Raw genomic sequence first — 53,564 nt, 5'->3', positions numbered from 1 at the left:
ACATCAACGAAACTGATGCCAAAATATTCTTTAGGGTACCCTGACTAAGGATCAGTGATTCTTAAGTGTCAAAACCTGTACTGAATCCACTTAAGAATGGGTCAAAGGTCACAATCCACCCAATTTCAGGTTAATTAGTAACGATCGAGTACATCAACGAAACTAACGTTAAAATTTTCTCTGTTGATGTACAAAGTAAGATCCTCCACCATTCTTAAGTGTCAACTCCTGTACTTAATCCACTTAAGACTGCCACTAATTAGCGCTAATTAGAAGATTAATTAGCATGACTGAGTACATCAACGAAACTGATGCCAAAATATTCATTAGGGTACCCCCACTAAGGATCAATGATTTTTAAATATCAACCTCTGTACTTTTTACACTTAAGGTCAAAGGTAACAATTTGCCCAATATTAGGTTTATTAGCATTCACGAGTACATCAAAACATTAATATGTTCTTTGTTGGTATGGTAAACAAGATCCGTCATTCTTAATGTCAACTCCTGTAGTTAGTCCACTTTAAATGTAATGAGTGTGAAATGCAAATGTATGATTAATATAACTAAATAGTTTTCTATTTGATTGTAATATTATATGAATATGATAATATGACTATTTCGACATTTAAACATGAAAGATTACATTCACTTGATCTACTCATTGCCTTTAATTCTCAGTGATACTTTTTGTATGAACTGTTGTAATAGTTATACGTACTTGTTCCATTGTTTTCACCAGTGTCTAGTGAAATTCTGAGTGTACTATTAGTTGAACAGTGAAAAGCCTGGTATACCAAACTTAAGATACAAGCTAGTTCACAGGGTCCATAGGTGATGGTTCTGGGTGATGTAATGGCCACTCATTGAATAATCAATTTTGGAGAATTCTGTCCAAGCTGCAAGCCACACGATATACTTTCGATTCTGTGCCAAAACACATGAAATAAAAATGGGATTTCTCCAAAACCACAGCATGAATAAAGAATGTGAGTATATGATTATACTAAATGCAGTCGAACTCCACGACTAGGTCAAAACGAAAAGTGTGTCCCTAAATCTAAACTAAGTTATTGATGTGATCAAAATTCAACTCAAGGTTCATTTTTCTGATTAGTCACCAGACAGAAAGAAAATTAGTGATCAAAACAGAACTTAAGTTCCAGTCTGGTTCCATTTCATTGCCTGCCTAAACAACTTTCACCTTCCTTAATCTTCATCCTCAAAAAGGACTACCTCATCATCAGATGATATTGTCATGTCATCCTCTTCGATGCTCTCATCATCAACGATCCCGTTTTCATCTGGAATGAGGGTTCCTGGCAGTTGTATCAGTGAGATCGGCATTCACCCACATTTGTGAAACAAAGGATGCATGTTTGATATGCATGGTTAGCTCTGCTTCACATGGTGGAATGGCACTTGCAATTATGACCTTCAGCTTCTCCAACAGATTTTTTGTCGTTGACTTTGGTCCATAACCCTTTTCAAATATCTTGTATTGAAAGGCATTGGGTGTTGTCTTGCTTGTATCCTTTGTTCCATAGATGCTAGCGGTAAATGTTTGTAGGGTATTTTGTATGATATGACTGAGTTCTGCATCAATCACCATATCTTCAAATGCTTTCTGTACCTCGGTATTCTTTTCCAGCTTAGCAGATGGTCTCAACTTTTCCTTGCGAACAAATGATCCAGTGTAGTCACTACCGGTGAATGCATGGAATTCTGGTAGTGCTGCACATATCTGAGGGCCAAGTATCTGGTAAATAGTGATTATATTGGTATATCTGTGTTATTTTTGGCAGCTGTACCAACATCAATTCACAGTGGCGACTCAAACTTTCTGCAGTCATACAGCATTATGACTGCTATGTCAGTATCTCCTTTTACCGCAGTCTTGTGAGTGTCATCAACTGCTTTTGCATGAAGGCATATCTTGGTATCCGCCTCCTTGTGGTTATGTCTAAGGTCATCGACCACTTCCCACTTGAGAACTCCATCTACAACTTTGCCAGGAACTGTGGTAGTTGGGTTTTGAATGATCTCGATTTCAAGGCATCACTATTGACCCGTGGTCTCCTTTGTTCAGGTCCTGTTATCAAAAACTCCCTGTTATCTGCTCAACATAAGCACAGGGAAGGCTGCCAGTGACAAGATTCGGGAAAGTCTGCTCAGCATTCCAGAAAACAGTCGCACCACCGAGAATTCCTACAGTCCTGCATTAGTGATCTCAACAGATTTGAAGAGAAGATAAAATCCTTTACAAATCATTGTGTGAAGAATCAAAGAGCTCAAGACCACAGAATAGCTGAACGTAAGAGTACAAGATATCTTATGGTTCACCTGGTGTTACTAGCAACCAAACGGAATGTGGACTTGCCATTCATATTTGAATATTCACTCACACCTGTACCATTGTCAATGTGCAGCACAGATAGAAAAATGGCAAAAACCAAAAAAAGCGCTCCCTTCCATTTATTGGAATCAGAGGTGAAAGACGGAAAAGGCCACCCTGAATTCACACGTGTATGCATTGTAGACGGCCAATTTCTCCTTCATCCATTACCTCACTGTCTACCGTCAACTTACGGAGGACTTGCAAGAAACATTCTGATTCAAACAATGGCATTGTCTATCATTCAAATTCACATCGTCTTTGACAACTACCCACAGCCATCTTTGAAACATATGGAGTGAGGCAGAAGAGGAGCAGATAACAGAGAGTTTTTGATCATTCAAAACCCAACTTTCACAGTTCCTGGCAAGGGAGTGGCAGGACCAGCAATATGCACAGATAATTGGAAGCCGTCAGCTCTACCTTGATATTCCAGGGGAATGCCATCATTTCAAAGTTGTAGATGGAGTTCTCAAGTGTGATGTGGTTGATGACCTTAGAAATAACCACGAGGAGGCGGATACCATGATATGCCTTCATGCAAAAGCAGTTGATGACACTCATAAGACTGGAGTAAAAGGAGACATAGTCATCCGTGCGTCAGGTACTGACAAAGCAGTATCACTGCAGAAAGTTTGAGTGTGATACTTGGCCCTCAGATATGTGCAGCACTACCAGGATTCCATGCATTCACCGGTAGTGACTACACTGGATCATTTGTTCGCACAGGAAAGTTGAGACCATCTGCTAATCTGGAAAATAATACAAAGGTACAAAAAGCATTTGAAGATATGGCGATTGAAGCAGTCATATCACACAAAATACCCTGCAAACATTTACCGCTAGCATCTATGAAGCAAAGGATACAAGCAAGACAACACTCAATACCTTTCGATACAAGATATTTGAAAAGGGTTATGGACCAAAGACAACGACAAAGAATTCGTTGGAGAAGCTGAAGGGCATAAATGCTAGTGCCATTCCACGATGTGAGGCAGAGCTAAACATGCATATGAAACGTGCATCCTTTGTTGCACAAATGTGGGTGAATGCCGATCTCACTGATATCCAACAACATCCAACTGCATCAAATGGTTGGGATTTTTACAATGGATATTATCAACCAATATTCCATGAAGAAACACAACTGCCAGAAACCCTCATCCAGATGAAAACGGGATCGTTGGTGATGAGAGCATTGAAGAGGAAGACATGACAGTATCATCTGAAGATGAGGCAGTCCTTTCTGAGGATAAAGATTAAGGAAGGTGAAAGTTGTTCAGGCAGGCAATGAAATGGAACCAGACTGGAACTCAAGTTCTGTTTTGATCAATAATTTTCTTTCTGTCTGGTGACTAATAAAACAAAAGAACCTCAAGTTGAATTTTGATCACATTAATAACTTAGTTTAGATTTAGGGATGCACTTTTTGTTTTGATCTAGTCCTGGAGTTCGACTGCATTTATAGTAATCACATACTCACATTCTTTATTCATGCTGTAGTTTTGGAGAAATCCCATTTTTATGTCATGTGAATTGTGGCGTGGAATCGAAAGTATATCATGTGGCTCGCAACTTGGACAGAATTCACCAAAATTTATTATTAAAATGAGTGGCCATTACATCGCCCAGAACCATCACCTATGGACCCTGTGAACTAGCTTGTATCTTAAGTTTGGTATACCAGACTTTTCATTGTTAACTAATAGTACATTCAGAATTTCACCAGACACTGGTGAAAACAATGGATCAACGTATGTATAACTATTACAACAGTTACTCTCGTTCATGCAAAAAGTATCACTGCTATAACACTCACATTGAGAATTAAAGGCAATGAGTAGATCAAGTGAATGTAATCTTTCATTGTTTAAATATGGAAATAGTCATATTATCATATTCATATAATATTACAATCAAATAGAAAACTATTTAGTTGTATTAATCATACATTTTCATTTCACACTCATTGCATTTAAAGTGGACTAACTACAGGAATTGACATTAAGAATCATGGGTCTTGTTTATCATACCAACAGAGAACATATTAAAGTTTTGATGTACTCGTGAATGCTAATAAACCTAATATTGGGCAAATTGTTACCTTTGACCTTAAATGAATTCAGTACAGGGGTTGATATTTAAAAATCATTGATCCTTAGTGGGGGTACCCTAATGAATATTTTGGCATCAGTTTCGTTGATGTACTCGATCGTGCTAATTAACCTGAAATTGGGTGGATTGTGACCTTTAACCCATTCTTAAGTGGATTCGGTACAGGTTTTTACACTTAAGAATCACTGATCCTTAGTCAGGATACCCTAAAGAATATTTTGGCATCAGTTTCGTTGATGTACTCAACCATGCTAATTAACCTGAAATTGGGTGGATTTGACCTTTGACCTGTTCTTAAGTGGATTCGGTACAGGTTTTGACACTTAAGTGGACTAAGTACGGGAGCTGACACTTAAGAATGGTGGATCTTAATTAGTACATCAACAGAGAACATTTTGGTGTAGGTTTGATTGGTGTACTCAACCATGCTAATTAAACTTAAAATTTGGGGTATTTTGAGGGGCGGCCCCTCGGATTGGTACAGGAGATGACACTTAAGAATGGCCGTTTGGGGGTACCACAGCCTACACCTACATATTCCAGGCCTCAGACCTTTTGTACTCGCAATGCAAATTAAACCTCTCTGGGCTCCCGGACTATCAAGTCTGAAATATGAAGGTACGACTGTCGATAATACGTTGTCAAGATCAAACCGGTTTTAACTAAAGACTCTCGTACAGTGCAAGATTTCTCTTTTAATTTTTTGAGACGAACCCTATAATTTGAAATCGGCAAACGCACGTGTTAACTGACAACAGGCTATTGTTTGTGCTTTGTCGAGCTATGGCGGCACAGGCAACGAATCAAGCGTATACGTTTGATGATATCCATTCATAGCGAACACACACGACTTTTTTAAAAGTGCATTTGAGCTTGTATTTCACATTTGTACATGATGTTATAATATGGTAACCAGAGAATGTAACTTTAACAATCTGTGGTCCTACCAAACGGTAGTAAAAAATTCTACAACAATCCTATCAATAATTTTTAAAGTTCGCTCATAAATACTTCACAGCGAACTCTGGAAAATGATCGATGTAATTTTACGTATTTAACGTCAAACATAGGATTGTTGTATTAGAGCGGGAATCTTTGATTACTGTTTGGTAGGGGCAAATTGCGAAGTTTTGATATAGTTTGTTCTGGCCGCAATGAGCGTGTAACTGTCCAAATGTCCGTCTTGCTCTCTTACGGTCAGAATACTCGGGCTAGGCAGGACACAGTTTCGAGGTGGGACGTTCTTAGATTTTATTTATAATTCTTGACACTGTAAATTTAAATGTGCTTTTCTGGATATTTGTGTATGAATAAATTCACGCGTGTCCAAGGCCGTAGCTAGGATTTTTTGTTTGTTTGGTTGGGTTTTTTGTTTGTTTGTTTGGGATTTGTTTTTTTTGTTGTTGTTGGTTTTTGGGGGGTTTTTTGTGGGTTTTTTTTTTTTTGGGGGGGGGGGGGGGGCAACTGAGTAGTTAATAGTCTAAAACTCCTTAAACGGTTAAGAAGATAAAAAATTTAAGTTTCTATAATTCTTTCCGGATTTTTTCTGCATTAGGGAAAAAGACCAAGTTGGCGAGCGATAGTGTTCGCTCGCCCTCCTGAAGAAGTCTCATTTGGATATTGTAGGGTAATATTTAAATATCCATATATTACAGATTACAACATGAACTTGTAGGCCTAAATATTTTATCCTTTACTCCATTTCCCTATTATCAGTTGTTAGTCTATACATAAGTCATTGTTGATCCCGAGAATGGAGTTATTTCTGTATGTTACATGTCCCTGCGATATTACAGTCTTGGGTTGAGGAAACCTGTGTATTTCAAAAGATCCCGCCATAATAAGTGCTTGCTTAGCAATTTAATTCATATATAAATCTTACATAATATTAACACTGTTTATACAGAACATTAACACAGTTTAGTCAGATCATATTCAACTATTTATTCGCATCATATTCAGGTAACTGTCGATTAAGTTATGGAATTGGTATATCTGTTATCGTTCGTATCTCAGCTTCACGTATATTTATAAATATTTACTCCTCGCTGTCAAGGCCAAGGTCGACAATAGATGAATCCCGGAAGTAGGACATGGGGAGCTACGCATGCGCGTCGCCATTTTTTCGACGAAAGATGAGCAAAGTGTTATGTTTTATTTATTTTAGTGCAGCTTGATGTCTGATCTTGACGTTGATTGATAATCACGATATTTACAAAGAATCATGTTGTGAGAAATTTCTTTCCGATGGTAAGCTTGTTAAGTTTTTATATTTCGTGCACATACAGCATAAAGAGTATACCGTATCGCCGTAGCCTAGTAGGCCGGAGTGATCATCTACCTTGCTATATCCTCGATGTTTTTAATTTATAAAACGAAGTAAACAATAATTATGATCAAAATGTGTGTAGCGGTTAATGCACGAATGGTACATTAGTTTGATTACGGTGTTAAAACAATCTGCAGGACTTACGGAACTGTCAAAAGTGTTTATATTCGGTGATCTTTGATGTGGGTGGAAGTGACACCAAGTTCAAGTTGAACCAAAACTTTGTTTAAATAATATTTGTGTTGTGTTAGTATTTTTAACAGCTGACAGGCTGTGAATTTAGCATGACTGTGCTTCCATGAATCTCAGGTTTTGGTTCACAAGCATAATATGTGTATTAAATAAATAAAAAATTTATTCTGGCGGAAGCCAGTGCCTAATTGGGATTGGTCAACCGGCAGAGTTCAGAGTTTATGTAAAGACCTTTCCCTACAGTGTACAAACCCAAATCTTGCTGCCACTGTGTGACAGTATTTTACCACTGTGTGACAGTATTTTACCACGGTGAGGTAAATGTCTATTGTCTATTTTGTAACGTTGAAAATTTACAGAGAGGCTCTGTATCATGTGTGCTACTTGTCCCCGTTGGTCAAGGGATAGTCCATGCAGGGTGGTAACAGGTTGTTTCGCCCTTATTACTGGTTCACCCAAGTCGTTTTGAACAGGGTCGATTCGTACCTCCAACCGAGTCGTTTCGCCCCATGTTTCGATTCGCCCTAATTTTTATTTTGTTAATAAAGTACATTTATTCATTGATTTGCCCTATATCCATTGATTTTTAGATGTCACACATTGCATGTTTATATCTACAGATAAAAATAATAAAATTTTGTTTATTTCCAATATCATTTACTCGAGCCATATACATGAAATAGGTACAGGCCTTAGATAATATACAGACAATGTATTCACATTAATAATTAATTTATGAACAGTCACACTGCATACTACTGATGTGCTGTGGTTTCTTATTAAATATACTACATACTCTCGAGTGCCTAATAAACATAGGGGCTGAATAAGCATATGGTCTGGAAATTTGTCTAAAATCATTTAAAAGTAGGGTGCGGAATTAGCATAGGGTGTGGATTTTTTTTTTTAAACCAATAAGAGTAGAGTGCAGGATTAGCATAGGGTCTGGAAATTTAGCTAAATTGTAAAAATTGACTAGTAATGAAAACAGAATTTGGTTTCATGTAAAAATAAAAATAAGTGTTTTGGAAATAACAAAAATATACTATTGTTATTTAATTTAGAAAACAAGCGGCTCAGAAATAAATAACTTGTAGTAAATTCCATAGTATGAACAAATGTGTTCACTATAAACATATGTTTCTATTATCTGACTGTTACAACTGTGTTATTGTCACACACAATTAATTAAAACTGTGTGTTTGTACGTTTAAATGAAATTATGATAATAAATGTGAGGCGAGATTGCAGCTTTGAAAAAAAAATCCTAAAGTTCCAGGCTTGAAAACCGAAACAATCAGGGTGGATGACAGCTCGCTAGATTCATCTCCTATATTTAACACATGGTTAATTATAACAAGACGTAATTTCCTCAACTTAATTTTTACCTGTAACATTCTTTATTTTTAAAGCATAGGTGGGGACACTTATGATGCCAGGGGCTAGCATGCATAAATCTCAGCTGAAGATTCACAAACAACTGGTCATCGGCCATGCCAGCTGTTAGCGGAACGTGGTTAGGGAATGTAACTCTGCCTAATATTTCTCGCAAATTTCTAATAGACTCTATTTGAGAGTGAAAATAAAAAGGTTGAGTGGAATTTGTAATTAAAATGAGTGGAATTTGTAATGTAAAAATTAAAAAAAAAAAAAATATATATATATAAAAAGAGGAAAGAATGTAGATAAAGTTTGGGCCAGTTCCCCTTATCCTAAAGGAACTGTACTTTATCTACTCTAGTATACATAGATTAAAAAGTCATATTTACCTTTAAGAATTCGGTACTCCCGTCTTCAATGTTTGGTGAAAAGATGAAGTGTTGAGTGTAATTAATTAATTTATATAATAAAGTGCTTGCATGAACTGTTGCATCGATTTACAGGCGAGCACTCAATCGAACGCATCCTTGGAATTTACCCAACCGAATAAAACCGAATTGAGCCGAGCGATAAAAACATTTTGTCGTAGAGTAACATACTTTGTTGCACCTTAATGGTTCAAATGATCAATAAAGCAGAAAAACGATGTATGTATATTAATAAATAAATAAATAAATGTATTATTTGACCACAAAAGTTGGCATTTTATTTGACAACTTGGAAAAGTGTAAATTCCGTGATCGCAGAAAATCGGTACCATGTGATAAATTAAGCGTTGGGTGCCGAATTAGCGTATGGGGTTCAATTTTTTAAAGATGTAATTAAACGTAGGGTGCTGAATAAGCGTAGACACCAATTTTTTTTCACAAACTTAATAAACGTAGGTATACATTTATTTGGCACTCGAGAGTACCCAGCTGAGGTTCTAAACTGACTTGTATGAGTGATTCGGGCCGATTCAATCATATGACATGCCACATGTTATTATTTGCTTGTTGGCGTTGTAATCTGAGTGACTCATATGAGTCACTGGTATCGTGTAGCAGGGCCTTAAAATGCCGAGTACGGTATGTTGATTTCGCCTAGCTGACAGAAAGTAAACAGCTGATAAACCATTAATATCCAAAGACAGAAAATTACCTAATATTTGGTAATGAATATTGAATAAACAGAAGAAAAAATACTTCAAAACTATAGTAAATATATTTATTTTTTGTGGCGAAACAACTCAGTACAAATGAGATATAGGGCGAACCAACCCTGGATGAATAGGACTAAGGGTGAAACAAAGCAGAGTTCGAAATGGTTTTAGGGCAAAACGACTCAAATTCGTCCATGCAGGGTTGAAAATTATCAGTCACTCGTGGCAACCTTTATTGGCTAAAAGCAGCTGTATTTTTTTTAAAATAGTCCGTCGGTCGACCATAGATTGTGAAGACACTACACTAACTATTCAGCCTGAATAAATAATTACACAAAACAATGAATTCACCATTAAAAAAAATTAACATGGAGTGCCATCTGTTGCGTACTAGACATTTGGAACACCTCGTAAGTGACATGGTCAGTTCATATGAATCAAAAAAAGAAATGCAATGAATTGGACGTGACAAAACACACCGTGTCTGTGCTGGTGTGAACTACATATGTCTTGTAGTAAACGAACATATGCTATATTTTGACTTTTCAGATCCAGCTTTGTGTTTTTTGGACCATAGGAAGGCTTTCTAAAAATAAAACACTGCATGTATATTTTTTTTACATCTTGAAGTCATCGGATTATTGGAATGGACTGCATTCACCATAATTATATAGTACATCTACTTTTTGTCATTGTTCAGTGCTATGATATAAATGAATCATATATGTAACAGACCCATAGGAACTGGGGAGGGGGGGTATGTGCCCTCACTACACACACACACACACACACATTTGACGATGAATTACAATTTTTTTGTCACCCAATCTATATTAAGTGGTTTGCAAGAAATAAGAACAAATCAGATCCAGTCTTGACACCAACACTTACATGGTGACATAATCCCCCCTCCCCCAAGATTACGGTAATAAACAATAAGAGACAAACTTAAGCACTGTACGGTTGTGTGCTTTCACAGTTTCACAACAAAGTAGAAGGGTTTTTGTTTTGTTTTTCCACATGTTTATTTTTCTTTCGATGTATATTTTATATGTAGCATTTACAATATCCAAATGACACACATGTGCGCACAGAGAACAAGATATAAATTTACTTTTGTAACACCAAAATTTTCTTTTTGAGGCTGCACAGTATGGGCATGATTGTTATTCAGCCAAAAAACCATTCAGTTTTGATTTTAAATTTCAATGCAGTAATTGGAGGGCTAATTGAATTTGAGAAGGGCCACCATGATTTTTATGTTATGTTTCAACCCTGAGCTCATGTACTCTTCAGTTCGAGAGCTAGATGGACATTTGAACAGTTAAAATTATCGCTCTTTTGCTGTCAGATCCAGACAACTATAAGATTTTTTCTCTAATACAACAATAATGTTATATTTAATGTTAAATATATTTACAACGATCATTTTCCAGTTTGCTGATAACAAATATTCCACATATTAATCACCAATAGATGCACAACAGGAAGAAACCCAATGACATCCCCTTCCAACTATGTTGGTTCACACATAACAAGTGTTTTTGCTGGTCCATTTTCGAGATAGGGGCACTGTGCTCCCCTTTTGCGTTTTGCCACTGTCTGTCACATTTTGTCTCCCCATTTATTTTTCATCTCCATTCATCTGTCCTGGATATAGTTTCCTGGACTTGCAATGCCTCAAGATATTGAACTGAACTTTAGCTTTATCTTTTACTGCTACAAATAAAGTTTTGACTTTCATGGCGATTTACCCCTTTTTCACAGAGTTTATTGCTCTTGAACTTAGGAGATAAAAAAGTAGGTTGCACCATACTATATTTTACTGAACCCAGCCTCATTTCTAACCGCTCCGCTATTTTAAAATATTTATTAAATTTTGTCCACACTTTAAAAAAAAAAAAAATCTGTCTACATACTCAACATCGGTGGAAGCAAGCCAGGGATTTATCCAGGCATTGTATGGGTCTGAATAAAGCCTCCATCCCAAAAGAAAGTGAAACTGAAAATTCCCAATTTCTGTGTTAAAAATTCCCAATATACAAATTATGTCTTTTGTAATAAATTAATTTAACAGTTGTGTACTGCATCATTCAATGGCTTGGAAAAAAATATCCCAAGTATGATTTACTCCCACTAATTTATCCAATCCCAGCAGACATGATACCCTGGTACAAAATCCTAAATAAATCCCTGCAAACATTGGCCAGTTGGCGTGTACAGGGAAACACATCTGACAAAAACTAACTTGTCTGATTCAGTAGCTTACCTTCATGTTGTTTATTAGGGCTGTCAAGATGCACCTACATGTACCTCACGATACAATACATACGACAATACATAACCTGTGATACAATATGTATCATGATACCTGATTCACATGTTTTCTGTGTAAAGCAAGAAGTTGAAGTGTGTGTGAAATGATTTTAAAATAAGAACCCACATCATATAGACATAATTGATATAATCGGGCACAATGTCATAGTCTCTGTACACTGTTTTTTTCTTGAAGGAAATAACTTGTCAATAAATACGCCACAGTACGAATTGGTGTTGATAACTCAATACAGAGTTACAATATGAATCGATACATGGTCATAATATGAATCGATACACAAGCAACATTATTGTCAACAGTAGTATTGTGATATATTGAAAATCCATTTGGGGGGGGGGGGGGGGGGGGGGGGGGGGGGGGGGGGGGCAATGACATGAGGTGGAATGCCAGTGGAACTTTGGGGAAGGTTTGGAGGGGATCGTAAAAAAAGAAAGAAAATTAATATATAATAAAATTATAACTGTCGCAAAATGGATCTGCCTCTGCAATCAGTTAGAATAATATAAACATAAGAAGGATTTAAATTACAAGGTCCATGTATCTATTGCTGTATTCACTGGGATAGTGGTAACAAATTTCTAATTGTTACCTTTAATAATTAATATCTTTTATCTTGATATACACGAAAACAAGCACCAACCATCAGTTCAGCCAATTAATATTTTCTGCGACAATTGACTATGGAATTTTATAATCAGTCGTCACATCAGAAGAGATCAACCAATAAATGTTCGTTTATAATCGATCATTGGAAGATCACTAATCACTGCTTAGAAAAACAACAGAGTGGTAGTGTTTACCATGGCAGTTATCTTGAGTGCCAAATAATATTTATATCCTTTATAAAAATTAAAATACTTTATCAGCTAATGATGTCAGTAAGACAGACCTTGCTTTTTAAGGTACGCGGGTGTGATTTCAATCTTGACGAGTGTGAAAAACAAAGCACATTACACTCAACAAACGGCACATGTAAGATAGATGGGTATATTTATTTCCACTGTTTACAAAAATCATGTTTAAATAGCTCATTTAGCTGATAGGAAGGTCCTTTTATTAAAACAATAAAAATTAAAAACATGGCAGTGGCTTCCATGCAGTCGTTAAACTGGTATTTATCTTTGTTGAACAAATCAGGAAATACTGGTTTAATAGACAATTTTATAGACATACCAGTCAAAATCCAATCAGAGCTCCACTACCTATTTGATTTATTTTGGAGAGATATTTTTTTACTTTCCTTAGCATATTGAGGTGTGTGATTTTCCACTCCCCTATAATTTTCAAAAACAAAGGACTGGTAAGATAGATTCATTTTAAATTTTAAATCTTTATTCTTTTTTTTTCAGATATGAAATCTGTATTAAAATATAATATTAAAACTTTTATCGGGTCACCTAAACGAATGGTCTTGTATGACAGACTAACACTATCTGTTGCAACTATATGAAAATTGAGTCTGCTTACACATCGTACCAGTCATTTGGGGAAGGGGGTTGAATAAAGAGGTACAGACCTACCCTCAGAGTTGGTAACATTTTTTCCTCTTTATTTTTTAGCATTTCAGATGTTTTTGAAGGTTGAGGGGGATTCGTGCACACTGTAATTTTCTTCTAGCAAGAACACTGTAATTTTGATTATAATAAACAGATGTTTCTCAATCAGTTTAACTTTTATAACCGTGAAAATATGCTGTGGTAATATCCATACGAATATCAGTAAACAAATTTCCAGAGTATGTTGATGTGTAGTTTATGAATGAAACACGTTGACCTCCATGGTCATCAGACTTAAATTGTGTCAATAATGTTTACATATGATCTATAAATAAAATTTTGAACAGTTTGATTTTTCCTTTAATACGTTAAATGTACATGTATACATTGTGCAGTACATAGCAATTTTAATTTTTTACTTATTTTCGTGCTTATATCCAATTAAGTTTCAAGCACGCTGCCCTGGGCACACATTTAAGCTATCTGGGCTGTCGGTAAAAAAACACAGTAGGTTAGTGGTTATTGAGAGAAAAGTCAGGGTAGTGGCCTTACATCTGTCCATTAAGTCATTAAAACTTGATCTTGGTGGGAACCGGTAGCAGGGAGTGCATCCAGTTCTTATGATTTAATCACTACACCACCAAGGTCGGTAACAGGAAGTTTTTCCATGACTATATAACTAATAATGTGTGTTTCTGCACCTGGTTTTTGTAATACTTGTAAGTATGTTTCCATATGTTTGTAATACTGATGACATCTGATTTATAGTCATGTTAGTCACTAGTTTGTAATGTGTATAGTTTAGTAAACACCGTTATTTATCACTTGGGAGTGTCCATTGATAAATATTACATTTCTCTGATCTGTACATGCAAGTGGGGAATCCCATTATGATGCAGGTGGGGAATCCCCATTATAAACCAGTTGTGCAGGTATATGCACATGTATGATGTCAGTTTTGTCACAAGAGTGTGGACTGCTAGCACATGAGTCATTTCTATTTTGGTATTTTGTAGTAACTGGAAGGCTTTTTGTGACGCGTTAAACCAGACATATAACTTTGAACTTTCTATCTCAGCAAAATTTTATTTTTAAAACTTTTTCCATCAGACTTTATTTTTTTTCACAAAAAAAAAGGTTAGCCATTTAAAGTTTGAGAGATTTTGGGCCAGCTTTTGTCTTTGTACACATGTTTGCATAGTGTACATCCTACATTATTTTGATTATGGATTCAGAATATGACCACAACTGCAATTTTAATATGCTAGTATGATTTTTTCTATCAGCAGATACATGTGTATATTCAACTGTCGTTGTGCAGCTCGGAGCTTGTTATGGTTTATTTTACATTGAATATATCTATGAAAGTAGAATGATACTGTCAGCTATTTTGTGTAAGCAAAATGCAACAGCTTAATAAAGGCTTGCTAAACAAGTTAATTGTTAAATTAAAATTGCAAATCTGTTTAAAATATATTAGTCCAACTTCAACCCCTGCAGTTGCCCACTGCAATCAAAAATATTGTGGAGTTTTTAATTCTCTACAGCACGTTTTTGTCGTGGACATTTTCTTAATTGCAGGGGTGTTAACTTAAACTTTACTTTGTGTGTATTTCATATCGGTCATGGAAAAATCCTTAAAAGTCATGGAATGTCATTATTCGCAAATGTCATTTTCTAGGACAGAAAAGTAATTGTGTAAGGAGAAATGAAAAAGAAAATCAGTTAATAATTAAGAAGGGATCAGCATTTTGAGTTAAAACACTGTAAATATTATTAGATTGCAAAACAATGGCCAATGGACCGTGTCAACAGTTTACAAACCCTGTGTATTTTCATTTGTTGACTTAAACACTGCACTCATTGTTATATACATGTATCTTTGTAGAGTAGACAAGTGTCTTACTAATGGGAAAACATGTCAAAAGGTAGATCTAAACATTGTTGGGTTTTTTTGTGAGTGTTTTTGTGTGAATATCTTTTCTTGATCTTCATCTTGTGTTTTGCAGACCTTCCATATCTGAAATGGCTACTCTGGGGGCTGCCAGCATTCAACTTTTTCATGAGTTGAAAATTAAGTACCCTGAAGTGCCAGATGAGGTTGTGTCAAGTCGAATGAAAGAGGTACAAAACATTTTTAAAAACCCTGATTCTTTAGCGGTCTAGCAGCGATGGACAAGACTGAAGTACATGTAGAAATCTACTTGTCCACCATTATTTTCAAGTGACAATAAAATGATGTTTGATTGCTCAAAATTAAACTGTATTGAACAATTTCACTTATCCACAGAACATCTTGTTAGGACAAATGATCAAGTGCTTATTTGGAACATATTTAACATTTATTCTTTAGTAATTTTATAAGTACTATTTATGGTTGGTATAATTATGCTTTATCCGACAAATTTTCAATTAAATATTTCAAATTAAAAAAATAAACATTTTATTTTGTTTTATTTTTGCAGAATGGAAATAATCGTGAAAAGTGTATGAAGGCTTTGCAGCAGGACAGTTCTAAATATTTATATGGACGTTCAAGTCCACCAGGAAGGTTAACCAATGATGTGCATAGACAGGTAGAGGGGCTTACCATCAGCAAACCTTCTCAACAGAGTACTGTACAGCACCATGTGATAAAAGAGAATCGGGATGCAGTGACCAGTGTGTCGTGGCCACCTTTAGGCAGTGAGTGCGATCCTAACAATGGACTCAAGCCCATGGCGTCTGTTGGTGGACAGCAAGTGCCTCACACAGCACCTGTGTTGCCCAGAGACTTGAATCCTTTCGTAAACGAAAGCTCCTCTGCTAAACAGATACCAAATATCAACTGTCACAGTGGCGTGGAAAACTCGGGGGCAGGTTCACCTCAGTCGACGGGAAGTCCCTCCGAAGGGAGACGTGCCGTCAAGGTTTTACACATGCCTTCTACATCAAAATCTTCTGGAGTGGGACAAACACAACCGGGTTCATACATGTATAAAATTCAGATAGAAGACGGTGGCGGCGTTTGTACGGTTTTGCCTTCTCAGCCCTCTCAGATATCTTCTCCAAAATGGCCAAGGTCCATTTCCAATGAGTACTTGTTGGAAAGAGTGCCCACGCCTCAGTCTTGTGTTCCCGTTCCCCATGTTTCTGTGTCTTCAAACCAACAACAGACTCACTCTACACAAAAGACGTTTTTTATCGGTAGAAACAATAGTAATACTGGTCAAGTCAGTCCAGATCGGACAAGTACGAACACGAATCAGCTCACGTCTTACAATAGTGACCAACATCTTAACGTGCAGCAACAAGGTTTTGTTGCGTCGGGACATACATCTCCAGTGCCTGGATATTCGGGGGCGCCCCAGTCTGGGCCCCAGGGCTTTCATAGACCCTTGTTTGTGGAACTGACGAGCTCTGGTCCAGAAGGAGCTCAGACACAACTGCGTTACTTCCCTACGGCCCATGATAGGTCACCAAATGTAAATACGTTTTCTGGATCTCCTTTGTTAAATTCTAACAGGTATGGAGGGAGCGGTGTGCCCAGCAATCCACCATCGGCCCACTACCAGACTGGTGCCTCGTTCCAATTACCGCCTAACCAGAATGTTGTTGCTGGGCACCACATTCAAAGCTCACAGTCTGCTTACGTCTACCCCCACTATCCATCACAAGTAACATCTAATATATCCCACCATGGCGTGCCGGTGCTGGGTGGCCATGTGGAAAGTGAACAAGGTAATATTGTGATGCAGACATCCCCAGAAGGGATGGCATTTTATTCACCTGGTCCTATATCTCCAGCTTCGAGTCACAGCAGTCTGAGTTCAGAATCCTCCAACAGGGACGGCACAAATCAAAGACCAAGATCAGGGAGTATGCAGGAAGAGACTGCATATATTCAAGGTGAGATAAAACTTCTTTTTTTCCCAAAATGAGATCCTCAGAATTTATAAATTTTATTTTGTTGACTGAATTCCATTATTTTGTTTTCTGTTTTTCCCCGAGTACAAAATAAAAATCATCTTAATGAGGGCATTACAAATTTATATTTAAATTAGTCGTATGCTACTAGTGTTGGTCTTTATTTTTAGGATTCTAAAAGATAAAGCTAGTACATTTTGTAATTATTCATGTCAGTATAATTTCGTGGTTAAATTATAATCTTGAAATTTACTTACAGGTGAAAAATACTTGCATTACAGTAATTTTTGCTTTTAATTGTACATACGGTGTATTGTATGAAGTGTATTACAAATGTGACTTCTTGCAAAGAAAAGTGAAGTCATTCAACAATTATATAACAAAATATTTAGCCATTTTTATAGCCCTATCCACCGTGTAACATTTTGTAACACTATTTATTACATCCTGCTCTCACCAACTGTCCAACATTAATAGATTTAGAGTTTTTATTTTTAATTTGTTTCTTTGATACTCATAAATATGTAGGGGAAAAAAAAAAAAAATATTGCTTTTTTAATTTTTTTAATTTTTTTTTTATAAATGTGTGTGACTGTCTTCTATGTTTAGTGAAATGATAGGGCTATTGATTTTTATAAACTGGTAATCCCGACAGGCTGACATTGGAAAATGTTATGGTCATGGCCTGAATACTTTACTGAATTTTTAATGTGGTTTTTGTTTTGTGTTTAGCTTTGCTTGTCCACCAGCGTTCCAGAATGGAGAAGCTTGAACAAGACTTTAACAATGAACTGCATACTGTAGAAAAGCTCCGAAATGAGGTTTCACAAATGGAAGAAAATATGGGAGAAAGAAGTGCCAGAAGAAACAGTTTTCCCACGGTTTGTCATTTGAGATGTCTCCATGAAAGCATTTATTTTCTTCAACTATAAATTAGAATAGTTTACACTTTAAAGAAAATGACATTTTAATCTGATTCTGTATTATGTCGTGTCATGCAGTATTAGTTGAATAATGTGTTCTGTACATTATATTGCTTTACATAATAATGGAACACAGTGTTCTCGCTATTCCATTTTGCCGCCCTCCTTTCACGTTCCCCGCCCTCCTTTATTTTTGAGCGCCCCACTTTATTTTCTAGCACCTATCTCCGCTATTTCCAAATGCACTTTTTTCCACACAAAAAACAACGATCAGTCTGCACACTGGATATCAAAGGAAACAAGCCGTGTTGTGTACGAAAAAGCAACTGACAAAACATTTACGACAGTTACCGTAACGTAATTTAACAGTATTTTTAACAGCCTCTATTTTGTCCAATATCTGTATCCATTTGTATGTTTGATAGACAAAATAAAAGTTCTATTTTATGTAAGCAATGAAAACATTTTATTTTTTACGGATTCGCAATCTCCGATTGAAAAAACCCCTCTTATTTGGTGCCAAATTTGTCACGTGATCAGAACGGTCATTCTGTCTTTTGTTTCCACTAACTATCGTTTGATATTTTGTCCTCAGTTGCAGATATAATTGGTTGAAACTGATGATTTTTACTTTCTGTTATTCTGTTTATTCTGCAGTTCTTTATGAAATATTGTAAACTTTTAATTTTGAGGGGATATGAATGCTTATAAAAACAACGGAAGTGGTAGTGTTTATCATTAAAATCATTTATCTTGAGTGCCAAATAATATATACACCGCCTTTACAAAAACGAAACTACTTTTTATCACAGCGATCGATTCATTCGATGAAGATGGAAATAACAAAAATGTATCTGACATTAGGAGATCACTTTACAAACATCTTTATTGTTTTTCGTATATCTTGAAATCTTTATTAAAAATAATAATATTAAAACTTTGATCGGTCCAGCAAAACTGGAACTGCCCGTGAATGTCGGACCCATATCATCTTCGGTTCAATTAAAAGACCTGGTTTTTTTATAAACCCCTTCGTACTTTTTTGTAGGCAAAATAAGGAGTATGTCTTTTCTCAAAGTCTACCAACACACAACAATATGATAACCAAACTACTCTCTCCTCTTCTCTCTCTCTCTCTCTCTCTCTCTCCCCCCCCCCCCCCCCCCCCCCTTTTTTTTTTTTTTTTTTTTTTTTTTTTTTTTTTTGCTTTTCGGTTATTGGTGGGGTTTTTTGAAGGGTGTGGTGCCGACCGGCCGCCCTCCTTTAATTTTCACCCAGCGAGAACACTGGAACATATTGCAAAAACAAATGGGTACTTTAATCAAATATATATCTATTGAACAGCTTTGAAAACGCAATAGCTAGAACTTATAACATTGAAAAAAATTATATCACCAAATTCTTAGTATAACACAGAGTACTGAATTATTATTTTTTAAACAAACAGTTTATATTAGGAAAAAAGCTAATACATTAATTTCAAAGTAAACTAGGTTGTACCATTGGTGTGTTTTCAGTGTTCAGTACATGAAAATGCTTTTACTTAATTCAATTAAAGGCACAGACCCTAGTTTCAACCCGTGAAAATAGACATAAAGTTTGGTTAAGTTACAAACCTGTAACACATTTGGATAACGTAACAAAAGAGTGAAACAAGAGTTTGTTATGTTGACACAGTGAAATATCGTTAAACATAGACTAAAACTCGACTCCATAACTGTTATTTCTCAGACACACATTTTTAAAAATATGAAAAATGCATTTTGTGGTATTAGAAACACCAGGATGACTAGAAACACTTCGGATGTATGGAAATGGATAATCTCGACAATAAAATGTAAGTAATGTTTGATTTTAGTGATCATAAACAGCTCTAATAGTGAAAAATATGCTGTAGTGTTTAAAAACTAGGGTCTGTTCCTTTAAAAGTTACATTCATTAAGTGATTTTAGTAGCAGGTTTACAACAAATATATATTGTGTGGTTCATTTAATAATAATCATACACATAAAAGTTACAATAAAAATTATGACTAGGCACTATAATGGTACAACATCTCTAAAATAATTTTGATAAAAAAGTACTTTGAGGTTGAATATCATTTTTTTTTTTTTTTTGTAAAGACGGATGACATTGCCAGGGTGCGACAGGTTAATAGAAAAGTGCAGACCGACATTCAAGTCATGATTAATGAATTAGATATGTACAGAAATGGCCAAAGTAAGTAGTAAACAGTAGTTTTCAGCAAGTATGTAAGTAAATATTATTTTAATATTGCTGGGTATTATGCTGTGGTATGTAGTTTGTTGGAGTGTGGGTGGGTGGAGTAGTTCATTGGTAGTGCTCACCCCGGGTACAGTGTGTTGTCAGATTTTTCTCCTTGGCTGGTTATTGGAGATTCCACAGAGCTGTCCTGTCTGTGACAAAGTGAATATAATTATTATGACCAAATCAGTAGTATTCCATGTGTCAAAGCGTATTTCACATGGTGTAGGAGGATTAAAGTTTGTTTTGTTTAACGGCACCAATAGAGCACATTGATTTATTATATCATCGGCTATTGGATGTCAAACATTTGATAATTTTGTCATATAGTTTTAGAGAGGAAACCCGCTACATTTTTCCATTAGTAGCAAGGGATCTTTTATAAGCACCATCATACAGACAGGATATCACATCCCACGGCCTTTGATATACCAGTCATGGTGCACTGGCTGCAACAAGAAATAGCCTAATGGGCCCACCAACGGGGATCTATCTCAAACCGACCATGCGGTAAAGCAAGTGTTTTACCACTGGGCTATGCCCCGCTCCCGGTGTAGGAGGGGTTCCAAGAACAGATTTACATGGATTTATGCTGAAAGATATTAGTTAATTGACAACACAGCCAGCAGTCGTATATACATACACAGACTATTATATCATAATATGGCAGCAGGAAGTTTTAAAGTAGTGACTGCACAGTTAACAGTGATTAATCGGTTATATCTTCCATGGTGTGTTTCTGTGGCAAAATAAAATGTTTTTAGAAGACTTACACATTTGTTCTTAAGTTGTATAAATGTAATTGTAATGACCGTTGGTGCTATCAGAGGTCTGACTATGCATTAAAATTTCATTTTGCAGCACCATTCAGCATTATTGATCCAATGGGTCAGCAGAATTTCTTCTTGAATATGCCCACGGGACAGAGAAATTCCATATATTCGCAATTGCCTCCACCTTCTGGTTCGAGAAACAGTGAGTGTAAGTGACACGTGACTTTATAAATCTATGAATCTCTCTCTTTTATTTTATTGAACATCCTTATTGTGTTGTATTTTATTATTCTTTCTTTGAAAAGTGAATGGAAATAGAATTCTTAGTTCATCTGTCCTTTGTTAAATAAGATCATTAACTCTTAAATAATATAGCTATTTTTTTTATGTATTACTACATCCTGCACTATTTAAATGTATTCTTTTACCGTTGATATCGATTTAACAATCCACAACCTTTTGTTAGTCATATTCAGAAGATTTACGGCATTCCCACTTTCAATATTTACTGTTTATGTTTGCTGTATCAAACTTAAATAGTTTTGGGTATTTGGCAGTCGTGAACCTAACCTATTCCATTATTCTGTTTTATCTAAGCTACTTATTTTATACTTAACCCTTGAACACTTTTGCAAACATTTTGTAAACTGCTAATTACAATTATTTTTACAATTATTATTCTTTCACAGTGAAATATTTCCTCTTGCAAAATGTGTTGTAATATTATATATTAACCAAAATTCTTTAAGAACTACATTTATCACAGTTATAATATATATCCTGTTTTTCATAAGTATCTGCATTAAAAAAATTAACCTGTTGTTTGAACTCTATAATATAAACTTTTCTGGTTCCATTTTTATCTCGCCTTTTCACTTCGTTACGGTATAGATATTACTTGTGCACAGGAGGTGGCGGTGGCAATAATATCAAGTTTTGTGTTACTGTTTTACATTAAAGTTACTTGTTTAAATCAGTTTCTCACACATTAAAAGTCCCAGATCAGTAAAACTTGGTTTATAGTTGAACCTATGGATGTTCGTCACAGTGCACCGAAACCGTTTATGTTAGGCAAGGCACTTAATAGTCATATTCAACTTACTGTGCTAGCATAACCAATATGCTATACAATCTGACAATTGAGAACGAGGATGATGGTCTGCCCATGCACAGATATGGATATTACATCCGGCAAGGGAAGACAATTCTGCAGTAGAGGAAATGACTCGAGTTGTATAGCATATTGGTTGTGCTGGCACTAGGTAAGTATGAATAATAATTTAAAACAAGAAAAAAGTATGAATAATAATAAAAATTAAAAAATTAAAATTCCTAATTCCACTGAATTTTCTGTTTATTACAGCCCCTCCACCAGTGCCTCCACGACTAGCCCATATTCCCCCCGCTCCCCCCGCACAGGAGCCGACAGGATCTACCGACTCGGAGGACGGAGAACAGTGGAGCTGCTCAGCGTGCACGCTCCTCAACCATCCGGCACTCAACAAGTGCGAGTGCTGCGAGATGCCGCGCGTCACAAAAGGTACGGCACGGGCTTGCCATCTTCATTCGTCCGAGCTTTGTTACTGTCACGATCATTGACACGACAGGTTCCTAGATTTGTGATCGTTGTTTCAGACTTTTTTAAATCACTTGTTATTTTCGTCTATTTTTGTGATCTCAATTTTACAACAGGTGATGCAACAAGTTGGTGCTCGGCACTCCTTATTTTGTGAGAAATGGTCAACAGTGTGATAAAACAAAATATTGTTTTGTTTCATGTATTGTTGTGTCTTTGTTCATACACAAATCGAAGACTGTAGTAATGATGACTGCTCGTTGAAGGCTTTGTTGCGTCGTTTTTCTCGTCTATAAATAAATATATTTCCAAATCTGTTGCCCACTTTAAATGAACATTTCGAAGAGGGGTTGCTGTTCACATTGGCTGTTAAAAGTTGGTAGTTGTTTTTGAGTATTTCAATAATAATTTTGAAACCTATAAATCGAATTTTGTGGGTAGTCTAATTTTAAAACCACAAGTAATGACATAAGAATAAAACAGTGACATATTTATAAGTGTTTGAAGTGTTATTTGAGTATTACATGGAGGTATTTCTGAATTAAAGTAGTAAAAAATTTTTTAATAGATTGTTTATTCCTTTTAGTTTCAAAAGATTCTACCTCATTTGTAATGATGGACAAATGTTTAATTCAGCAGCAAGTTGTAATTTTGTCTACAGTGTCTTTTAAATTGGTTCTGCCACATATACATGCCAAGTGAGTTATGTCATGAAATAGTTGGATGGGAATGCTCAGGATAGGAAAGTGAGTGGTCTCATTTCAAGTTCTGTACGATTAAATAATTACGTATGAGGACATTTTCAGACATTTAAGTTCTAAGTGGTACCGGATGCTTATGTTTCCTTCGTCTGACTGACATCATCATCCACCTTTTGGTAATGTGCAATATGAAGGTGGAAAGTTACATACCTATATATCTATAGGTTACAGGTCTACTAGTTGTTTTGGTTTTTAATTTAGCCTCAGTTTAATCTAAGAATATATTTATACATGAAAAGAAGTCATATAAATTTATTGCTATGTCTAAAAGTTTACTGCTGAATTACGCCAAAGAGAAGGCTGGGTTGAGTTGATTGAGTTTTAATTCATTAATATGGGAAATAATATTTTATGTATTATTGATGTTTCTTAAAGTTTAATTTGTATGTTAGGGGGTTTTGATTAATAAGCTTTGATTGTTAAATTTTGTACATTGCCATATAGTAACAGGTTGTGAAAAAATAAATATATATATATAAATTTATTTTGAGCTTGATATTGATGCATTGTTGATTTGGTTGAGTTAATGCTAGTAGAAATTTAAGAGAAAAAAAATGTATGTAAAAATGAAACTTTGAACATTCTTTACAATTCATCATCACATTGAGCAATATAGAAGCAGAAAAAAGCCCTTTTGCAGGGACATTTTCCTGAGACTTACTTTTGAAATCTCATTTAGTGCTTAAAATACAAAACTAGCAGCTTGACCTGATCAAAAATAAATGTGAAGATATAAAATAGCAATTTCTTTTCAACTTAACCTGACCTCTAACTAATGGCATTTTTCCTTTTTCCAATAGACTAGTCCAAAGATCCCAACAGCCAATGTAATGGCTTAAAATCTTCTTAAAAGTCCTGTGCTTCCTGTTCCAGTCACATGATAGTAACTCTCTTTGTTCACCTTTGCTCTTACATTCCTAACGTCTTTTCTTTTGCTCTTGATTGCCCGAGCCTTGCCCGGCTAGTGAATTTATAGTCTGGGCTAGTGGAAATTTTCAACTGTGTTACAATAATACATAGGACACCAACCAAAGTTTCTGTGAGGACTGGTGACTTCCTCAAATGTTTGTCGAACACTGTTTTAGTGTGGGTTTGGCCATGTGGATTTGGTTTATCCACCTTTATTCTTGTCTTTTATCAGTGTATTTGTTACTATTTCAGTTTCTATGTGGGTTTTCTTTCCCACTTATAAAACTGTCTATTGGAATAGGGGAGATGCCATGGGGTAGAGGTTAGGGATCAATTTCACAAAACTTTGTAAACCTAGTTTTTCATGTACAATAAATATAATTTGAAATTCTAGTTTTGCATCTAAACCAGAATTCATATTACTATTATAAGTACAATAAATATAATTTGAAGTTCTCATATTTCATTTTATTTTCATTTTACAATTCTCCATCTTCCGTAAAATATAATTTTCTGCCTGAAATAAATGCCAAACATATGTAAACATTTGACCGGTATAACTTAAATTGTTTTGTGAAATTGATTCCAGGTAAGTATTCATGAAAAGCAAAAGGGAAAAGGTTTTTGTTTTTACATATTTGTGTTATATTCAGAATCAAATCTGAAATGACAGTTTTACATAAGCATTTAAAGCATTTTTTGTAGCAGGATTGCATAAAATTATAATATATATTTACCTCATATTTTTTTTTATCAATAATCAAATGTAAATGATAATATTTAGAAATTTGTATCAGTTTAAGTTAAAAATTAAATATGGATGAATATTATAGAAGTTCCATAAAATAAACACGAGTTTGATATGAAACAGTATATTGCAATATGTCATTTAGTCCTTTTGTTGGTCATTTAATACATTTATGCATATGATTTTTAAAAGTGACTGTGATATGTACAACTACTGTAAATATTCAGAGTTTAATGGCCTTTTATTTCTCAGATAAAATATGTATACTTATTTGATATAAAACATAGTAACGGAGCCATCGAAAACAAGAAATGTTTAAAATATTGTCATATATTTTTAGGAAAAAGTGTTAAAATTGTTTTTGTTTTAGTGGCTAAAAGGGATAATACTGCTAATTGATTATTTTATTGCACGAGAATTCTGAGAAGAAACAAATTAAAGGTTCAGAGTTTTTTCAGTCCATATGGATGTTTTATTAGTTTAAAGGCATACTGTCATGGATTTAATGACCTTATTTCCTTAAAAATGGATAATAAATAAAAATTACATTAATTGTTGGAAACCAAATCTAGCTATTGCATCACCTTAACTGAACCATGATGGAGTGAAATCCATGTCAACCCTAGCGACAATTTTAGTTTTTGAATTATGGACCATTGCCATAATTCAATTATTTTTACAAAATATCATTAATAAATGGAGTATGGTGGTTATGAAGATGGTTGAATAAAGTACATTTAGGGACAAATGAACTTATTTTTGCTCCGATAATACTTTGTTAGACCATTAAATAGGTCAGTGGTCTGTGACAATATGCCTTTAATTCTGCAGTATTTAGAGTCAATCACAACTTAATATTTTTAAATTAGAAATATGATGGCAGGGATTTATCAACAATTGTTTTGCTATTGTCCCATGTTTGATGGGATTGGAAAAATTAGCGCGAGTAAATCATACTTGGGAAATTTTTTCAGGCCGCTGAATGATGTAGTAACCAGTACTGTTACGTTCATTTATTACAACAGTCATAACTAAATATATATATATTGGGAATTTTTTGCATAGAAATTGGGAATTTTCAGTGTCACTTTCTTTTGGGAAGGGGCCTATGTTCGGACCCACAATATGCCTGGATAAATCCCTTGATGGTTAAAAGGGTTAACATTGAAGGTGAAAAAGGATCATAGGCTCTGGGATATGGAAAATAATACAAAATGTTGTTGTTTTTCTGACAGTAATTTTTTATTGGAAATTTGGGATATTAATCTGTCCCAGGTTTGAGAGTTATTGAATTGTGAGTGGTCTTTTGTTTTTAAATAACAGCCTTAACTGTGTATCAATAAATATTATTTGAAGTTAGCATTGACATGAACTTTCTTATGTGTGATTATTTTATATCCGGAAGCAGGGCTGGCCCTAAAGTTATGCTAGTCCAGGGCAAATCACCCTTTGAATTCTCTTCAAAAGATTACTAAACGAAGTATTTATAAAAGTTGTACAATATTAGAATTTATTACCTACCTATTCAGTCTTACTATAGTGATAAAGACATTTCAAACCGTGTAGTAAATTTATTTTGTATTACACATATGTGCAATCTAGACCGGAACTTTTAAATGGGGAATTCCCTTTTTATTCTTACTGCATTTAGCACCTTTTATTTACCGACGTCATATATGATTTACAAATTACGTCACATCGTATTTGAAACATTACACAAGGCTGTTGCAGAGTATGATTCTAAACCGTAAGCAAATCCATGAAAGGAGTTTTGATCATAGATTTAACAAAGTGTTGTTACGACGTTAAATTAAAAACTGTTTTTGTAAAACATGAAAGAAGGTATGTAATAAATACAGAACTTCACATAGTATGTGACATGTTATTTTTGTTTCCTGTTTCCTAATTATTGCACTCGTTTATTTTGCGAAAGAACATACAACTCGATGGCTACGTGGTCTCGTGGTATATATTCTTGCGCAAAATAAACTTGTGCAATAAATAGGAAGCGAAAACAACGTATGTGAAGTTCTATATATTTATTTATTCAGCATTATCAAAAGTCGAAATGTTTTTAAATTACTGTATCTTTAAATCTAATTAATGAAATTGCCTGCTATTAGAAAATGTTTTAGGCTTTATTACACCTTGTGATGGGTAAATGTCCCAGTTAATCATGCTGTAGGGCTGGTCCTGCACAGAAGTATATTGGAAGATAAATAATTCCAATTGTTAAAGCAAATTTTTTATTGATCGACTATATTGTGTTCAAGTTAACAATAAAATGACATTAGCATTGCAACATTTTTGTGTTTTTTGTTTACAACAAAGTCACTCAAGCAAAGAAACATTTAAGATAGTTCAGCACATATACAGTCAAACTTGCACACTTCAACTTACATGGTGGTTTATACTTAATAAAGTAGTAATTTGAAAATATTTTTAAACTTTGGTTTATAGTTTCACCTTGGTTGAAGTTCATATAATGACACCTTTCTATAGCATTTAATAAACTTATTTAGTCAAGAGTGGTTTGTGGTTCACAACTGAAAAATGAAATGTGTGAATACATTAAGTGTCATTCTGCATTTATATTGTTTGTGCCTTTGTTATTTAGTTTAAAACTCTTTTGTGTTCCATTTTAAATTTTAATGTAAACTGCATTTTGTTTCTTTTTGTCCCTTTAGCATGCTCTTTAATTTGTCAGCCATAGAAATGATGTGTTTGCACATTTTCTTTTAGTGGTTTAGAATTTATTCCTCAACTGTTACATGCAACTGGATTATTTAATTGTGTAAAATAAGTTGTTAAAAATATATAATCCTATTTTAATTGGTCATCAAAACCTCTGTTCAAACTTTACTTTACTTTTGATTCCCAAGTTTTTATTTAAAAAAACAAATCCAGTTGCAAGTACAGTTAATAAAGTATTGTTATTAGTGTCTGCACCGTACTTATTATTTATTTTTGTTCTGTTTTCTTTTTGATTAGGTTCATGATGTTGTGGAATGTTTGCACCATACAGAGCCTTGCGATTTGCGACCACTAGAGTTGTCTCCCCTGCTGTTCATTCATTCATCTGTTCTGGTGAAGGTTGATTTGAAAGCATGGTCCTGCATTTTGGATAGATATCACTCATTCATTCTAACCTTCAATTTGCTTATTTTATTCATTTTATAAAATGAAAATTTGTGCCATGGCCATGTTCAATTCTTAGAAGTCACTTTTATTTGTATTTGCTTGGGTTTTTTTTTTATCTGATTATGAAACCGCCTGCATTTTGACACATTTATATATTCAATACAGTGACTTCGGATTTTTATCAGTACTGATGAAAATAATTTGTCTCAAGTAAAAGGATTACTGTCCTATTTTTATAGCTAACTATTGCAATGTTGCTGTTTTTAGTCTTGTTTTTTCAAAGAAGGATAAAGTTCACATAGTTATTTGGGTTTACATCTCGTAAACATCTTGGTTAAGATTTTTTTCAGGATTAAGCATTTACCTATAACCTTTTTTGTAATGTGGTTGCAGTTTTTGTGGACATTCCATATATTGGAATAAGACAATCATATTGTTTTGGGTTTTTTTTTCTTAATGAGCTAATCTACTCTGGCATTAAATAATTAATGTGGGTACTTCTTGTAAGTACAAGTCTGCAATATAAAAAGTAGGTCACAGTGAATTTAATGTGTGTTTCTGACTTCAATACGTGGTTATAGCTGATGCACATGCATGGATATTTGAAAGTTTGTTAGAGTGAGTCTGTTTTACTAAGTCTACTGTTGACGTTTTAGACAATTGAGTTGTTCAACTTACCAGTGTTTACTATAGACCAATCTAGACTGACGCACAACTATGAACAAACCAGTTGGCCAACTCTCCTAAACAACACGAGGAATGTGCCATTGGATTGACAGCTGATAGATAGTTCGTATCCTATTCTGGGCATGGAATTTTACATACCACAACATGCATGTCAAATTAGGTTGAATAGGTGTTCCCAGCAAACCATAGAATACACTGCCAACTTCAAGTCTGTAGAATTGCGGGTTGCATGCATACTATGGAAAATCGTTGGGACTGATTTATTTTTAAAATTGGATTCAACACCTGTCTTGAGAATTGTAGAAGTTAGGCCAGACCAAGGAAGCACTTGCACTATCAACTAAACAGTCATCAAGTGGAAACGTTGGCCAACTTAGTGGAATCCATACACAACAGTGGACTTTAAAAAAAATTGATGATAATGTGAAAACGATAAGAAATATCAAGTCTGAAGCATATTAAACTTAAAGCAATGTTTTATCTTAAATTATATTTATTAAATTTTGTCAATATTTGAATTAATTTGAAAACCGATTTCATTTTATGAGATAACATGAACTTGCCACCTCACTTTATTAACTTTGGTAATATTTAAATGTTTGTTTCTGTCATTTGTAAAAATAGGGATAGGCCTTAATTGTTTTATACACTTTTTGCCTGTTGGCCAATCTCTAAACCACTTTTTTTCTGTATTTGATGACCATAAATATTGTACAAATATTAGTTTTTAAAAATAATTTTATCAAGTGTTTTTTTTTTTTAAGTGATAACGCAGAATTGAATTATTTTGTTTTTAAAAATAAAACTTTTAAAATCAATTCCTTCTTTCATGGGAGGCATTGGGGTGAATGTGATAAAAGAAATTTTTCACCAATATATTTTCTCACTTTGTAACAAATTTATTTTGTAATGCCGACATTAGCTTTAACGGTTCTGTAGCTTGTGAAATATTTGGCTATGTATATTCCTAGGAAAAAACCCCAACTTGATTGGAACAGTTGCATTGTAAATGTCATAACTTAACATTGAATGACATCCATTTTAGTAGAGCAACTGTTAATAACAATGGGAAGATTTCTTGTGACAAACCTGAATGGTATTTGTGTGTTCATACATGTATATACAATATATTATAAATATATATATATATTAAAAAAAAAGCATTGTGATAGTTTTCATTTAAGAGACAATTTTTTCCATCACTTTTGATACTGAACTCTCAACTACTTCTATGGCCAATATTTGAAAACCTGTTGGTAGAGTTGTTAAGCTTGTGCAGGAATGTTCTACAGTTTGTGTGTTAAACCTATACAGGGTTTAAGCTGGACTTCCAAATTGGCATCTTTGGTCAGATAAATTCGTCTCATTTTGTCAAACAAAATATACCAAAACTAAAGCTTTTATTTGTATTTAGACCTTTAAAAAAATGTGTTTCCAGGAACATGCCCCCCTCCCAAAAAAAACAATATATATGATAAGTTGGCTTTTATTTTAATTTTTTCCTGCATTCATCCCTGTGGGTCCAGATAAGATGTTCCATATATACTCTTGTGATCTACATATTAATTAAAAAAAAAATTAAACATTTCAAATTGGGGTTGGTCCTTTTTTTTTTCTAGGTAGGGTTGGGTTCCCGAACACTATTTTTCTTTAGGCCGTATTACATTTTCAAATTAATTTTTGAATATATAGTGAGGTAATATGTTTGCCAAATTAAACTTTGGTAATTTAGTGAATGACGGCTTAAACCCTGGTTATGCAATTGTTAACTGATGATGGAATCTCATGATTTGCAGAGATCATGATTACGATGATGTCCGTTATTTTGTCTCGGATGTGCTGAACAGAATTCTTTTCTGTGGTATTGTGATTTAAATGACCAACAAAAAACCCAAAACCAAATAATCTTTTAGACATTGGGCTCACCAAATGTTGAAATTTAAACCAAACTACAGGATTAAAGTCCTTACAGAGACAGATTGGTAAGTGTCAACTAGCCTTACACCAATGTGCTTCTGTAAATCAACATATTTGTTCAAGCTGAAATATGAAAGGATATAAGAATAGAGGATGTGCAATTGAAAAAGTAATGGAAAAATAGTTGATTCGGTATAGCAATCCCAATTCCTTATATCTATGAAGTAATTAAATGTGATATCTTTTCAGTGTTATATTTCCATTGTCTGGCATTATAATAAATACAAAAATGTAAAGTTGGTGTCCGAATATAAATAATTTAAATAGCAAATGATGTGCATGCTTGATTAGTCGCATTCATTTAAACCATTCCGGTGGTAAGTCCTTGAATATGAATTGTGATGATTTTAAAATAAAAACAAGCCAACTTCTCATGTTTTATCAGTTCACAGCTGGTGGAACAATATTACTTACCGTAGTATGCAAAATATTCTCTTTTGATAATTATAACATGTTGGTGTTTCACATATTACATATTACAACTGAAATAATTGACCAAAAGTAAATAAAGATTAACAGGGTCCAAAAATAAATAACAAATGTTTCTTTAAAATTAAACACTTTTTTATATATCATAAAACTGTATTATTCAGTTTGTTTATTATTCCATCTAAGTAAGACTTTATTTACATTAGTAAGGATTGTCTGTTATTTCTCTTACATTCATCGGGTTATAAACAAAAACAAATCATCCACAAACACTGAATCGGCGAAGCTTTTCTTAAGTTTGTGGATTTTTAATAAAAAAATTCCTGCATACCCAGATGAACATAAAAGAAATAACAGACAATAGTTGTAATTAAATTTAAATCATACTTGCTAATAATAACACTAAAAGTCCATACTTTTATTTTGATTTATTTTTGGTCCATAAACAACAACACTCGGTAAGACAACTTGCCCATATAAAATGACATCATCAGATATTACGTTCCCTGACGATGTAATTTTTAAGATGATCGAGAAATGAATAAACTCCTGTTGCTTAGTCTGGACCAATGGGATGATGTTATATTGTAATGATAGTAAAAGAAATTTAATTATAAATGCTTGGATGGAATACTTTAATGGTGTGTCCCAAAATGACCCAATTGGTCAAATTCGGCATCAGAAGTAAATCAACTGCTTTGAAATATGAAAAACGGCATAGGTTAAATATGAAATAGTTTTTGAATTCAGGAAAGGGGAATCATTCCTGCTAGGATTGTTACTAACAGGAATTGTTGTGTGATAACTATTGACAAACCAAAGATGTATGCAGTTATCTGATTTGGCTAAATGAAAAAAAAGATACAGTTGAGAAGAAACATGGGGTTTATTTACGGTACATTCTGTTTTCAATATGCATGTTTAAGAGTGGAATAAAGATACAGTTGAGAAGAAACATGGGGTTTATTTACGGTACATTCTGTTTTCAATATGCATGTTTAAGAGTGGAATAAAGGCTTTTGGAGATATATTCTAGTTCAAAAAGACCTTCCACATTTATTGGTTCCTAACCAAATCACATGGTGCATAATTAATTCTGTATTTTTTAGTTTTCATTTACAAGTGGACTATAAGGCTAGAATTGAAAAAAACTTTTGTAAGCATAATGGCATTTTCAGCAATTTGTTTCTGAAGAGGAATGTCAGTTTTAGCTAATTTATGACATTAGTTAATACAGACATTTGAATAAAACCGTGTATCTTTATAGTGATGGAAGAACAATACCTTCTGCTTGGAAATAACCAAATGTGTTTTTACTGACACTTGTATAACGACCGTGTAAAATACCTGCTATATTGTATTGTGCTTTACATAGATATTTATTACATAGTATAATTATTTCAATGCCAACTAAACATACATAGTGCTCAAATGTGTCGGTATAAAACCAAAATGAAACACATTGGCTTATGCTCAAATAATAGTTGATGTATTTATGCAGATAGTGAATATTTACTGGTGAAATTACTTATTAACATAGGTCTTTACGACAGCATGATGACACTACCAAATCAAATGGTCATCCATGAAGAAATAATTTATTTTGACTCTGCTCAATACAGCTACAGGTATATTAAGGCTAAAAATATTTATTTAAATGTAGACATATTCATATTCAGAAACCAAATTCATTGTGGTAATTACTAAGGAAAGAAACAAACAAGCCTATAAAATATAGCCTAGCTAAACACTATTTTATACTGAATTAGCCAATGTGTAATTATTGCAATTTTGTCAGCATGTCACAGCGTGAGGTGTTGATAACGGTGATTTTATCAGAGCACATGTGATCCCTTATTAGATATTGCTGTTCTAACTGAGTGCTTGTTATAGAAAATTATGTGGTGCTTCTATATGCTGGATGTGCACGATTGAGATGGTTGCCAGTTAATATATGTAAAATGCATAAATGGATTTACTCTTGTACATGGCACATATGCAATACCATGTACAAGAAGGTAATAAAACATTGAAACTTGCGACTGATTTTATGTTTTATCTTTTCTTAACAGAATATATATTTGCCAATTGAGTAGCCATATATGGAATTTAAAAATAACAGCTAAAATCATTTTTAAAAATACAATATTTAATGGAAAGTAGCCTACATTAGTCTTATTTCTTATTTGTCCTCGAGTCTTAACCATTAAAACTTATTTATGGAATTTACAGGCAGAACGCTGTTAAAAAAACAAAAACGTGTTCATTTCACTTTCAGTGTGGTACTCGTAAACTTGCATTAGCATTTAATGTGCATCTGTAGACAACTTTAAGTGACACCCCCCCCCCCAAAATGTTTCGCTCCTTTCTGGCAACTTAAAAATAATTATGCTTAAGGAAAAAAAAAAATTGTTTTGTTTAAAGTACATTGTTTTAGTTATCATCGGCTGTTGGATGTCAAACATTTGGTAATTTTGACATATAATATTACAGGAAACTAGCTATATGGCCACAGACCACAATTAATTTTGCTATATGTTTCTATATAGCCTTAGTGGCTATAACATTTTTATTAATATCGGCAGGCCCATGGATTTTTGTATGTACCTTTACCTGGGGGACAAAATACCCTGAAAAGGACAACCCCTGTTGTCCAGCTCTTTCTCTAAACAAACACACTCACTAAACCTAGCCGGAGTACACCACTTTTGCATGGGCCCGAATTATCACAAACAAGTCTTCAATGTCGACAAGTTACACGTTTACAAACTATGCTCTCCCTTGTCACTTCAGTCAAATAGTTGCCACTTCATAGCTGTCTGCCATGAAATAATCACAATCAAACGGCAGACAAATTTCCAGATTTTGGACAACCAAATGGGAAGATAACTAATCTGAGGCCATATTTTTTCATTATTTGCAAGGGATCCTTTATATACACCATCACAGACAAGATAGTATGTACCTATGACAAACCAGTCATGTACTGGCTGGAATGAGAAATAGCCCAGTGGGTCCACAAACGAGGATCGATCCCAGACCGACTGCATTAAGTGAGCACTGGGCTACGTCCCACCCTCTTCGTCTCAAGATGGTTCTTAAAGGAGAACTCGTGTGTGTGCCTTATGTGTTGGAAAGATGCATACCCAGACCAGCAACACATATTGACACTTGAAGAAATGAAAAACATGTAATTTTAGTTAATTAAAAAAAACGTGATTATTCCTGCTAACTGGGGGCAGCCATTTTGTTTGTTTTTGGTGCGTCCAGTACACTTAGTTTGGAAGGAAGTGACGTCAGCTCCTTGATGCACAGTGTAAACAAACGGTAATTTACAAGGCACTTCACTTTGATCAACAAGACTTGTACAACGTAAATGACTTGACAATATAAGAAACTGTTCAACTAAATATATTTCAATTTGCATTAACAGAATGAAATGGGGTTGTATTTTTTCTCTAAAAAAATCCAAAGAAAAAAAATGCATAGTAGCTAAGTAATAATTATTCTTTTGTTTGGGACTACGTAACTGATCGGTTCTGTGATTTTAGATGGGAAAGTACTTAATCAAGTTTTACAGAATTATTTACAGTAATGAAAGCATGATGGCCGATTATGTCCAATACCATTTCAGGGGTGGCAGGTTATTTCACAATACTCTGCGATGTTAATAATACCGGTACATATTTTTGTGTTGATGGCGGTAATTGTCCTGTCTGGTTACCTACCAAATATATACCTGCTAATCAGAAATCACAGGTGGAGGCAACTAAACGATAGACCAATTACTAGTAACTAAGAAAACACTCTTGTAAAACATTTCAGTACGTAGGTTAATGTATGGACAAACCACGATAGTTATTTAGACTTGTTTTATAGCCACTTTAACAATGGTGGTTTATTGTATTGAAAAAATAATATATACTTATTTCTGGCTTACTGGGATGAACGTGATCAGGTATGTTTGTTTCTTCAGTTCTAAGACTAATTCCTGACATAACACGTTAAATATTGCATAACCACTGGCTCGGCAGTGATGGAACAAAATGGCTGCACACGTTATATATATATATATATATATAACAGCCATCGCATTTAACCGTTCTACCAGTTAAATATAATAATGTACTTGTTGATGATAATGTGCATTATATATCGTTGAATATGCATACCAGTCCAAAAGCCTTGCGCGAGCGTTCCTTTAACTTAATTTGAAGAGTATATTTTCTTGTATAAACTCTTAAGCAAATTCCTCCACATATCATTTGAGATATCAGGTGAGGAAGGTTACACTTGTATTGGGTATTGTAACTGTATCAAACCTATTAATATTATATAGAGAATACTACACGAACGAGTGGCTGTTACATATCATTTATCTTGAGTTATTTTAAATTAAAATGTCTTTATTGACCGAAAGTTGGATACATTTTCAAACGAGTTGCAAGATAACTGGTATCCAAGGACACGAATGTTGTATTTTATTTCTTACATATCCTCAAAACCCACATTTAAAACAAAGTTGAACATAATCTTCAACTCAAAACTTATGTACCTCTTAAAGTAATTAGTTTCAGGTCAACTTGCAATCCCTGCAATAAAAAAAATGTCTATTGCAAAAAACATTTCATGGAAAAACAAAATCTAATATAGTCCACAGGAAAAAAAGAATAAGGTGCAATGGAGAATTAAAAACTAGATGGTATTGCCACAAAGCTATCAATTTCTTTCATGCCCATTTGGTTGGATAGTATGGCTGTGGCAACCAAGTCATCGCCTATAAGCAGCTAATTGTATATTTTCAAATGATAATACCAGTACATGTATGTGTGTTATCACAAGTAACAAATGTTCTCACCAATAGGCCAGTAAGAAATTTACATGAGTATAGGTGTAATGTTTTGGAAACTATTTTTGTCAATTGCTGCTCAGTTTTTAAATTGGACTTTTTCAGTAAGCCTCATTTTAAACAAAGAAAATCATAGAACAAGTGTTCACGTCATGTAATTTATTCATTTCAACCCATGACATATTCCTACAATTTATTTTCATTCAATACCGTTTTATATTTTATTAAAAGCATATCATTTAAAAAATGTTTGCTTGCAATTGTAGGCAAGATATCTTTAAGTTAACTTGTACAATATGCTTTTTAATTGTTCAAATTCACTGTGGAAAACAAATATTGCTTTCTTAAACAAACTAGCAAGGGTCATTATCCTATATTAACATTTTGGTCAGGGATCATAACAAATGTTTTTCAGTGCAAACAAATAATATAGCTTACAATATTAGAAGTAAGACTGCTGCCAACAATTATATAAAAAACATGAAATTGTCTTTCAAATGTCAAAAAGGTTTTCAGTAATTCCTATGTTGACACTGATCATGAACCATAAAAATTGGGCAATTCAGGAAGCAATCACAATGGACTGTCCTAACAGCAAGTATTTATAGTTTACTACAAAGCAATGGTAAGTTGTGGTCAAAGCTTTGTCCAACTTTTTCCAACTCTTGAGGACAATCTTTTAGTTATGTGTGGCAAGTTTAGAAAGCAGGTATGTCACAATCCAAAACATTTTGCACCATTGGTCATAAGTTTTTGTTTGTTCCCTTGCACAGCTGAAGTTATCAGACCAGCCATAAAAGCTCCCAATACGATGATGATTGATGTTCTCCATTTGATGTACTTGATCCAAGAATGGGACGAATCGTACACGTATAAAATGTCAAAGACAACAGTTCTGTTGTAACAGTAGACAAATGTTCATGACGTCTGCTGTTCTAGTTCACCAGCTGGAGTATCCGGTTCTTCATCATTGTATATATTCTCGGCCTATAAAAAAAAATAAAAAAATATTATATCATTAATTAAAAGTAATCAGTTATAGATCATGCAATACTTCCATTGTTACGACCCAATATCAATGTTCACTATGCAAGGTGTGGTGGGATATTTTTAGGATTAATAATAAGGCACACTGAATTATGGATTAAGTTGATTAATGTTGTAAACCCGGAAGGACAGATAATTCATAACACCGTGTAGCAAGTTTGCAAGGATGGTCTTTTTAACCCATTGTCACTTTTAATTGTTTTTAATATGAAAATTACAGCTGTCTACAGCAAATCTATCAGTCACTATGTCACATATGTAACTTACAGGTGACATTATCTGCTGAGAATTGGTGACATTGTGGCATAATGGCATTCTTTTTACATCTTAATTTTTACAATATGAATTAAAACAATTGTGATTGCATTGTAAAGTAGTTATTTTTCTACTCTGTAATAACCACTGCATATGAAAAAACCCACCTATTTCATGTTTATGAAAGAAACCTGTCTAGAATTTTCTATAAATTTCTAGATTGAATAACATATATTTAAACATTCATGAATGATAACATTTAATGAATAGAGAACCAACTAAAATAGCTGTAGAAGCAATGAGCATAGTATGCAGTTATCATAAAAATATTAACCCTTATATTTTAACCCATGTGGATATAAGAAACAAAATACTAATTTACCATTTGCCAGACTTGCATGATGTTGTCTTCAGAAACTGAACAGATTACCCAGGGTTCATTGGGATTCCAAGAAAAGTCAGATATTTTAGCGGTGTGTCCACCATGTATGAACTGAAAGTAAAGACATATTGTTAGATAACTGGAAAACAGTACGTATTGTTTGATGAACAAAACAGGTTTCATTTGTGGGAGAAAATGTATTACCTGATATACTGCAACAGAAGGAAGGGTTTTATTTAACGATGCACTCAACACATTTTATTTATGGTTATATGGCATCAGACATATGGTTAAGGACCACACAGATACTGAGAGAGGAAACCCGCTGTCGCCACTTCATAGGCTACTCTTTTCGATTAGCAGCAAGGGATCTTTTATATGCACCATTCCACAGGCAGGATAGTACATACCACAGCCTTTGTTACACCAGTTTGGAGCACTTGCTGGAACAAGAAATAGCCCAATGGGTCCACCGACGGGGATCGATCCTAGACTGACTGTGCATCAAGCGAATGCTTTACCACTGGGCTACGTCTGCCCCAATATATACTGCAATAGTGCAGAGTATCTAAATCTATGCACATAATAATTGTAGTATTTTTTCTTTTTACACTTCTGCCTTTAAAAATAAATAATTGTACTAAATAAAAATGAATGTTTTAACGACGCACTGAACAGGTTTTTTTAATAGTTATATAGTATCAGACATAAAATTAAGGACTACACAGACGAGAGGAAACCTGCTGTCACATCATGGGCCATCCATTTTCATTAGCAGCAAGGGATCTTTTATACGTATCATCCAACAGATGGGACAGTACATATCATGGCCTTTGCTACACCAGTTGTGGAGCACTGGCTGAAACGAGGAGTTCATCGAGTCCACTGACAGGGATTGATCCCAGATTGATCGCACATAGGGCAAACACTTTACCACTGGGCTAATGTTTGTCGAATGCCAAAAATGTGAAATCTTTCAATGTCACAAAGTCCTTCAGTTCCTTGGAACAAGGTACTGATAATGATATAGCCATCAGTTACAAGTTTTTGTTGTTTAATGACACCACTAGAGCACACTGATTAATTAATCATTGGATATTGGATGTCAAACATTCGTTAATTCTGACTCGTAGTCATCAGAGGAAACCCGCTACATTTTTTCTAATGCAGCAAAAGATCTGTTACATGCACTTTCCCACAGACAGGAAAGCATGTACCACAGCCGTGACCAGTTGTGGTGTACTGGCTGGAATGAGAAAACAAAAACAATCAGCACCTCAAGCAAACACTGAACCGACTGAGCTAAATCCTGCCCCAATGTTTGTACAATGCCAAAATGTAAAACAGGGGTGGGAATTGGTGAACTGTAAAAAAGAGGAAATCTAGAGGGGTCCTGGAAATTCTTGATATCCTAGGTTAAAATCTGTGCCATCTGACACATTTTGGAGGAAAGGACGATTAAAATGCGAGGAAACGCAATGTTTCATGAGAGGAAAATAGCTGATCCGAGGAGAATTTCCACCCCTGGTAAAATGTCACCAAGTCCTTCTGTCCCTTGGAACAAGGTACTGACAATGATATAGCCACCAGTGTCCCATATAAAATAGACTTTGTGTGATCTGCCAACGTCTCTTACCAGCAACTCGGGTGGTCCATCCTCTGCATCTTCAGCCGACTGCTCTTCACCAATCTTACTGCAAAGTAAAATATACGGATCTTAATGTTCCTGCATGTTCATGGATAGGTACATGTTACCTGACACCTGATGAGTTATATCGATACGTTGTATGACAAAAGATTCCCCTGTTAACAGGAGTTGAGTTATATCGATATGTTGTATAACCATAGATTCCCCTGTTAACAGGAGTTGAGTTATATCGATATGTTGTATGACCACAGATTCCCCTATTAACAGGAGTTGAGTTATATTGATATGTTGTATGACCATAGATTCCCCTGTTAACAGGAGTTGAGTTATATCGATATGTTGTATGACCATAGATTCCCCTGTTAACTGGATATGTTGTATGACCATAGATTCCCCTGTTAACTGGAGTTGAGTTATATCGATATGTTGTATGACCATAGATTCCTGTTAACAGGAGTTGAGTTATATTTGTACAACCATAGATTCCTTTGTTAACAGGAGTTGAGTTATATCGATATGTTGTATGACCATAGATTCCTGTTAACAGGAGTTGAGTTATATTTGTACAACCATAGATTCCTTTGTTAACAGGAGTTGAGTTATATCGATATGTTGTATGATGATAGATTCCTGTTAACAGGAGTTGAGTTATATTTGTACAACCATAGATTCCTTTGTTAACAGGAGTTGAGTTATATCGATATGTTGTATGATGATAGATTCCTGTTAACAGGAGTTGAGTTATATTTGTACAACCATAGATTCCTTTGTTAACAGGAGTTGAGTTATATCGATATGTTGTATGATGATAGATTCCTGTTAACAGGAGTTGAGTTATATTTGTACAACCATAGATTCCTTTGTTAACAGGAGTTGAGTTATATCGATATGTTGTATGATGATAGATTCCTGTTAACAGGAGTTGAGTTATATTTGTACAACCATAGATTGCTTTGTTAACAGGAGTTGAGTTATATTGATATGTTGTATGATGATAGATTCCTATGTTGTACCTGAGATCCCACACGTGAAGCCGCCTATCAGTGCCACTGGATGCCAAGATCGTTTCGTTGTGTGGAGACCACTGGACCTGCAACACATGTTGAAAAATATTAATCTTGGTTACAAACTGAAAATACTACAAATCATTGCTATTTGACCTGAAAGTGAAAACACATGATTTTAACAATAGAAAATCTGAAAGAGTAGTCACTTTCACAAAATTTTGGAATGAAAAAATATATATTGTTTAAAAAAAAATAAAAAAAATCAATTGGACTTTTTTTTTTTCATGATTCCATAACACTGGATGTTCTATAATTTACATACCATGTGTGCTTTCAATAGCTCAACCTTCAGTAGACTTAATGCTGGTAAAGAATCTACTTTGCATAACTGAGTTAACATCAATCTAGTGGTACATTAAAAACAGTTACATACTTTTTTTTAACATAAACGAATTGTACCTGAAATATTTCATCCTTATGAGATTCAAATGAGTGCAACTTCAGCTTCAAGTTCCGCAAATCCCAGAGAGCAACCGTCTGTTGTAATGAATAAAATTAGTAAATGACCAAGCTTTCCGTATGAAAAATAATTAAATATCTGACCTACATCCGATATATACATTTAACCAAAATAATGATTAACGTAAAAATCACCTAATAAAACTGATATTACAAACTATTTTCATATTTTTTAACAGTGACAAAGTGAGATCACTTATTAAGCAAAATAAAACTTTCACCCATTATTCATTCCAACTTAAATTTGTGCCTATATCCAATTAAGGTTCAAGCAATTTGTTTGTTCAAAGAAAGAAATGTTTTTTATTTAATGACGCACTCAACACATTTTATTTACAGTTATATGGCGTCAGACATATGGTTAAGGACCACAAAGATATTGAGAGAGGAAACCCGCTGTCGCCACTTCATGAGCTACTCTTTTCGATTAGCAGCAAGGGTTCTTTTATATGCACCATCCCAGACAGGGTAGTACATACCACAGCCTTTGATATACCAGCTGCGGTGCACTGGCTGGAACAAGAAATAGCCCAATGGGCCCACCGACGGGGATTGATCCCAGACTGACCACACATCGAGCAAGCGCTTTACCACAGGGCTATATCCTGCCCCTGTGTCTGACCAGAACAATGGGTTAGTTATTACTGGTCAATGAGACAGAAGAGGGTGTAGTGGTGTTAAACCTACCTATTGAGTCGTTAAATCTCGCTCTGGGTGGGAGTCGGTACCGGGCTGCAAACCCTGTACCTACCAGCCGTATATCCGATGGCTTAATCACGACACCATCAAGGCCATTAAATAAAATACTTCTATAAGTCCATTGCTATCATCTGACTCTAGGACTATTTTTACCGATGTTCAAATCACTATGTCACAGACTAAAACCCCAATCTATGTGAATGGATACCTTATCAGCTGAGCCAGTGGCAAGAATAAATTCACTACCAGTATCTACCAGCCTCATGTCCGATGGCTTAATCACAACACCATCAAGGCCATTAAATAAAATACTTGTATAACTCCATTGCTATCATCTGACTCTAGGACTATTTTCACTGATGTTCAAATCACTATGTCACAATCTAAAACCCCAATCTATGTGAATGGATACCTTATCAGCTGAGCCAGTGGCAAGAATAAATTCACTGTATGGGTTGAACGACAGACAGTTCACTTCCGCTGTGTGCGCGTCGACTGTGTGGCTGGGCTTGTTTGGATTGTTTGAACGAGTATCCCATCTACAAAACAAAAGTCAACATACAGGAATGCACTTAATTCAAGTTTTAAAACTTGTCAGATTTAAATTTCTTCTGTAATTATTTCCGAAGTTTTAATGCAGTTCTATTAAACACAAAATATTAATCCTTTAGGTGTCTTATTTTTATCAGTACAGTACGAGGCATCAACATTTATTTCCAGTTTCTCCATCTGTCCAAAACAGTAATGGAAATTTTTTACAGACGATCTTGCACATTCTATATCATATACACTACACTACACTACACTACACTACACTACACTACACTACACTACACTACACTACACGACACGACACGACACGACACGACACGACACGACACGACACGACACGACACGACACGACACGACACGACACGACACGACACGACACGACACGACACGACACGACACGACACGACACGACACGACACGACACGACACGACACGACACGACACGACACGACACGACACGACACGACACGACACGACACGACACGACACGACACGACACGACACGACACGACACGACACGACACGACACGACACGACACGACACGACACGACACGACACGACACGACACGACACGACACGACACGACACGACACGACACCACACGACACGACACCACACGACACGACACCACACGACACCACACCACACCACACCATGTGGTATACACTGTAAAATATGTACACAAATCAAAATGATATCCACGAAAAACACAAAGACGGATTTGTAAAACATTTACAAAACGAGAAAATTAGTAAATATTTACATCATTAATTTTTGGTCATCAGCCACTGATCCAAACAAACTTTCATGAAGAAGATGCCATGCCACATCCTGAAATGAACAATTTATTTTTTAGTTTAAAGAAAAACGTCTTAAAAACTCAGGTCCCAAATAAGGATTCTACTACAATAGACAAGTAATTGTACGGTCACAAAAATCACACAAAATAGTCAACAAATTGGCCATATGTTAGCATATATCAGAAGCTTTAATTTAGTGTTTGATAATTAAGCTACAAGATTATTAGTCAAATTCTGTGTTTTTAAAAAATGCCACTTGTTTAATGCACGTCAAGTTAGTACCGGTACATTAAAGAATTTGAAAGATATTACATCTTATGGATGTTTTAGAGTCTGCCTCAGCCGTTTTGATTAATTTTACATCATATAAAATAAGTGCATTCAACCAATTGCAACTCCTAGTATTCAGTCAAATACAGCCACATTCTGATTTTTATTCTTGCAGCCCCGTTTTACATATAGATATTGCATCTAATCCACATTCTGTTTATTATATATTTTTTATAAAATGTCTCTTACCTCAACCACAGACGTATGTCCATTAAAAATAGTGTGAGCTTCTATTACACGATCCTTTGGTGTTGTGTTTACATCCCATAAACATATTGTCTGTAAAAAAAGATATGTTTCATGATGACACTAAACATGTACAAATACATCCATACTTAATAAAAAATAAAACCAATGTGCTCTAATGTTGTCGTTTTTAACAACTTTTTTTTAATAAAAAATATTAATCTATTATGGAAGAACAAATAAAAGATCCTTTGCTGCCTGTCGTAAAAGAGTAGCCTATGTCGCGACAGCGGGTTTCCTCTAAAAATAACAGTGTCTGAATGACCATATGTTTGACGTCCAATAGCCAATGATAAGATAAAAAAATCAATGTGCTCTAGTGGCGTCGTTAAAAAAAATTTGTTTACTTTTTACTATTATTAATTCCTGCCACATTAAATTTAACCGATAATCATTTTGCATTACAGTAACCTAAAAAGTATTAACAAATTGTGTACACTAAAATGTTAATTCTTATATACAAGCTACATACTCACAGCTGAGAAGTATGTTTCTTGTCTTATATGTGAAAGGAACATAATAAAAATCAAAATATTAATAGCTTTGAGGAGTGAAAAACGGTCTCTTATTTTTAGCTCTACTTCCGATGCAGACACATTCCTATATCTAGATAGAGTATGTTAAACATGAATATTAAAAACAAGATAAAACCACTGAGAAGCTGTATGATGCAAGTGTAATTTTACTTTAACTTTCTAAGTAGAACTTACATGATCATCTGAAGCACTTAACAGGTGTCCGTGCAAGTTGGGGTTCCACGATAAACCATAGCTAAAACAGAAAATCAATATAAATATAAATTTTTAAAGTGGTCGAAACAATATGCAGAAAGTATGTTTATTGCAAGTGTTAATCAGCAACAAGACTGCTGGTCAGAAGTTTAAAAGTGTCTATAAGGCCCGACCACCATTGACAGAACCCTGACCTTTTTCATAATTTACAATCACTAGTTTGGCAACAAGATATATTATAAAACAGTTCAAACTGTAACACAGTCAAATGACTTGATGACTCAATAATAACCTCTGCATGACAAACAAGTGCTGCAAATTTTGAACTTGTACTTCAGAACACAGATCACATGTAGTTGCGTTGCGTAAGTTTGTTACCATGCTCATATACCAGAGAGGTTTCGAGCATGTCCGCCCCAGAGTTCAATCCCTGGAAAACCAGGGACACAACCCGGGGCAGATCATATGTAGTATATCGATTTATTATTGTAGATTGTCCTATTCAAAAAATGTTTAACACTGAAAAAAAAGCAGTACCCTTCCTTTTGATGTCCTTTCAATCTCAATTCTGGCGTACACTCTCCAGCAGGATCTATTAAAACAACACAAAATACAGAGATTAAATCAAGAAAAACTGTCACCTAATGCAAAGCACACCACTTTTCCACTCTCATCATAACTGGCACAATTAACTGAAATATTTAGAAGCGAGTTGGGATATCCGATTTATAAACAGGTAAATTTCAGTAGTAAAACAGAAATCTTTTACGATGAACAAGTTAATGTGTCATTTAACGACGCACTCAACACATTTTATTTACGGTTATATGGCATCAGACATATGGTTAAGGACTACAGAGATATTGAGAGAGGAAACCCGCTGTCACCACTTCATAAGACTACTCTTTTCGATTAGCAGTAATGCATCTTTAAAATGCACCATCCCATAGAAAGGATAGCACATACCATGGCCTTTGATGTACCAGTTGTGGTGCACTGGCTGGAGTGAGAAATAGGGCAATGGGCCCACTGACAGGGATCGATCCCAAATTTAGATTTGGAAATTATATTTGACTTGTAACCATGTGCATTTAAAATCTAGTAGATTCAGAAGATTTATTTTCATTTGACAGCGGCCATTGTGTCTTATTTCTCCCATGATTAATAATGATAAACCAATAAGACATCATACCTGGTTTTGATGGATGTTTTGTGTAATCAAACACCAGCACGTCACTTGTGGGTGTCTTGGTTGCTATGATACATGGGTTCTGAGGCATGTAGCGTGCACGGTTCACCTCTCCTTCATGGTTGATCTTGATCTCAATCTCGATCTTTCCACTTACAGAACCAAAGCCACCAAATTCTGAAAGATTAAAAAAAATTCTTTTTATTATCTATTAAATTAATATGTACATATATATATTATTTTTAAAATATGAAGAAAAAAAGCAAATTACTTCTCTTGCTATCTGTTAACACCTCCACCCTACCCTCAAACATACACTCGTGGTTGATTCTTTTTAAAAATGATAGCTACCTTTGACCTCAAGTTTTTGTGACACAAAATTATTTAGGGCAAGGTAAGGGGTGGGATATGATGGTTTGTTAAGAAATAACTGAGCTTCCACAATTTTTAAAGTTTAATAATAAATTTTGCAAAAAAAAAATGTTTTGCTCACTCAGAAGTCACTCTAGACATGGCATTTTTGGAAGGTCTAATGAATGCAGAAGAATCTGAATTTCTGCTGTTATTAATTATACCATGATATCCATTACACAAGTTACTAAATAGCCAGGTTTTTGTTCAATGTGGTCAGCATCATTTTTCTTTTATTTATGAATTACACGAGCATTGTAGTATTAATTCACTTTGATTAAGGTGGGAAATGTCAAAACAAGACTGTCATGCCTCAAGGTACAATGCAGGAAAGGCAAGTGATTACCCGTTCTCTCCTCCATACTCAACTGGATAGTCTTAGCAGGGCTAGCTCCTGGTGAGCAAAATATTTCACCAAATTGTTTATTAAACTTTAAAAATTGCGGAAATCGACAGTTATTTTTTTTTTTTTAAAGTCAGTTATTACATCAAATGATTTTGCAAAATTAAAATAAAATTCGCAATTGGCGAATCTGGTAAGTGCCAGAGCTAGCCCTGCTTAGTATAGTGGAAAATTTATCCCCTTACAATAAAAAGTTTAGAAATTTTATTTTATGTGACTGCTTGCCTAGCCCCATTTCAGGAGTTTGATCTTCAGCTCAACTTTTGTTCATGGCAAAGACTGCTTAAAATACAACACACTTTAAACGGTTTATGTTAATTAAATAAGGCTATATTGCACAGGTTTAATTACTACTGAGAATCACACACAAAACTGTACATCAAAGCTTTTTAAATGAAATTAAATATGCCATATTTACTCCTTACCTCCCTTTTCACTGTCATAATGTGAGGCATCGAACTGGGCGTTGTCGTTTGGTAACTGTACACTGGCTATCAGAAGGTGATTCTGTTCATCAGACCTAACACAAAAAACACAATTCAACATATCAATTATTATTAAACAACATACGCCTGCTGGTTTCAGATGAAAAAAAGAAAGAGAAAGAAGTTTGTTTTGTTTAACGACACCACTGGAGCACATTAATTAATCATCGGCTACTGGATGTAAAACATTTGGTATTTCTGACTCATAGTCATCAGAGGAAACCCGTTACATTTTTTTCTAATGCAGAAAGGGATCTTTTATATGCACTTTCCTACAGACAGGAAAGCACATACCATGGCCTTTGTCCAGTTGTGACCGGCCTCAGTGGCGTCGTGGATAGGCCATCGGTCTACAGGCTGGTAGGTACTGGGTTTGGATTCCAGTCGAGGCATGGGATTTTTAATCCAGATACCGACTCCAAACCCTGAGCGAGTGCTCCGCAAGGCTCAATGGGTAGGTGTAAACCACTTGCACCGACCAGTGATCCATAACTGGTTCAACAAAGGCCATGGTTTGTGCTATCCTGCCTGTGGGAAGCGCAAATAAAAGATCCCTTGCTGCTAATCAGAAAGAGTAGCCCATGTAGTGGCGACAGCGGGTTTCCTCTCAAAATCTGTGTGTGTCGTTAAATAAAACATTTCTTTCTTTGTCCAGTTGTGGTGCACTGGTTGGAATGAGAAAAAACACCAATCAGCTGAATGGATCCACTGAGGTGGTTCGATCCCGTGACATAAGCACCTCAAACGAGTACTCAACCGACTGAGCTAAATGCCGCTCCTAAAAGAAAGAGTGAATGAATGAATGAATGTTTAACGACACCCCAGCACGAAAAATACATCGGCTATGGTTAATGCAACCCAATGTGATGATCAACATCAATATAAAAATTCAACAGGTCAATAAAAACACAGTGTAAAGAACTGTGTAAAAATACAAATATCACAGATAGATATAATTAAAACGTAAAAACTGTAAAATAATTTCTGGATGGAATCGAAATGATTCCATCACATTTCTTTGTCCAAATAAATCTTTTCGCGTTTCTTTCAGAAACTGACACTCCACCAAAATGTGGCGCAGTCAGAAGACACTGACAATGCTCACACTGAGACGGAGGATCCTTCTTCAAGATAAATGAATGAGTCAAGTAAGTGTGACCGTTGCGGGCACGACACAAGATGATTTCATCCTTCCTGCACTGTCTATAGGAGGACTGCCACTCTCCCAAGACTGGCTCGATAGCATGAAGCTTGTTCGCAACCTCACCGCCCCAATCATGTTGCCAAGCGGAAAAGATAAATTGGTTGATACAATATTTAAAATCAGTATAAGGTACACCAACCCCGGCATGAGGCAAATCCAAAGCAGACTTGGCAGCCGAATCTGCCTTTTCATTATCCCTGATGCCAACATGGCTGGGTACCCAACAAAATACAACGTCTTTATTGGCAGAGATGCATTATTTAAAGTTTGACAATACATGAATATTTCAACTCGGACAGACACACAGGGTTCAATAAATCCACTAGCTCTCGTTCCCGGCTAGTGAATGTTTGATCTGAGCTAGTAAAAATGATCAAACACATTACTATAATATACAGGGCACTACCCAGGGATTCTGTAACGGCTGATGACTTTCTCAAACATGTGTTAAACACTGCAGACAATTCACAATTTATTAACAGAATTAATAAACTAGAATATAAAAAAAAAAAAGTAAAGTTTGTTTTATTTAACGACGCCGCTAGAGCACATTGATTTTTTATCTTATCATCGGCTATTGGACGTCAAACATATGGTCATTCTGACACTGTTTTTAGAGGAAACCCACTGTCGCCACATAGGCTACTCTTTTTACGACAGGCAGCAAGGGATCTTTTATTTGCGCTTCCCACAGGCAGGATAGCACAAACCATGGCCTTTGTTGAACCAGTTATGGATCACGGGTCGGTGCAAGTGGTTTACACCTACTCATTGAGCCTTGCGGAGCACTCACTCAGGGTTTGGAGTCGGTATCTGGATTAAAAATCCCATGCCTCGACTGGGATCCGAACCCAGTACCTACCAGCCTGTAAACTAGAATATGTGAGGGCATACAAAATGTGCTGTCAGGTGTGGACTAAAATATGTGCCCCGTTTGGTCAGGTCAGGTCATAGGGTTTAACGTGCATATACAGAACAAGCTGTCGTAGCGCATGCCTGTCATGGGTGCAGGTGCACAAATATCCGATTGTCCTGTGAACAATAATTATACTTACGTGTGGGTACCCAAAATAAGTCTGTGAAGTGAGTAATCTTTGCCTTCAGGGCTGAAAAAACAACAAAAACAAGACATATAAAAAAAAAACAATCTCTGCAGTCATTATTCATTTAAAAATATTTGCAAAGGTTTGTATCAACCTAAAATCTGTATTTGTACCCCAGTGCATAAAACTAGAAATTCAATAAGTTCATCAGTGTCCAATGTTTCTTTTTTAAGTACTACAGGACTCCAGTTTCATAAAACATGTTTCCACTAGCATGTTGACAAAAATCACAGTACCTAAGGTCGACGACAGTTACATTTCACACCCTTGTTTTGGCTTCGTACACAATAAATAAAACATATCCAGTGGTAGTTCTATGCAGGGCTAGCTCTGAGTGAGCAAAACTATTCGCCAAATACTTGATTAAACTTTAACAATTTAGAAATTGTCAGTTATTTTCTAAAAAAAATTCAATTATTACATGAAATTATTTCGCCGACTAAAATAAAATTCGCCAACTGTTTGCAAAATTCGCAACTGGCGAATGGAGAATTTGGTGAGTGCCAGAGCTAGCCCTGCTACGGGTATAATATAATAATAAATGATTAATAACGGACAATAGTAAAATGATTTCCAGGCCTGTAACAGAATATCTGATTTGGAATCATACCGGGTAACATCAGGTAACCACTGTGCTGACAAACTGGGCCATTCAAGGGCATGTGTCATAACCAGGTCGTACAAAAATGGTGTGTTTTTCTTCCATATTTTGTATTCTTCGTTGATAACTCGTTCCTCTACAGCATCATCAAAGCCTTCTGAAAGAAATAACATCATTCATTTGACTGCAAATTTTAACTGTAAATATCTAAAATGAAATGATACTTGCATTGTAAACAGACCCATAATACTCCGACATGTGAATGGTATCTAAAAAATTATCTTAGCACCCATAAAAATTAGACAGATTGTTCCACTTGTGCAGCAACAACCCTTTCAATATTACACAGTACTAAGTCTTCTTTGCAGCAAAATTTCTAAATATTTTTTGTACAAATAATTTAATTCCTAAAATATATTATATCCCTAGAGGAGTTTGGTAATTATCTACTGCATGTCCGAATGGTCAGAGCACCCAGCTAAAGTCCCTAAGGCTTAAAGTTTGAACCCAGTCATTAGCATGTACTTTGGAGTTAGTAATGCTAATTCACTATAATCAGTACCCAAAAGTGGCTGAAAATATGGACTTCATTCTAAGCCTGGCAAAGACTCATGTTTGATTATATGCCAAATTATGTGATTCTGTTATCGTTTTTCAAGATCATCAATCCACTGGGATATTTCTGGATTCAGCCAGAGCTCACCAACTGGTGCAACAAAGGCTGTGATATGTATTATCCAGTCTGTGGGATGATGCATATAAAAGATCCCTTGTTGCTAATTGAAGAGTATTTTAATGAGTGGTGGAAGAAGGTTTTCTCTAATTATTTGTGGTTCTTAACCAATGTTAGTTTGGTTTGTTTTCTTACACAGTTCGCGCAATTAACATTTGATTTATTGACATCTGCTTGTCGTTCATTTGTGAGGTTTTTCTTCCCAGTTCAGGAACATTTTTATTAACAATAAAGTTCAGACAAGTATACAAACCCATAAAAACATTAATTTTACGGTCATATTTGTTTATTTCTTAAAATTACAGATGTCGGGTCCACTCGACTCAGAAATTGAAAGAAAGAAAGAAATGTTTTATTTAACAACGCACTCAACACATTTTATTTACGGTTATATGGCGTCAGACATATGGTTAAGGACCACACAGATTTTGAGAGGAAACCCACTGTCGCCACTACATGGGCTACTCTTTCCGATTAGCAGCAAGGGATCTTTTATTTGCGCTTCCCACAGGCAGGATAGCACAAACCATGGCCTTTGTTGAACCAGTTATGGATCACTGGTCGGTGCAAGTGGTTTACACCTACCCATTAAGCCTTGTGGAGCACTCACCCAGGGTTTGGAGTCTGTATCTGGATTAAAAAACCCATGCCTCGACTGGGATTCTGAACCCAGTACCTACCAGCCTGTAGACCGATGGCCTAACTACGACACCACCGAGGCCGTTCAGAAATTGAGGAAGATGAATTTACATTCAGCGAGTGTCACACGACTTCACTTGCCAGATGAATAATAGACATAGTCCATTCAGAACAATTTTAAATAAATTTTGAGTGTATAACTTTATATTTTATAAACTATTCACTGGTATGAAGATATCGACATCAAGTGTTGTTAGCAATCATGTGGGGGAAACGAGGTGAACTGACTATTCTTGACAAACTAAATTTTTTCTTAAAAAAAATATTAATCTAAGTGTTTTGTTCACCGTGCATATTTCAAACAACTTTTTATCATGTAGTGGGTTTAAAAATTAAAAATGAGAACTGCACAGGTGCAAAAAGATTATTTTCCCCAATGCATGTGCCTGAACGCAGTTACAATGTAGAAACTAACACGCTTTTCTGTTTAGTTATAATTAGGTTATTAGAATGGATTCATGTTACGTCTATGTTGTTTTTTCATTAACTGCAATATATTTTATTTCATGTAACAATGTTATGCAACTAAAAAATATAGAATATTCTTTCTACAAATATCGTATTAATGTTTTTGTCATTAGCCGAAGGCAGTTTGGGACGTCAATGGTAACCATAGTTATAATGTCGTAAATGTGTTGCATGCATCATTAAAAGAAAGAAAGGTTTTATTTAATGACACATTCAACACATTGTATTTACGGTTATATGGCGTCAGATATATGATTAAGGACCACACAGATATTGAGAGAGAAAACCCGCTGTCGCCACTTCATGGGCTACTCTTTTTGATTAGCAGCAAGAGATCTTTTATATGCACCATCCCACAAACAGGGTAGTAAATACCACAGCCGTTGATATACCAGTCGTGGTGCACTGGCTGGAACGAGAAATAGCCCAATGGGCCCACTGATGGGAATCGATGCCAGACTGACCACGCATCGAGCGAGCGCTTTACCAGTGGCACTGGGCTACGTCCCGCCTCTACATGCATTATTACTACATTAGGCTAAATAAAACATTTCTTTTCTTTAAGCACAGTTCTTTCTGATTAGCTTAGTTTAAAATATTTTCCTTGTTTGTTTACTGGGGTTTTTAATACTACACACGCATGTACACACCCAACAACATCGCACAAAGACAAACTATCACGAAATTTAAAGACATCCATTACAATTACAAGTAACAAAGCAACACCGGTGACACAATTTAATATTGATAATTAATCAAATTAAATAAACAACCAAAATTTACCTCCGTCTTTGTCTGTCATTTTGGTAAACAAAGCTGGGGGACAAAATAAATATTTTAATCTAGAATTTTATCAATGCTAGAAAAGAACAACTCGCGCCAAATTTCAGAGTCCAGAGAAAATTCAAGATGTACTATTTTCCGTCCGTACGTTTGATTAATATATCGTACTATACTGAAATCTAAGTGTGAATTCTGAAAAGTGTTTTAACATATTTAAATAGTGATACACATTATATTTAATCAAAGAATATGAGAACAATTATGGAATCAAATGCAAGGCCGTACCTAGTGGAGAGTGGAGGGGGAGGAGGGTCGCCTCAGCTAATTGAATGGTCCACGACAGTGGTTTAAACAATATTTATTAGCAAATCAAATTTGGGATTGGCAACAGGCAAGTGCCTATATTAAGTCCTCTCCCTACATTTAACAAATATACATGTTATACATCAAAATGGCTAGAACAATATTACAATAAAGATAATACGGATAGATGGGGGAATAGAAGAGAAGAGTGTGTAGAAGAAACAAAGAATAAATAGCAAACAGTTAGAATGGTTAAATGGTTAATTGATCTCGAAACGCTTACTATTAAAAAAAAAAATTCTTAACAGATTTAAATAGAGAGATATTATCTTGGACACTTAAATTTGAATCTCCAAATAGCAAAGTATGACACTTAAGATTATAATAGTTCAGTAAATGAGTATTGCGAGCTGCAACATATATTGGGCAAAAACATTTTTAAAATTCTGCATCTTGAACTGGATGGCCACAAATACAAGAAAGGGTACCTGTCACATGTCGTACAAATTTGTGACCATTCAAATCACTGGTACCCAAACGGAGTCGGCTATGTAGAATCTGTTGCCATCTATCACCTTCATAGAAATAAGATGGAACAGCAGGGTCGTGTTTGTTCATTTGTATTTTAAACAATT

At 35.1% G+C, this 53,564-nt stretch overlaps 2 protein-coding genes across 3 annotated transcripts; one reads left to right on the top strand and one right to left on the bottom strand.

Annotated features, from left to right (window-relative positions):
* Positions 1–6,628: 6,628 nt before the first annotated feature.
* On the top strand, positions 6,629–33,520 carry LOC121370813 (TGF-beta-activated kinase 1 and MAP3K7-binding protein 3-like). 2 transcript variants are annotated; one of them, XM_041496293.1, is made up of 8 exons: positions 6,629–6,760; positions 15,396–15,510; positions 15,852–17,274; positions 18,025–18,173; positions 20,339–20,435; positions 21,342–21,461; positions 22,617–22,793; positions 28,239–33,520. In XM_041496293.1, exons 2-8 carry the CDS (start codon positions 15,412–15,414, stop codon positions 28,244–28,246), a joined length of 2,073 nt encoding a protein of 690 aa, XP_041352227.1. In that variant the 5' UTR covers positions 6,629–6,760; positions 15,396–15,411; the 3' UTR covers positions 28,247–33,520. The 2 variants fall into 2 exon arrangements, with proteins under 2 accessions (XP_041352227.1, XP_041352225.1); XM_041496291.1 differs by lacking the exon at positions 28,239–33,520 and having other exon boundaries at positions 22,617–23,027.
* A 2,954-nt stretch (positions 33,521–36,474) lies between these two features.
* LOC121370812 (histone-binding protein RBBP7) lies at positions 36,475–52,766 on the bottom strand. Its single transcript, XM_041496290.1, has 15 exons — positions 52,627–52,766; positions 49,953–50,100; positions 49,295–49,345; positions 46,976–47,070; positions 45,740–45,913; positions 45,085–45,139; positions 44,527–44,587; positions 43,760–43,849; positions 43,204–43,271; positions 42,300–42,426; positions 41,129–41,206; positions 40,676–40,752; positions 39,651–39,708; positions 38,015–38,125; positions 36,475–37,317 (listed from the first exon to the last, which is right to left on the bottom strand). The coding sequence occupies exons 1-15, from the start codon at positions 52,643–52,645 to the stop codon at positions 37,249–37,251; spliced, it is 1,281 nt and encodes a 426-aa protein (XP_041352224.1). The 5' UTR covers positions 52,646–52,766; the 3' UTR covers positions 36,475–37,248.
* Positions 52,767–53,564: the final 798 nt, after the last annotated feature.

Source organism: Gigantopelta aegis, chromosome 4, assembly GCF_016097555.1.
Source record: "Gigantopelta aegis isolate Gae_Host chromosome 4, Gae_host_genome, whole genome shotgun sequence".
Taxonomy (NCBI): Eukaryota; Metazoa; Mollusca; class Gastropoda; order Neomphalida; family Peltospiridae; genus Gigantopelta; species Gigantopelta aegis.
This window is presented reverse-complemented; position numbering and strand designations above follow the sequence as displayed.

Excerpts from the sequence above, each read along its gene's own strand:
- LOC121370813 (XM_041496291.1), top strand. The coding sequence starts at position 15,412 with ATGGCTACTCTGGGGGCTGCCAGCATTCAACTTTTTCATGAGTTGAAA. Across the intron at positions 18,174-20,338 it reads GAAGAAACAGTTTTCCCACG|ACGGATGACATTGCCAGGGT; the intron begins GTTTGTCATTTG and ends TTTTTTGTAAAG. Across the intron at positions 20,436-21,341 it reads TATGTACAGAAATGGCCAAA|CACCATTCAGCATTATTGAT; the intron begins GTAAGTAGTAAA and ends TTCATTTTGCAG.
- LOC121370812 (XM_041496290.1), bottom strand. Across the intron at positions 45,140-45,739 it reads AAAACATCCATCAAAACCAG|ATCCTGCTGGAGAGTGTACG; the intron begins GTATGATGTCTT and ends TTGTTTTAATAG. Across the intron at positions 37,318-38,014 it reads TCATGCAAGTCTGGCAAATG|GCCGAGAATATATACAATGA; the intron begins GTAAATTAGTAT and ends TTTTTTTTATAG.